This window comes from Lathyrus oleraceus, chromosome 2 (assembly GCF_024323335.1).
Source record: "Lathyrus oleraceus cultivar Zhongwan6 chromosome 2, CAAS_Psat_ZW6_1.0, whole genome shotgun sequence".
Taxonomy (NCBI): Eukaryota; Viridiplantae; Streptophyta; class Magnoliopsida; order Fabales; family Fabaceae; genus Lathyrus; species Lathyrus oleraceus.
The window spans coordinates 178,032,753-178,104,841 of record NC_066580.1 but is presented as its reverse complement, the minus strand read 5'-3'; the positions used below and the strand labels follow the sequence as shown (position 1 = coordinate 178,104,841).

Sequence of the window (72,089 nt, the reverse complement as noted above, 5' to 3'; positions counted from 1 at the left end):
TCAACCCACATGTTAACATAATCCACACATACGAAAATGTGAAGATCCAAATTAGATGGGGGGGAGAACCCATGAAGTCAATTCCCCGACAATCAAAAGATTCTACTTCTAGCATACCATTGAGTGGCATTTCATCCCTCTTGGAGATATTACCTATTTTATGACATTCAAGACACGACTAAACATATGATTTACAATCTTTAAACAAAGTCGACCACTAAAAATCACTTTGGAGAACTTTAGTTACGATTACTTCTCCACTATAATGGCTTTCATAAGCTGAGTTAAGGCAGTGCCACATAATACTTCTTGCTTTATCACCTACAACACACATGTGAATTAAACCATTAGAACTAATCTTGAACAAATATGATGCATCCCATAGATAGAAATTAGCCTTTTATAACAGTGTTCTTTTGTTGCCAAGTGTATTCCTCAGGGGCATTTTCTGTAGCTTTGTAGTTAGTCATATCAGCAAACCAAGGTCTTCTGCTAATTTCCATTAAGTGCTCATCCAAAAATTCTCCAGTGATATTTGTTTCCTTCTTAGTCACTTCACTATTATTCAACCTTGTGAGGTGATCAACTACTACATTTTCAACACCTTTTTCATCATTTATTTATGAATCAAATTCTTGCAGCAATAATATCCATCTGAACAATCTTGGTTTAAAATATCCTTTGGTGAAGAGACATTTTAGTGTTGTGTGATTTGTGAAAATAACAACTTTGGAACCAATTAGATAAGGACGAAACTTTTTCATTGGAGGTGTAATTCATCTTATTTTCATTTAAACTTTACTAACATAGTAAATTGCATGGAAAATTTTTGCATGACGTTGGCCCATAACTGCTCCAACCGTGTAGTCACTCACATCACACATAAGTTCAATGGAAGTTCCTAATTATGCGCAATAATTACGGGTGCAATGGCCAACTTTTCTTTGATAATAGAAAGAATGTAAACAATCAGGATGAAATCAAAACCATTCTCTTTCATGAGGAGGTTGCAAAGAAGTTTTGTAATCTTTAAGAAGTGTTTCATGAAACATAGTTAAAAACCGACATGTCCTAAGAAACTTCCCACTCTTATTACATTTATCGGAAGGGGTAATTATTCAATGACCTAAAGTTTAGCTTGATTCGCCTCGATACCTTTCGAAGAGATTTTATGTCCTAAAACAATACCTTCGGTTACCATAAAGTGGCATTTCCCCCAATTAAAAACTAGGTTTGTTTCAATACATCTCTTTAGAGCAATATTAAGGTTATCATGACAACTATCAAAAGTATTACCAAATATAGAAAAGTCATCCATAAATACCTCAATGGAGTTTTCAATCATATCATTAAAAAAAGAAAGCACACACCTTTGAAAAGTATCTAGAGCATTGCATAGACCGGATGGCATCCTCCGATACGTAAAAACTCCAAATGGGAAAGCAAAAACGGTCTTCTCTCGAGCATACGGATCTACAATAATTTGATTATATTCCGAATAGCCATCTAAGAAACAATTGAAATATTGACATGCTAATATCTATAACATCTGATCCATGAATGGTAACAAAAAATGATATTTCTTGTAGCTTGATTTAACCTTCTATAGTCAATACACATGCACAATAAGGTAATTGCGTGAGTCAGAATCAACTCATTTTATTAATTTTGGACAGTTACCATACCTCCCTTATTTGGAACTACATATACCAGACTTACCTAAGAACTATTAGAAATGGGGTAGATCATACCTAATTTGATTAACTTGAGTACTTCCTTTCTCACCACTTCCTTCATGGTAGGATTTAATCTTCTTCGAGGTTGAACTATAGATTTGATTTCTCCTTAAGTTTTATCTTGTGCATGCAATAGGCTGACCTTATTCCTTCAAATCAGTCACACTCCAACCATGTGTTTCTTTATTACCTCTTAGAACTACCAAGAGCTTTTCTTCCTCCAAAATAGATAACAAACTACTAATAATAGCTGGTTGTAGAGGTTTCTCTCCCAAGAAGACATACTTCAAGTATGGTGGAAGCTCTTTTAATTATGGATCATTATAACTTTTGATCAAACTCTTTTGTTCACTACCACCTAAGTCTTCAATATTTTTTGTTGTTATTTCAACTTTGGTTGCTTGCAATTGAAGTACACATTCCAATACTTATTTATTAAATTCTTCTTCAACTGCTTCATTGGAATTCACAATGTCTCTATCCATCGGTGATGACGGTGATTCATCTGCAACTACTTTATGAATTATTTCTTCCACTACATCAACTCTACAACACTGATGATTTTCCTTCCGATGTTTCATGGTTTAAAAAAACTAAAACTTTGCTTCCTTTTAAAAAATTGAAATGATGGCGGAGGAATGTATTATGCCTATGGATGATGATTGGTACCCATGGGCATGATTATTAGTCTTCCGCTACCCACTCCGTTGAATAAATATGATATTTGTACCTGTATCATACTCATACAGATATCTAACAGATATGGATAACCGTGGATTTTGAGATATCCGCCGATATATACGAGTATCCATAAATATTATTATTTAAATATATTTTTTATACTCTTTTAAAATAAAATTTTCAAAGTTAACAAAAATAAATCACGTTCATTTTATTTCTTATTTTACCAAATGATTATACTAGATTCAACAAAATAATAATAATAATAATAATATTAATAATAATAATAAATATAATAATAATAATAATAATAATAATAATAATAATAATAATAATAATAATAATTGACAATTCTTAATGAATATGGATACCCACATGTATGAGTACCATCAAATCCGTATATGTATTCGTGAACTAACATGTAGGGGTAGAAATAGGTCAAGCCAGACCAAGCTTTAAAATTCTTGAGCCCGACCTATGATAAAATTTTAAACCTTGAGTCTGACCTATGGTCTATTATAGACTATTTTTTTTTGTTGCTTTTCATGGTGTTTTTAAAAGTCTGTCATATGCTAAAAACCTATTTAATATTGAGGCTTTCAAATAGTTCATTTGATTTATGAAGCCTTATATCCGTGTGTGTGTGTGTGTGTGTGTGTGTGTGTGTGTTTAGTCCCTATAAATATGCCAACATTCAATTTTAGTCCCTCTAAAATTTTTCTTCAAAGAATGATCCTCCTAATATTTTTTATCCACACCTTTGGTCCTTCCTGTTAACGGTTGCTAACATAAGCTGAAGTGGCATACTACACGGATTTTTGATGATGTGGCATACATATGGCAATGTCAACGTGGCAAAAAATTCTGAAATAAATGCCACGTGGGAATGGTTTTCATTTTTATTTTTTATATTAACACCATACCTAAACCCAGAAATGGCAGCTAATTTGTAGCTAATTCATAGTTAATCCCTAGCTAATTTAACTCATCAATCTACAATTGCAGTAGTGCATCAAACATTTTGATTTTCTTACGTCATACTTCAAAGCATTTAGTTTGCATACTTCTAGACTCTTCAGTTCTGGTTGAACCTTTTCTCTATAAATAGTAAATAAAAAGTGAAATAGAATAAGTGCATGTGTATATTTATGATTTATTCAGCAGCACATGTAAAGAATATTCATATATATGCATGTGCATATCAGTGTTTATCATAACCCTTAAGGTCTCAATTCCTCTATATCATGTATGCATGTTCGTATTTGTGATCTAGGAATTAGTGGTGGTGTTTTATATTTCTTGCTTTATTTGTCTTCGTTCATTACCGTGATATCTGGAGCACTCCGCCTGAGAAATAATGATGTTTGTGTTGCTTTCTTCATAGTCCCATGTTGAAACATGTTCAAGCCCTTCATTCTTCTCTTAGGAGAAGAAAAGGAGATTCAAATGTTGAAACAACTGTGGCCAAATACAAATTCTGAAGGTATGGAAAACACAAGAAAGGGGGTTTGAATTGGGTTTTAAGAGCAAAATCTTTTTTCAAAATAAAAACTCTACTAACAAGTTGAATAACAAAGAGATAAAAACACAATGATTTTTCTCCTAGTTTGCTTGAAACTCAAAGCTAATCCAGTCCACCCACCAGGATGATTTGCCTTATACACAAGGACTTAATACACTATAATCAACAGATTACAATAAACACAAAGAATAACCCTTCTTTGTCTTCTCAAGGATCCAACTAAACCTTAGTCTCCTCAAAGATTCACAAAGAAAAGCTTTCTTTGTCTTCTCAATGATAACTTCCTTAAGGAATCAAATAAATAGTTTGAGTACAAGTTTATGTGTTACAAGATGCTTTTTCAAAAGCAGATTTTACACAAATGAATAATAAATACTTAAAGAATACTGAATATAAAAGATGAGCATTTCACAAAGAAAATTAGCTTGTGTAGTTTAGCAGCAAAAAACAAGCGAGCGAGAGTTCTTCAAGTCTCCAATGCATGTTTATATAGTGTAAGCATGTGACTGTTGGAGGGCAAAATGGGACAAGCTCCTTGAGCGGCTGTCCACTGTTGGATGAGAAAGGAGTTATACCACGTACGTCCTTTCACCCACAAAATCAGTGGCATGTGTGACGAATAGTACAGTCCTTGCCCACGAAATCAGGTAGTGGAAAGGTTTTTCAATTTGTATTATGTACAATTTGATCACGTTCCCATTTGATCTTATCTTCAGATTCATTGGCTTCTTATAAAAGATGATTGAAGCATGAAGTGAAGAAATAGAGAGATGGATTCAGAAACTTCAGAACCTTGGGTCAGAACCTTGACAACGTCAGTAGTCTGGCTTGAGTTCTTCAGAGTCTTCAGAATCTTTAAAGTCTTCAGAGTCTTCAGAATCTTTAAAGTCTTCAGAGTCTTAAGAAACCTCAGTCAAAACCTTGATAACTTCAATCGTCTGTCTTGAGATCTTCAAAATCTTCAGCTACTTAACGCAATTTCAGAAGTCTGCCATTCTTCAGAAGCTTGTTGATCAGAATCACATTCAGAAGTAAAACAATTGAGAGAATATTGCAACAAGAACATAGTGTCTCCTCAGAAGCTTCTGATGGGTGAGATAACACAGAAGCAGAAAGAACACTGCAACAACAATATTGACATCTTTTAGAAGTTTTAATTGCAACGCAAAAGCAAATTTGGAGCACAAAGTTTAGAAACTGATGATGTTACACATCATATGATAAGAATCAAAATTGTTTGTTAAATCTATACAATTACAAACCATTAGGGTGCCAAAATTGTTCTCACACAAATACAACGTTGTTATCATCAAAACTCAAGGTATACATGCAGAACCAAATCTTATTCTAACAATCTCCCCTTTTTGATGATGAGAAAACATGTATTTTGATGAACAGTTTTGTACAGGGTAATCACATAAGAATACATCTTATAGAAGCACAAATCTTCCCCTAAGATATATAATCCTGTTAAGATAAACTCATAATGAAAGATCACTTTCCTGATTTACCTATTGAAGTACCAGAATGAATAATTAGTCAGAGTCTGGTTTAACTTTAGAAGTTGATTGATATTGTCCAAAACACTGGTTGATAAAATCATTCTTTTGATAAACCTTCAGAAGGGCTTTCCTTAGAAACTTCTTTGAAGATCCTTTCTTTTGAACCTTCTTGAAAACCTTTCTTCAGAAACTTGTTTGAAAAATCATTCTGATTCTTGAGACAGAAGCTTTAACAAATCATTATGAATCTTGAGAGTTAACCCTGCAAAAACACTTAACAAACATTTCTCGAAGTATTTGTTAATAGAAACATTAAAACAATTTTGGGTTTTTTAATTAGTAATTTAGATATCAAAATAAACTCTTAATTCTTCCCCTTTAGAAGGTTATGTTTTCTCCCCCTTTGTCATAAATAAAAAAGAATAAAAAGACAAAGTAAATAAAAAGAAACAAACAATAATTTCATTAAAACACGAAAAATTGGTAGTGCAGAGTACATAAATAAAAGCAAAAGAAATGCAAAAATAGTTAAAGTAAAAACATAATTCTAAGGGTTTTGAGGAGGATGTGGAGGAGGAGGAAGTCTTGACTGAATCAACTGGAATATCAGATCATGATTATCCAGACACTCATTGACCTTCACGTTATCAGCCTTAATCTACTCAATGGTTCTCAGAAGAGAAACCAGAATAGGCTGAGATGCAGAAGCTTCAGAGACCACAATTTGGTTTGGAGCTTCTTTCGTTGCAGCATCTTCAGGTTCAGGAGCAGAAGACTCTGGAGCAGTAGATTCTTCAATGTGTTGAGTAGATTCTGTTGAAGCAGCTTCTTCTTCTACTACTACCATGGGTTTTGAAGAGACCTCTTTCACTTCTGGAGCAGGAAGACAAAGTTGAGAATTCCTCAACTTCCATAATTCCATCAAGGGCACGAACCTAAAATAAAACTTGTTTTTAGCTATGGTATACCCAATATCCTTCATCCTGGAGACTTCAGAATTCCGCCAACTTCTGTAAGCTTCCCATGCTAAATCGTTAGCAGCAGGGTTTGCAGAAGAATGACCAACATTCATTGCTTTCTCCAAACGCTTCTTTGGATTCTGAATCAAATTCCATGAGAACCTTACCAAGGTCAGGAGAGGATGGTGTTTGGATTTTGGGATATTTGATGGTTAAATTGATTCTGGACTCGTCAAAGTCAGGACCAAAAACAGATGGATATGAGGGTAGAATGATGACGGGTGATTCTGGTGAGGTGACTTTCGATTCAAAGTCGAATATTTCTGTAGCGGTAAATTCATGACCATCAAGCTTTGGATAAACTTGACGTCAATAAAACCAGAATCGCCACCGCGCTTTTATTATTTCCAAAGGAAAAGGGAAAAGTACGAACAAAACCCAAAGATGAGAAGTTTTCAAATCAAAACTAATAAAATGCTAGAGATTACAGGTAAGGGGTTGGTTACACAGAGGGAGGGTGTTAGCAACCAAACTGTCCTAGGTACTCCTAGGGAGCCCTTTTTTATGTGTGCATGTGTTTTTGCTATAAATGATGTTTGAGAAAAATAGAGTGTGGGGATGGGAAAAGAATTCATTGATTATATTTTTGTGTTTGACAAGATCTTCGGACTCGTGCCTACGTACCAACATAAAAATGAGGGATCAAAACCTCGTAGTTCGTGGTAAATTTTTTAAAGTTGGTGAATTGCTTTTAACAAAAGTTTAAATGAAAAGGCACAAACGAACAACATTTTGAATGGAGTTGTTAGTTCTTTTTTTTTGTCTTTTGAAATTTTAAGTCAATATGGTTAAGTTTATTTACAACATTTTATTTAAGAAAGAATTTGAAAATTCAATGGCATAAGGCCAAAGTTTCTAATCATTAAAATAAAGTCTAAGTTTAAAATCACAAGCAAAGAAGATTTTTGAAAAGGGGGAGAGATTTGAAATTTAAGAAATGAGAGGAGATGAAGAGGCTATCCTAAGCATAAATTAAAAGTTAAGAGTTGAAAAGATCTGACCAATGGGATGCAATCCAACAGACAAGAATGCCATATAGAAACCCAATTTCCCTTGGACTTTTAATCAATAAGCAATGAATAATATCCAGACATCATGAAGATCAGGGCATCAAGTAAATATAGCCACATCCAAGCAAGTAATCCCAAAAGCTAGCAGTCTTCTTTGTCTTCTCGTGTATCAGATGAAATATTCCTTGATCAACTCAGAGCAAAGCATCAGACACAAGGTTAAAATAACAATTAGCACAAACACAAAGTAGCAGATGAATTCAAACAAGATCCAAGGCTTGCATAAGATGAAGGCTCAGTTCACAATAGCTTGGTCTCAAAATGTTGGCATTGGCCAATCCTTTTTGCACAGGGAATGTTGCCTAGTTCTAAGTCCAAGAGTTCAAATCAAGATCAACAGTCCACCAGATGTTTTTTAAGGTTTTTGTTGTTATTAAGTATTTTAAGGTCCTAAGACCATAAACAAAACCAAAATGCACAAACAATATATACAATCATAAGATATGACTCAAATGATAAAAGGGAAAATGACATAAACATAAACAAGTTAAATGGAATGTAAATGGAAATGAATGATAAATTACTGAAATTTAAATTGCATATAGTAAATGGCTTGAAAGTAAAGCAATATTAACAAGAATTAGTCAAATGTTAGTCAAAGGTTAGTTAAAGGTTAGTGGTGTTTTTTTTATTGATTCGATCATTCTTTGGAGAACACTCAACCATTCTTTCACAAGTATGAATCCTTAAACCAAGACATCTTCCATGAGAAGGGCTCCAACTTGGATAATTCAACAAGTATGCCACTAGCTCTCATGAAAGGAAAAAAGGTCAAGTATCCACATAATACCATGAATAATGGGAGACTTACAATCTCACTTACTAGAATGTTATGCCATTAGGGTCAAATTTAGCTCTATGTTAAGCAATCGTAATTGGACTTATGTAGAAGTCACAACTATCTGAGATCGGGCAATAAAAATTTAGGTGTTAATGCATGTTAGAGATTTAGGTAGTTCGAAGTACTCACCTTTATCCAAAGTCTTTAGTGCAATCCGAAATCAATAACACATTTCTCAAAACCTAAAAATAATTCAACGCATTCAAACCTTTTTATTTGAGCCTTAGGGAGACACAATCGAAAACCCTTCTTCAAGGTAATAAAATCGATCAAAACAAACAAACTTTTTAAACCCACGAACTACGGGGCTATGATTTCTCACTTCAACAAGTGGGCATACGCAGGCACGAGGATCCAATCCTTGGCGAGCACACTAATTTAAAATCTACCTCCACTCCGCAAAACCTTTGGTAAGCAAACATTCGATAAACAAACATCCACTCAAGCGCAAACATCTTAGATGGTTCCCATGGAGTACCATGGATGTGAGGGTGCTAATACCTTCCCCTTGCATAATCGACTTCTGAACCTGTTCGTTGTTGCGATGACCATTCTTTGAGGTTTTCTCGATATTTTCCCTTTCCTTTTGAATAAATAAAAACCGATGGCGACTCTGTATTTTTCTCGTAGAGACAAGAGTTGTGTCCATTTTTCCTCTGGTAAATTTATTTTCCAACAAAAAGTTGCTTAGTCTATCATATAAAGCTCTTGAAGCTTGATTTAGACCATACAAAGATTTTTTTAGTTTAAAAACAAAATCAGGATTTTGAGAACTTTCAAAACCAGGAGGTTGATGCACATAAAATTCTTCAGAAATATAACGATTCAGGGATGCACTCTTAACATCCATCTAATAAAGTATGATGTTATGATTGACTGCAAAAGAAATTAAAAGAAGAATAGATTCTAACTTGGAAACTGGAGCAAAGGTTCCTATATAGTCTATACCTTCTTGCTGACTATAACCTTGAGCTACAAGTCAAGCTTTGTTTCCGACAACTTCACCTTTCTCATTCAGTTTGTTTTTGAAAACCCATATGATTCCAATGACATGGAAGCCTTTTGGTTTCTGGACAAGATCCCAAACATCGTTTCTGGTGAATTAATTTAGTTTATCTTGCATGGACATAATCCATTCATTATCCAGAAGAGTTTCATCAATGGAGGTGGGTTCTATCAGAGACACCAAACTTAGAAGGGTTTCTTCAGAGGGTCTAAATGAAGATCTAGTTCTGGCTAGAGCATTCTTATCTCCCAAAATCAGTTCTTCGGAGTGAAAAGTTCCTGATCTACTCTTCTTCTGATTAGTTGGATCAACAGTTGCTTATGGTTGAGTCATTTCTTCAGATTCTTTAGCCTTGCCTTCTAAGTCTTTTACTTCAGAGACAATTTCTTTAGATTCTAAAAGGTTAATCTTCAGATATGCAAATTTCTCAACTAGCTTTGACTTTTTAGGGTCAAGCTTATCATTGAATCTAACATGAATTGATTCTTTAACAATTCGTATTTCTGTATTAAAGATTCTGTAGCCTTTAGAGCGTTCAGAGTATCCTAACAATAAACACTTTTGTAACTTAGAGTCAAACTTGCCTTCTGTTGTTTTTCCTCTTTCCATTAAAAAGGATTGTGCCATCTTTCTGTCTAACATCCTTACAAGACTTTTGATTGAAGATGATATCATAACGATTGTCACTAAGTTGGATGATGGACAATAGATTATGGATTAGACCATCAACTAAAAGAACATTCGTAATAGAAGGAAGTTTATCGTTACCAATGGTTCCAGAGCCAATGATCTTTCCTTTCTGGTTTCCTCTGAAACCAACAAAGCCTCCAGGCTTAAGTTCTAAATCTTGGAACATAGACCTTATACCTGTCATGTGTCGCGAGCATCCATTGTCTAGGTACCATGATTGGTGTTTCAGCAGAACTGTTAAGGATGTCTGCAACATAAATGATTTTATCCTTACGTACCCACTTTCTGGCTCTTCTTTTGTTAGTTTTCCCAGAGTTTCTTACAACTTTGGGTCTTTTAACAGAAGGATAATCATGAGAGATTTATGCATGATACTTAGGTTTCAGAACTAATTTCTTATCCTTAGTATGCTTCTGTAATATTAGACTTAGTGCCAGCAGGCACAAAATGCACATAGAGAGGTTTTGGTTTAACCTTCTGACTTTCGTCAGGTTTTGTAGTTTCTACACAACCCAAACCTTTCCTTCCATTTCTGCTAACTCCATAGATCAGGGAAGCCATTTTTCTTATATCTATGCTTTTGGCCAGAAAGTTCTAGAATGCTTTGTCATATCTGATGATGCAATCAGTACCAGAAGCTTCTGAATTTATTTCCTCCTCTAGTTTTGAAAAATTTCTTTTCAAAGCAGAGTTATTACTTTCTAAAGAAAATACTTTTTCGTTTAGAGATGAAATATCATTCTCAGGCTCTTTCTAAGTTTCAGAAGCAGTTACTTGGACTTGTGTAAGGTCCTTGTATTTGCTTTGAAGACTCTGGTACTTTTCCAGCATTTCAGAAAAAACAACTTTCAATATCAGAATGAAATAGATTAGAGAATACCTCTTCAGAATTGGAGTCTGATTCTGATTATGATAAAACCTTGTCTTCTGGTTCCTCGAAGATTGTGAGATCCTCAGTAGTTGCCATCAGTACAACATCAACTTTTTCTTCGTCAGAATCTTCTTCTTCAGATTCTGAGTCATCCCAGGTAGCCATCAACCCCTTATTGACTTTGGATAAGTTCTTCTTGGGCCCTCTATCCTTCTTCAGTTTGGGATAGTCATTCTTGTAATGACCTGCCTCCTTGCACTCGAAACAGATAACTTCTTTTCTAGAAGTTTGCTTCTTTTTTACCAGAAGAGGATTCGAAACGACTAGCAGTCCTTCTGACTCCTTTGAATTTCCCATGACCACTTTGCCTGTGTTTCTAGAGTCTGTTGAATCTTCTTGAGATTAGAGATAGTTCATCATCATCTTCTGAGTCTTCATCAGATCCTTCTGATTCTTCCTCAGCTTGATATGCTCTAGTCTTCTTAGAATTAGATTTTAGAGCTACAGATTTACCTCTCCTCTGAGGTTCATCTTCTTCTAACTCAATCTCATGACTTCTTAAAGAACTAACAAGTTCTTCAAGACTGATGCTATTAAGACACTTAATCTTCTTTTGAGCAATTACCATAAGTCTCCATTTTTCGGGAAGACTTCTGATAAATTTTTTGACATTATCAGCTGTAGAATACCCTTTGCCCAGAACCTTAAGTCCTGCAACAAGCATCTGAAACCTTGAGAACATGGTTTCAACATTTTCATAATCTTCCATTTTGAAAGCCTCATATTTCTGGATTAAGGCCAATGCCTTTGTTTCCTTTACTTGAGCGTTTCCCTCATGAGTCATTCTCATAGAGTCAAAAATGGATTTGTCAGAATCTCTGTTTGTTATCTTCTCATACTCTATATAAGAGATAGCATTGAGCAAAATGGTTATGGCCTTATGATGATTTTCGAAGTCTTTCTTTTGTTGATCAAACATAACACTTCTTGCTAATATATTTCCTTCAACATTTACTAGGTGAACATAGCCATCAACTACGAGATCCCAAAGATCAACATCGTAACCAAGAAAGAAACTTTTTATTTTGTCTTTCCAGTAGTCAAAATTTTCACCATAAAAAATACCAAATTTCACTTTGTTTCATAATCAAAGAAAGTATTCTTGTTGAAAATGCAGAGAGTTGAGATTTACAACAATCTCATATAAGAATGATATAGAAAAATCTAATCACATGTATTTTCACAACCATTCTTCTTTCACAATGTAACTTCCTTTTATACAAAATGCTATTATGTTCTATAAACACCCCAAAGACACCTCAAAAGTTTAATGCTTTTATTTATATAACTAGAGCTTTGAGAGGACTATTGCATATTATATATTTATGAAAACATAAATTAACTATTAGGAAAGAGTTTACAAATAATGTTTGGAAATATCTTTTGGACCTAGGGAAAATGTGGTTTTATCAATGGCGGGCTAAAGGTATTGAATATGATGTAGGTGGAGATTTTTAATTGCTGCAACAGGTGGTGATTTAGTTACAAGAGTGCAAAACAACTGCTTAGATATGAATTAAGGATTTTTTTAGCCCATCATATCCATGAATTTATAATTCACATAACAATATTGAACTTGCTAAAAAATGTTCATGTATAAACAAAAAAATAATGACACAAGATTCACGAATTTACAACCATGCTTGAGTTCAATGACACTAATTATTGTTTTAGAATATGTATGACAGTATCACACCATAAAAACAAATATGTTAGTGAGTAAGAACAACATAAATTATATGCAACAAACCACTTACCATATTTAAACAAGAACCCTTATTGTATTCAAATTGTTATAATTCAAAACATAAAAAAATGATTTACAATAGATTCAAATCATAACACCAATTTGCCCTTTTTTTACATCAAAAGTATTTTTCAATTGACCATAAAAACACTAATCGATTGAAATAATGCATTTATTATGGAAGAATACCTAGCCAATGAAATCATTTAAAATGGAATGAAAGTAAAAAAGTAAAAAAATCAACAATCTAGAAAAGTAGCGAAATTGTTTGATTATGTGTTGCTACATTATCAATAAACACAAATTTCCATGAAATATTTGTTTAATAGTAACTAGTTTTAAAAAGAACATGAATTTGGTTCCTTACAATTTAACAATTTAACTGAGTGAGAGCATAAAATTTGAATCAAATAACATTGTCTAAAAAAACTCACTAACAAAGTAAAACAAAAAATTAATGTTAGTATTACTTGAAAGGTCAACAACACACGTAAACAAAGACAAAAACACAAAAGATAAATACAAAAATTATCAAATTCAGTATGTTTCATAATCAATGAAAGTATTCTTGTTGAAAATATAGAGAGTTGGGGTTTGGAACAAACCCATGTCAGAAAGTCATAGAAAAATCTAATCACATGTTTCTTCACAAACATTCCTCTTTCAATATGTAACTTCCTTTTGTTGGTGCAAATGTAGAATAAATGATGAACGGAAATATTCTATTAAGAGAATGACGGCTACAAAACATGATAAAAGTTACAATGATTGCCATCCTATTTATAAGCTAAAACTAGGGATACTAGAATAAGATAAAATACTAAAATACCCTCTAACAAACTTAGGGGCTAAGAAAATAGTACAACTAATAAATATGAATTACTTCTAATACCATCCCTTAATTCATATTCCATCAAAACTTGTAACACCAATTCCATCCCTTAATCTGAGAAATTGATCAGTCTTGATAGCTTTCGTCAGAACATCTGTCAACTGTTTCTGAGTGCTGCAGTGTACAACTTCTAACACTCCCTTCTGAACTTGATGTCTCAGAAAATGATACTTGGTCTCAATGTGCTTGCTTCTCCCATGCAACACTGGGTTTCTGGCAAGATTTATTGCAGGCTTATTGTCAATCATCAGCTTCAGAGGTTTGTTTACTTTAATCTTCAGATCCTGCAATAGATTCAGAATCCACACAGCTTGGCATGCAGTAACAGCACCTGCAATGTATTCAGCTTCACAAGTTGACAACGCCACAACAGGTTGCTTCTTGGAACACCAAGAAATGGGACCTCCCAGAAATTTGAATAAGTACCCAGACGTACTTCTTTTGTCAACTCTGTCTCCACACCAATCAGAATCTGAATAACTCAGAAGTTCTGACTCATCCTTTCTTCCAAAAGGAAATAATACTCCATACTTCAGAGTTCCCTTGATATACCTCAGAATCCTGACAGTAGCTTGGTAATGGGACCACTTAGGTTTACTCATGAACCTACTAACCATCCCAACTGAATAACAAATAGCAGGTCTGGTATTGCACAAATACCTCAGAGAACCAACCAATTGTTTGAAGGTTGTAGCGTCCACATCCTTTCCATCAGAGTCAGAATCCACTTTCTGATTTGTATCAGAAGGTGTGACAGCAATCTTACAATTCTTCAGATTAAATCTCTACAGAAGTTCTAATTCATACTTGAGCTGATGCAAAATAATACCTTTCTCAGAGTATCTGAACTCCATCCCTAGAAAGTATGTCATTTTGCCTAGATCAGTCATTTCGAATTCATTCATCAGAACTTTCTTGAACTTGGCTATCTCCTGTTCAGAACTTCCAGTCAGCAGTATATCATCAACATATAAACATACCAGAGTCATATTTCCTTCAGAAGTATGCTGAACATAGACACCGTACTCCATCTCACATTTCTGAAAGCCTTGATTCTTGAAAAATGAATCAATCTTCTGATTCCAAGCTCTGGGCGCTTGTTTCAATCCATATAGAGCTTTGTATAATCTGTACACCATCCCTTCCTGATTCTTTTTCACAAATCCAGGAGGTTGTGACACGTAAACTTCTTCTTCTAATGGACCGTTCAAAAATGCAGATTTTACATCTAAGTGCATCAGAGGCCAATTCCTGTTAGCAGCTATTGCAATCACCATTCTGATTGTTTCATGTCTTGCTACAGGTGCAAACACTTCAGAGTAATCCAGCTCAGGTTTCTGTAGAAACCCTCTGGCTACCAACCTTGCTTTATGTTTGCCAATTGAACCATCTGGCTTTAACTTCTGCTTGAAAACCCATCTGACGCTGATGGCTTTCTTGTCTTTTGGAAGTTCTGTCAGCTTCCAAGTCTTGTTTCTCTCTATAGCATCAAGTTCTTCTTTCATGGCCTTCAGCCAGAGCTTCTGCTTAAGAGCCTCTTCTGTACTTATGGGTTCAGAGTATACTAACATGGCACACTGAATAACTTCTCCTTCAGAGTCTACTTCAGTGTCTTGCAGCATGTCAAATTCTGCATATCTTCTGGGGATGTTTCTGGTTCTTTGTGGTCTCTGAACTTGTTCATAGTCTTGAGCTTAAGAGTTTCTAGCTTCAGATGGTTGACTTCCTCCAGAGTTTTGACCATCTTCAGGGGCTGGCATATTTCCAGAGTCTGAATTGCCACCAGAATCTGGATTACCATCAGAGTCTGGGTCATCAGAGTCTGGATCATCAGAGTCACCTTCATCTTCTGAGTCTTCTCCAGAGTCAGAATCACTACCAGAATCAGAATTAACGTCAGAGTTTACTCCAACTTCAGAAATTCTTAACTCTGACCTTTCTTCAGAAGTTCTAACATCAGAATCAGATTGAGACTTATCCCAATTCTAAAATTCTGATTCCTTCACAATCACATCTCTGCTGAATTCAATTTTGTTGGTTTCTGGACAATAGAGCTTGTATGCACCTGTACTGTGGTACCCTATCAGAATCATCACTTTGCTACTATCATCCAGCTTCTGTCTTCTGGCTTCTGGAACATGTTTATAGCAAACAGAACCAAACACCTTCAGATGACTAACACTTTGCTTATCTCCAGTCCACTTCTGTATTGGAACTATTTCCTTCAACTTCTTCGTAGGACATCGATTGAGTACATACGTTGCAGTGGCAACAACTTCTCCCCAGAGCTTCTGAGGAAGTTTCTTCTCCTTTAGCATGCTTCTCACCATATCAAGCAAAGTGCGGTTTCTTCTTTCAGCAAGACCATTGTGTTGAGGGGTATAAGGAGCAGTAACCTCATGCTCAATTCCATTCTCCTCACAGAACTTCTGGAACTCTTTGGAGTTATACTCACCTCCACCGTCAGTTCTAAGAATCTTCAACTTCTGACCACTCTAATTCTCAGCCTTCATTCTGAACTTCTTGAATTCATCAAACACCTCGTGTTTAAACTTAATAAGGGATACCCATGTCATTCTTGTGAATTCATCAACAAATAACACAAAGTATTTATTCCCTCCAATCGATGCTACTGGAAATGGACCACACACATCAGAATGTACAACTCCCAAGGCATGTTTTGCTCTTGGAGCAGTTTCTGACGCAAATGGCAATCGTGGTTGTTTTCCTTCCATGCAAACTTTGCATGACTTTTCAGGCTTCTTAATTGCAGGAATTCCATGTACCAACTTCTTTGAATTCAGATGTTTTAAGCTTCTGAAATTCAAATGACCAAATCTTTTGTGCCACAACTCACTCTCCTTCTCAGCACTTGTTGCACTAAGACATTCTGAGTCTGCAGTTCTGACATTCACCTTGAATGTTCTATTCCTTCCCTGTTCTGACTCCATAATCAACTTCTGATTGCAGTCATACAGCTTCAGAAGATTGTCCTTCATGGTAACTGAAAAACCTTTCTCAATTAATTGTCCCACACTCATCAGATTGCTTCTGATGCCAGGTACATACCACACGTTCTGAATCAATGCTGTTTTCCCATTGTTCAGAATCACTCTGACATTTCCCATACCTTCTGCATTAAGATATTTGTCATCAGCATATCTGATCTTTGTCCTCTTTTCAGAGTCAAAGTCAACCAGCCATTTCTTGTTTCCAATAAGATGATTTGAACAGCCAGTGTCCATATACCACCAGTCTATCAGATCTATATCATCAGATTCAGAGGCCATCAATAGCACATATTCGTCATCAGAACTTCTGGATATATTTGCTTCTTCTGATTTTCTCTCCTTGTTTGACCAACAGTCTCTAGCAAAGTGACCAAACTTCTTACAACAGTAACATTGGATCTTCTTCTTGTCATACTTCTCTTTTCCCTTCTGAGCATTCTTTTGTCTATCAGAGGTTGAGCTTTCTGACTTCTGACCACCATCAGATCTTCTCATGGCTTCTGACTGCTTCTGATACCTCCTATCAGAAGTTGCTTTTAGATCCTGCTGCTCTACTTCCCTTTCAGAAGTTCTCTCAGTCAAACGCAACTCTTGCGCTTCTAGACTGCTCTGCAGCTCTTCAATTCTCATGGTGCTCAGATCTTTGGAATGTTCTATTGCTACCACAATGTAATCAAATTGAAAGGTAAGGGATCTCAATACCTTCTCAATGATTGTTTCTTCAGAAAGAGTTTCTCCACACGCTTTCATCTCATTAGTGATCAGAATCACTCTGGAGATGTATTCAGAAACTTTCTCATTATTCTTCATGTTGAGATTCTCATATTGCTTTCTCAAGGACTGAAGCTTCACCTTCTTCACTGATGCGTCACCACCATAACATCTAACCAGTGTGTCCCACGCAGCCTTTGCTGTCGCTGAATCTGCAATCTTCTCAAACACATTTACATCAACACATTGATGAATGAAGAACAATGCTTTCTGATCCTTCTTCCTTACTTCCTTCTGCGCGTTTTTCTGTTCATCCGTCGCATCTGCTGCTACTGGAACATAACCATCAGTGACAAGATCTAGAACATCTTGAGCACCGAACAATACACGCATTTGGATCATCCAACGATTCCAGTTTTTACCGTCAAATACTGGAAGTTTGGTGTTCATGTTGCCGTTTCCGTTCATCTTTCTACCTTGCACAGTACACTCAGATTTCTCACAGTGTTTCCCAACCCACAGAATTAAAATTCTGATCAGATTTTGTTCAAGATTCAACACAAATCTAAGAATCAAAATCAAACACACAAGACCTCACGTTCACTCGTGTTTCCCGTGTTTCCCAATGAATCCGAACCGGAGCTCTAGATACCAATTGTTGGTGCAAAGGTAGAATAAATGATGAACGGAAATATTCTATTAAGAGAATGACGGCTACAAAATATGATAAAAGTTACAATGATTGCCATCCTATTTATAAGCTAAAACTAGGGTTACTAGAATAGGATAAAATACTAAAATACCCTCTAACAAACTTAGGGGCTAAGAAAATAGTACAACTAATAAATATGAATTACTTCTAATACCTTTTACACAAAATATTCTTATGTTCTATAAACACCCCAAGAACAAACATAAATGAAAAAAATTTCATACAATAATGCACATGACACATCTACACAAAATTCTATTTTGCAGTCTACAATTGCAGTTGCAGCTGCAACAACATAGCAATAGCAAATATATATATATATATATATATTATATATATATATATTATATATATATATATATATATATATATATATATATATATATATATTATATATATATATATATATATATATATATAATAATAATAATAATAATAATAATAATAAATTTTATGTTTAACTACAAGATAGATAAAAATATATAATAATAATAATAAATTTTATGTTAACTACAAGATAGATAAAAACTTGTTAGAGTAAAGTATAAAACATAGAATATAATGTATTATTAAAGGAAAATAAGAAGAAAATAAAATAAAATCAATAACCAAAATAGAGAAGCTCGCCAACCTCTACCGATATACCAATCATAATTAAACTCCTTTTTAAGTACTCATTATCTAAGCACCATAATGACATCAAGTAAATAAAGTTATTTTAAGTTTGTATGTAAAACAAAAATTATAATTGTCCAAAGAAAATTGCCCTCTTTACTCCTAAAATATTCTATATGACATACAAAAATGTACATTTGTCACAATTTGACTTTAAACAAAGATTTAATATTGAACTAAGATTTAAAGTATGAAACTATCTAAATAATGTAGAAAAATTGACAAACCACCACAAGTTTCAAAGTTTTATCGATACTACACTAAAGTCAGATTGGAGTTTTGAATTCGTTAGAGCATGTTCTTCCTTCCTTTCTTATGTCTTCTTCCTTCCTTTTAAGGGTTCAGTAGGTTCGATGGCGAGATGATGTGTGTCGAGTTCAGAACATTTTTGCTTTATGGTCGTCTTCTTCCTTGCAATGATTTCCTTTTCTTATTTAGATTTTTTGTTTTTTCACCTTCTCGTCTCCTATGCTTTTTTCGATAAATTTTATTTAGGCTATGTTTGAATTAATGGAACATAACATAGTGGAGAGAAATGAAACATAATAGAGTGGAATCAAGCGGAGCAAAATAAAATATAAATTCTACTCCATTATTTGATTATTTTATTAAAAAGATCTCATTCCATTGGATATAGCCTAAATCAGATGGAACACAAAATGGAGAATTATATGGAATATGATGAAATATATTTCATCATGTTTCATTCCACTCGATTCATTGTTTGCAAATTTAAATAATAAAATCTCATAGTTACTATTCCATTCCATTCTATTTTATCCCATCTCTTACCAACAATTCATATTTATCGGTTTACTTTTAATTTGTCATGTTCTATTTTTATAAATCTAAGTTGTTTTTATTTTTTCAAATAAAAACGCCTAAATTTTAAAAATGCGCGCAAGTAATTTTAAAAAGTGCAAGTATTATTAATTTTTATGATATAACTATGGTGATAAGTATTTAATTATTGTCGTATAAAATAAATGTAATCAATAGTTTTTTGCGTTACAATTTTAAAATGATGTGCATTTTTTTTTTGATGCGACAATCGCAATTTATTTTTTGATTGCTATGGTTAGAAAATATATTTACTCAACCGCCGCTAATAGTTTTTAACTATTGTAGTTAGATAATTTGTTGCGGCGGTTCTAATAACTTATGTTGTTAGTGAATTTATGGGCAACCGCCATGGTAAATTTGCTACTAATCTATAATTTTTTTTTGTAGCGAGATGTCTGTAATATAGAGTTCATGGGGACCAAAGAATGGACAAAAATCTGTGCATACAAGGTAAGGGTGGACAAAATATCAAGTTATGAGAGACAAAATCATAATTATATCCAAATCTATTTTAAATATCCGATTATTAGTCAATTCATCTATAAGTTATTTGGTTATCCAAATCTATTTTAAATATATGATTACAATTCAATTTTTATCCAAAAAGTCATCGTTTCAATTCAATTTTAAATTTCATTAATTATTGGTCGAATTTAAATCTAATAACTAATAATTAGATTATGGCCATAAATATCATATGAAATATAAATTAAGTGAATGTTGTTTTTAATGTTTAATCATTCTTCTTTAAAAAAAAACAATATATGAAAAAATTATTTAAGGTAGCATAAAAAAGAAGAAAAAAATCACAATATGTTTTTTTCCTGATGTGTTTTTCGTCTCTCCATTATTGTTGCTTGTTGATTATTGGTAGTACCTTTGACCAATGCTCATTTTGGAAGATTTTTGTTCACATTATCACTCTTTGTAGAAGAGTTTAATTCGATCGTTGAGATTGTTGTTGTCGTTCTTCGTGTGATATTTATACAAATCTTTCTTAACATAACTTTTTTTACCAAAAAATATGAACTCAATATAAACTAAATTTATTACGAGTAAATTTTTTTTTGAATTATGATCCTCTTTTTTAAAAGAATGTCGTTGATTTTAGATTTTTATATTATATTTTCTAATAGTTTATTTCAAAAAATATATATTAAAAATACATATTTATCCGTTAGTGCGTGAGGCACTTTGAGTGAGAGAAGGAATGAGAGAGAATGAAAAGTAATTGATGAATTGCTATTATTGAAAGCTATTTAAAACTGAACTACAATTACATGTATAATACAACTATGTTACTTGTATACTAAGTAACTACCCAAATAAACTTGGGTTTAGGCTATAACTTGGATTATATCACAACATACCCATTATAATCTAAGTTGTCAAACATAAACTAATCATAGTCGATCTGAACTATACCTAATTTCTTTCTTAATGTTAGGAATCTGTCGATCTTTAATTCTTTGGTGAAAATATTAGTCAAATGTGCTTCACTCGAGAAATGTCTTACTTCAAGTTAACCTTGGTTTACCTTTTCCATTAGGAAATAAAACCTAGCCTCAATGTGGTTACTCCTTCCGTACAAAACTAGATTCTTTGTAAGTGGCTTGTTGTCTATCTACAACACTAGAGGTTTCTTCACTTTGACTTCCATCTCTTCTAGCACAAATTTGATCCAAATTGCTTAACAAACATCATAGGATCCTATTATATATTTAGCCTCATATGATGATAATGCCACCACATGTTGCTTTCTAGAGCATCATGAGATTGAGGCATCAAATAGTTCAAAGAAGTAACTAATTGTGCTTCTTGGATCTTCCTTGTCTCCACACTAATCAACATCTAAATAACAATTAATTACAGCTTCTTTGCTTTCAGAATCTTATAGAAACAGGATTCCACAATTCATTGTTATATATTGTGCCACAACCTGAACATAAACACCATAATTGCATTTGATGAATCCCAATTCGACAAGGTATGAGTCGATCTTCTTATTTCATGCCCTAGGTGCCTGTTTGAGACCATAAACGACTTTGTGCAACTTGTACACTTTCCTCGCTTCCTCATGTATCAAAAACCTAGGAGGTTGTGTGACATACACGACTTCATCTAGGGGACCATTAAAAAATGTTGATTTCACATCTAAGTGAAATACCGACAACCTTGCTTGCATGCCAAGGCTACCACCAATTAGACAGTCTCCAATCTTGCTAATGGTGCATATACTTTAGAGTAGTCGAGTCTTGATCTCTAAAGAAATCCTTGAGCTACTAATGTTGCCTTGTGTCTTGCAATCGACCCATCGGGATTGTGCTTTAGTTTGAACACCCACTTCACTTTGATAAATTTTGTGCATGCTGGAAATTCGACTAGCTCTCATGTATTGTTTCTTTCGATCGCTTGTAACTCTTCGACCATAGCTTTCTTCCGTTGTTTATCTTTGAAGGCCTCACTATAGTTTGTTGGTTCAACACCTGCAAGTAAAGAGAAATGAACCAAATCTCCATCTGTTACGACTTCATCATCACCAACCACTTCACAGTCTTAAAGCCTTGTTAGGAGTACTCTAGTTCTTTGAGGTCTTTGGCTTGTGCTAGACACACCCTCTTCAACTTTGACTGTGTATGGGATATCAATAACTACTTCGACTTTGACTTTATTATTTTCTTCATCGACGCCATAACTCATTGCAGGCTTGTTAATTTCATCATTAGAATTCCAATCCCAGAAAGAATTTTCATCAATCACGATATCTCGATTCATTATGATATTCTCATTGATTAGATTAAATATCATGCATGCTCTAGTTTTTTTTTGATATCATATCAGAATCATAGGTTCACTTTTATAATGAAGCTTGCTTATTCTTGCATCAGGAACATGCTTGTAGAAAATAGAGCCATACACCTTCAGATGACTCACTAATGGTCGTTTACCACGCCACACTTCTTCAGGAACCTTGTTCTTCAGCTTCTTGGTAGAGAACTTGTTCAGAATATAAATTATCGTGATAAAAAGCTTCACCCCATAAGGATTTTGGCAAATTCTTCTGCTTCAACATGCATCTCACAATATCCAGTATAATCATGTTTCTTGTTTTTTGCTTTTCCATTATGTTGAGGTGTTTAAGGAGCAGTTACCTCATGATCAATACCATGTTCTGCACATAACTTTTCAAACATATTTGACGTGTATTCGCCACCTCCATCTGTTCGCAGAAGTTTGATCTTTTTTTCACTATGGTTTTCGATAAGCATCTTAAATCTCTTAAAGATTGAAAATACTTCGTCTTTGAGCATGATAACATAGATCCAAAGCTTTCGACTATACTCATTGACAAATGAGATAAAGTACCTATTTCCGCCAATGGTATGATCTTCAAATGGGCCATATACATCTGAATGTACAACTTTTAGTATACAAGAGGACCTCATTGGCATAGTCGAAATGAAATACTTTCTAGATTGCTTCCCTACTAAGCAACCTTTAAAGAGTTTGTCGGGCATGTCAAGACTTGGTATACCAGTTTGAAGGAGAAGGGCGATCCAAAATGCAGCGGAATTTAAAAAATTCTCCTTTAGTGATCCTTATGAATGGGCATGATCAGTGATAGAATCGTTATCTCTTATGGCGATAAAAACCTTTGATGCAGGTCTACGGAGCGATCACGAACGTTAAACGGTGACAACGCCTCTACTCAGTACACACGAACGGATTCCTTCAATCTCAGTGCTAGCTGCTACGGATTCCTTCCATCTAGGTCACTCATGTCCCTTAGCATGCTTCGTGGATAGGCATGGCAATATAACCCATATCCACGGGTACCAACCCGAACCCCCCCCCCCCCCCCCCCCGAAGTTGACGGGGAAAACTCACTTTGACTGAGTTTGGGTTTGGGTTTGGGTTTTCCCCAATTTTAAAATATGGGGATGAGTCAGGTAATGGGGACACTAGTACCCCACCCCGAACCCGTCCCTGAACCCGCCATGTTTATTTCATTATGTACATTATTTATTTTTGAATATTTAGAGTATTAAATATGTGGTCAATGTTTTGATATTTTAATTTGAATTTATTATTTAAAATATTTGAAATGTATGTATGGAATTTTTTTAGATTGTTTTATTTTATTATTTGTAATGTAATTTTATTTTGGAAAAATAAATATTTCTATTTAAAAAATTGATTTCACTAAATGAATTGTGGCGGGCGGGGATACCCGAACCCAACCCGAACCCGTTTGGGACGGATTTGGGTTTTGATTCTCCATCCCCGTTTGGGTTTGGGGCGGGGAATGGGGATTGTTTGAGGGTTTGGGTTTGGGTTTGGGGGAGGTAAAAATCGTCCCCGACCCGCCCCATTGTCATTTACGCAGGATGAGCAAATTCCATCTAGGTCACTCATGTCCCTTAGCATGCTTCGTGGAGTACCCATCAACTGTCTTTATGGTCATTCAGTTACAAACAACGTTTGATCAGCAATAAGGCACTCGACTTTACATCTAGAGTCCATAGTGGTTTCAGGTCGAAGGGTGGTATACACCATTATCACCATGAGAATAACTTAAGACACTTTGCATAACATTTTATATAGTATTCTCATAGCGGGTCAATCCAGTATAAATATTACTCTTAATATTCATACCTATGTTTAAGACTTGATAACTCCTTATTCGTGATCCATGAGATGTGATCATCAGTTTATATACATAATAATCTTGATGCTTTAATGTTATTCCACTTCACAATAAAGCTCGACTACGGATACTTTAAGAATAGTGTCCTTATGTTTAATGTGATCTCATGATTAAGTCACACTTGATACATTAAACGGACTAGCTATTCTAGGGACTTTATTAAACAAACATAATAAAGAAAAAGCCTTTTATTATTAATAAATAATTCGATACAAGTACCAAAAGTATTGGCCTCTAGGGCTTACACCAACACAATTACCTTATCTTGAGTAATTAGTTGACTGAGTAACCTAAAATTCAAGTGGCCAAACCTCAAATGCCACATCCTACTATTCTTGTGGTGTACAATTGTTTTGAGGCATTGTACCTTAGATAAACTGATCATGGTCTTAAATGTCTTGTTCTTCGACATAGGAGATTTTAAGACCAAACTATTATGGGTGTCAAATAGTTCTAAGGCTCAATATTTCATAACCACTAAGAAACCTTTTTTGACCAGTTATCCAATACTTAACAGGTTGCACTTCATTCCAGGTACATAGAGTACATCTTTGATCATAACTTTTGCTCCATTTCTCCTTTGAATAACTATGTTTCCAGTACCTTTTGCTTGCAACGAGCTATCATCTACAATCCCTTATTCGACTCGTCGAAGTCTATCAACCACACTTTCCTACCAGTCATGTGATTCGAGCAACATGAGTCGAGGAACCAGATTTTGGAGTCGGTGTGGTCATCTGCAATTGCAACCATAACAATCATATCTTCAATAATTATTTTTTGACGGGATTTTGCTTGTATATATTTTTTTTACTAAATACACATGTTTTCTTTATTTTTTTTGTCACAATTCATACTATGTGTGATGACAAATACGCGTATCAGATCAATACCCGTGACACACGAGTATCTCACTAGTTTTAAATAAGACAACATGTAAACCACAAATTTAACTTAGCATAATCTCATGGTTATAATTGATTGGTCTCATTGTAAAAAAGATAACATCTAAACCACTATAAAATAGGGGTTTTAACATCTTTATATGCCAAGGAATCTTTTAAAAAGGTCAAATCAGATTAAAAGTAAGAGATTAATTAATATGTACGTAAGTGTAAATCACCATCACCCGTTTATATTATTTTAGAGGTGGTTAAAATAAAAGTCAAATTCTTTATAACATTCAATGTCTCAAATTAATTAACCGAGTAAATTCTTTTTACATTGTCAACATATTTCAATTAAATTTTAATATTAAAATCTTTGACATATAAAAAGTCATACTTAAATTTTAATTTCTTAATTAAATGTAACATATTTAAATAAAACTCATATCGACTCTACTTATTTCAACTCTTCCATTCAACTCATTGAGACTATTATGCATATATCTCCTTTTACTCATAAATCTAACAACAACAATCTATTCTTACATCATTTTTTACACTAAATACATACACCGTATACACTGTTCATAGTATTTATACGGTGAACAGTGTATTTTTAAAATAAAATAATATATTTATAAACAATATTGAATAATACATGAACAATACGTGTGAACAGTACGTGTGAACATGGTCTATGAACAGTGATTTAAAATAGTGAATAAATTGGTTAATTAAATATAAAAATTTGGTTAATAAAATGACTAAGTTGGTTAATAAACATCAACATATTAAAAATAATTTTTAGTGATAAATCAAAGTTAGTTAATAAAAAATAAAAAGTTGATTAATAAAACTATGAAATTGGTTAATAAACGTTCAAATATTAAAAATAGTTTTGAATAACCATTAAAATTGATTAATATAAATTATCAAGTTGGTTAAAAAAATTAAAAAATTTGTTAATAAATATTCCTATAATAAAAAAAAGATTTATATATTTTAAAAAGAAAATATATTATTATAATATTTTACTGTTTACTAAATTAATAAAAATAAAATAACGGCCTAGATGTAGCTGTACAATATAGTGTGAGAATAATATTTTCATCTAACTAAAACTAAGTATATTTACAACTTATTATAATTAGTGGGACATTCCTCCATTATAAATTTTTATTTTTCATATAATATCGAGAAATTTCTCAAGCAACAACCCATTTCTCAAGTAACACATTTTCAAACTCCCTTCTAATATAGACTTAGATTTCGGGGACATGTATCCTCCAATATTTAGTTAGAAATCTAATTATTATTTTTAATAGGGGAATTGATATTTTAATTTTCTTTTAGAGATTAATTGATATACACTGACAGTGTAAAGATTTTTTACATTGTCAGTTAATCACAACCACTCATTTATTTAAGAGGTTTGACTTTTATTTAAAACATTTAAAAAGTAATCCAAACGGATGATTGTGATGCATTGACAGTGTAAAACTTTTTACACTGACAGTATATATCAATTAATCTCTTTCTTTTAAATGTTTTAGCTACTATTTGAGTCATGTACCAAAAATATGATAATATACACTGTACAAAACAAATTTGTAAAATTCAATAAAAAGTTATATATATCAGCTTTAGTCAAATCAAACTTTTTTTTTTTTTTTTACTTTTCCTTAATCATACCATACATCAATTTGAATGAACTTAGTTCATTAAGAATATAGTCTCTGTCTCGGTCAATTTAAACAGTTTAACTTTTTCTTAATCACAATACATCAAATACATCAAACTGAGTGAACTTAGTTCATAAGAAAAATTAAATGAATGTTGAGGTCCTTTACATGGAAATGAAAAAATAATGCTGAGTTATATTTAAGTAATATATAAATTTTATTTATATTTTTATTTAATAACAATTTTTAAAATCAATTATATTAATTTTATTATAATTTAAATTATACTTTACATATTAAATTAGATTTTAAGTTCAACTTACTTTAAGAGTAAATTTTTTTTAACTTACTTCAAATCATAATCTTTAAATTAAATCTAATTTAATAGTTAATTAAATAAAAATATTAATTTAATATTAAATTCAATTCAATTCAAAAATTATGATGTAGGGTAAGTTAAAAAAATTTACTCTTAAATAAGTTGATCTCCACTCTTGAGTAAGTTAAAAAATATTTATTAATATAATATATTTATTATAATTTTTAAAAAATAAAAAAATATTATTGTCCGAATTAAAACATAGACCAATTTTTTATATCAATCTACATCAAATTTTATCCCATGCAATTTAATATATATATTATTTTTATATGACTATATCATTTTTATTTGCATGTAATAGACTCTACATTCATTCAATTTTTTTATGAACATGATTTATATGAAAATTAATATAAGGAATTCAACTTGAAAGAAAAAAAAATAAACGCAATTTGTAACATTCATAATTTATATGGAGATACGAAAAAATTAAGAATTTTATATTATTAAAAAAAATTAGTTAATGTATATTAGAATTCTTTTAAAAATATTTGTATACATTTATTTATTTATTTTAGAATGTACTCGATCAATTCAACTTAAATCAATTTGTTATTTTTCGATATAATTTTGTTGAATTTTATCGCAAAAATATATAAATTCAATAAAAACCAATTTATATATTTTTGATTAGTTTAAATATCAGCTACTCTCAAAATCAAACAAAATTGATAAATACCCTACATTGATTCGCCCGTAAAAAATAAAGGTGGAACGAGATAGACCGTGTACAATGCAACAATTTAATATAAAAATTGAAAAAAAATTATGTTAATACCCACAAACGAGATATAACGAGATAAACATCAGCATCCTAAAGAACACCGACAAATTTAACGAATCCTTTATTGAAATTATTCCATTCCATTTAATATTATATTGATTTATTATGCAAAAAAAAATATTTATAAATATATAATAATTCTTCTTTATATTTAAAAAATACTTTTTTATATTTAAAAGATGAAGCTGGGGGCTTAATTCCAAGCCACGGTGCCGTTCATCTCACCAAATACTGACATTTAGCACACCAAATCAAAACTTATTTCTTTTTAATTTTCATTTGCAAAATTCAAGTAATATTAATTACATTTTTATTAAAACTATCTTTAGATAATTATTAAAAAGAAAAAGTAAAATAAATATAATAAATAATTAAGGATATTATAGATAAAAGAATAATAATTGTTGAAAAAATAATAATAATGATAATTTTTTTAATATATATAAAAAATTGAAAAATAACACTTAAAAAGGAACAAAATTTCAACACTATCTTGAATTTTATGGATGATAATTAAAAAAAATATTTTTAAAAAAAAAATAACTGTTCTGGACTGGGCCATGACACTAGGCACGGCACGGCCCAATGCTCGCCAAGCCCACGTCCAAACGACCGTGTCCAAACGACCACGAGGACACGTCAGGTGAACGACCGTCCGCCCGACGAACGTCTCCCCGGCCCCTTAAATACGTGTCGGACAACGAGCGGGTCCTCCTCATATGATCTCCATCCACTCATCGTCAACCCACGTCGCGGACACCTAAGTTGTGTCGGGCAGAGCCATAACGGCATTCTCACTCACCACGTCACCCAACTCCCCTATATTGTCTCCTTAGGGATAGGGGCAGTTGGACCAGGGGGCAGACCTTGGTCTAGGTCTTAACGCTTCTTACGCGTCCCCTGGCAGCTCCTCCTTGGGCCTAGCTAATCCAGCCCATTAGGAGCCTTGGCCCAGCGCTGGGGGCTCAATATAAATACCCCTTTCATGGCAAAGGGGCAGGTATTCTAACTCACACTCTGATAACCTCATTCTGTACCTTTTCTGACTTAAGCATTGGAGCACCTTGCAGGTACACCCCCCTCTCATTTCATTCTCCGGCCCATTCACCAAGACCTTGGAAGGCCCTCCTGATCAGGTCAGATCAGTGGCGCCGACTGTGGGGACTAGTTATCCCCATCTTCATCAAACGAGGATCAAAAGCTCATTTATTTCTGTCCTTCCAACATGGCCGGAGAACAACATAGCGATCACAGCCGTCCCCTCGACAACTACAATATGGACGACGGCCCGCCATCCCATGAAACGGGCGCTCGGGACGGTCATCCATCCACCCCGTCTCCAGAGCCCCAAAACAACGGGGATGCCTCTCACGCCCACAATTTAGGGGCAGAGACATTTCATCCCATTCCCGTTCCCGTTGAAGGAGACGCCGTAATGATTGCCATGGTGAATGCCCTCAATCAGGCCGGTTCTATGCTCCACCAGCAGCACGAACGAATCGTGGCCCTCGAAGCCGAACGACAAGAAGCCCGGCCCCAGCCGGTGAGTAGGATACAACAACGTTCGGAGCCAACGAAGAAGCGAGGACGTCGCTCTCCAGAACCCCACGTCAGCAGGGCACGCGCCCGTCGTGACGGTGGTCGAGCGCGGGAACATCACCAAGGCGCGGACACAGCCCCGACAACAACGAACTGTCTCCCTTAAGGAGCGACGAGGAAGATTTGCATTGCCCCCTATCTCGGGCAATAATGGAAGCCCCGCTCCCCAAAGGCATGGAGAAACCACCAAATCTAGCTGTGTACGACGGGACTACAGATCCCGACGATCACGTCGACAACGTCAACGCGATGCTCGACTACCGCAATGATATAACCGGGCACCTCAAATGCCGACTGTTCTCAACGACCCTCAGGAAAGGGGCCATGGCTTGGTACAAAAGCTTGGCCCCTGAGTCCATTACGTCATGGAGAGTCATGAGGTCCATGTTCACCAGGCACTTTACAGCTTCCCGTCGTCACCCCAAGACTGAGGCGACCCTGGAAGCCATAGTGCAGAAGAAGAATGAAACACTGCGCTCATACATCGAGCGATTCAACCAGGAAGCTGTCGAGGTAGATACCACCGAGCACATGAAGAAGTATCTCCTCGAGAGAGGTCTCTTGCCCGGCAGTGAACTTAGCAGAGCCGTAGGGATCGAGCCTCCCCGCACCTTAAACGAGCTCCTGCATAAAGCCCAGGCCTACATCAGATACGAGGAAAAGCAGGTGGCACACAATGCCCGCAGCGGACGTAACGCTGGGGAAACCGAGCACTCAAAACGCGAGGACACGAGCATTTCCCGTCGCAACGGAGACAAACGAAGAGAAGAAAGACCTCGCGAGCTCCGGGAAGGAAGAGGCCCCGCGGGCAGATATAGCGAGTACACCTTACTGACAGCTCCTCGGGAGCGCATCCTCGCAGAATGTATCAACTCTGAATTTAAGCAGGGCAGGGTCAGGTTCCCAAAACCGTCTGCACCAAAGCCCCACACCGACAAATCAAAGTACTGCCGGTTCCACAGAAGTCACGGGCACGTGACCGAAGACTGCGTCCACCTGAAGGATGCGATAGAAATTTTAATCCAAGAGGGGCACCTGAAGCAGTATACGAGGAAGAACGAAGCCCCCAGACACGACGAGCCAGAGAAGAAAAGACCCCGGGAAGACACACCCCCTGACAACTCTCCCTATCAAGTGGCCCTCTGCGTGTCACGACCGGAAGATTTCTTCCTCCCCGAACCATTGCCCGAGGGCAAGATCACTGCACTCAGCCCCTGGGAAAACTTCCCTGCCACACTGGTGATATCAGGAGGAGGAACCAACGGGGAATCCGCGGCCCTCTCCGTCAAACGTAAGTTCGACGAACTCCTACTGACTGCCCCCGAGCAGAAAGCGACATTGACAAAATACCGGGGAAAATCCAACCCAATATCCTTCTTCCTGGAGGAACTCCCGGGCGGATCCCCGAACTCGGGCATCCCACTATTGATAAGGGCAAAGATGGCCCAATTCGACGTACGACGCATCCTGGTCGACCAAGGCAGCTCAGTGGATATCATGTACGTCCACCTCTTCAAGACTCTGAAGCTAGACAAGACCAACTTAGCCCCCTACGTCGGATCGGATCTCCAAGGATTCAACGGAGCAACAACCAGACCGTGGGGATATGTTGAGCTCCTCGTCACCTTCGGCGAACAAGAAACGGCCAGGGAAGTCAAAATCCAATTCCTGGTCGTAGACTGTCCGTCTCTCTACAATTGCATCTTTGGACGCCCGACACTGGCCGAACTCACCGCGGTCCCATCCACCGTCCACCTGAAGATGAAATACTACACCAAATTGGGACGTGTGGTCACCATCCATGGTGACATCGAAGCAGCCCGGCGATGCTACGACGCCGCAGTAAAAGGACAGGCCGTAGTCAGCACGAAGAGCAACTGCGACAACAAAAAACTCAAGACCGAGGATCCTGCCCGAGGAGTCAACGCCATCGACCTCGACTGTCGCATCGGGCTGGACGAGACCGAAGAGGGGAGGTTCCCCAAGGAACGCTCTCTCGAACACCCGGTCCGACCAATCCCCGACGGGGAGTTCGAACTCATTCCTCTTGGGGACGATCCGGAAAGGACGGTGAAGATAGGTAAGGGACTACCCGAGGAAACAAGAGAAGAGCTAGTAGCATGCCTCAAAGAGAACTCCGACCTCTTCGCGTGGAATGCCGCAGAAATGCCCGGGCTGGACCCCGAGATCGCGTGTCATAAGCTAGCTTTAGACCGGGCAGCCAAGCCCATAGCACAGCGTAGACGCAAGCAATCGCCCGAAAAGGCAGAGGCTGCCGAGCGGGCTGTAAAAGACCTCTTAGAGGCAAATTTTATTTCTGAAGCCCAGTACACAACCTGGCTCTCTAATGTAGTCCTCGTTAAGAAAAATAATGGAAAATGGCGTATGTGTGTTGATTATACTGATCTTAATAGGGCTTGCCCGAAAGATGCTTTCCCCTCCCTAATATAGACTTGCTCGTTGACAACTCTGCAGGTTTTAAACTCTTGTCCTTCATGGACGCATATAGTGGATACAACCAGATCCCTATGTCGCCCGCAGACAAGAAACACACAGCGTTCATGACCCCAACGGGCAATTACTATTACAACGTGATGCCGTTCGGGCTCAAGAACGCTGGCGCTACATACCAACGCATGATGAACAAAGTCTTCAAGGGCGAAATAGGGGACATGCTCGAAGTGTACATGGACGACATGATCGTCAAATCACATGAGGAGATAACCCATGCTCGACACCTTGCGAAGGTATTCGAGCAGGCGAGACAGTGTAAAATGAGGTTCAACCCCGAAAAATGCACGTTCGGAGTCCGGGCAGGCAAGTTCCTCGGTTTCTATCTCACCGAAAGAGGGATCGAGGCCAACCCCGACAAATGCCGGGCATTCTCGGAATTTCCGACCCCGAAAACCAAAAAATCGATCCAGTCACTCAATGGAGTGCTCGCCTCACTCTCCCGTTTCATCGCCAAGTCCGCCCAGCACGCATTGCCATTCTTCAGACTCCTTCGCAAAGAGGCTACCTTCGACTGGACCGATGAATGCGAGCAAGCGCTACTCCATCTAAAGAAGGTTCTGTCCCAACCCCGGTCTTATCACGGCCATCAGAAAAGGAAACCCTATACTTATACCTATCCGTGGCAACCGAGGCCGTCAGCGCCGTTCTAATAAGAGAAACCGACGAAGGACAAAAGCCCATCTATTTTACGAGTAAAGCACTCCAAGGTCCCGAGCTCCGATATCAGCAAATCGAAAAGGTCGCCCTGGCCCTCATCAACACAGCGAGGAGACTACGATATTACTTCCTCGCACACACGATAAAGGTGAGGACCGACCAGCCAATCAAACAGCTGCTCGGGCGCCCTGATATGGCCGGGAGGATGCTCAAGTGGTCACTAGAACTCTCCGAATTCGACATACAATACGAAAGTAGGAAAGCCTTGAAAGCTCAGGCACTGGCCGACTTCGTCGCGGAGATGACCCACTGCCCGACTCCAGCAGAAAGCGCCCACAAATGGACGATCTTCGTCGATGGCGCCTCTAGCACATCAGGCAGCGGGGCCGGGATCATCCTCGAAAATGAGGAAGGGGTCCTGATAGAGGTATCATTGGCGCTAGCGTTCCCAACATCAAACAACCAAGCCGAATACGAAGCCTTCCTCGCAGGCCTGAGGTTAGCCGAGGACCTGGGAGCAAAAGAGGTAAAAATATCCACCGACTCCCAGCTCGTGGCCTCACAAGTGCGAGGAGAATACCAAACCAAGAACGACAACCTCCTCGAGTACTTGTCCCTCGTCAAAGAAAAACTTGATAGATTTGAAAAATGGGAAGTTCAACACATACCCCGCGAGCACAACACACGGGCAGACGTTCTCTCGAAACTAGCCAGCACGAGGAAAAAGGGTGGGAATAAATCAGTAATCCAAGAAATTCTCCCTCGGCCCAGCATCGACAAACTACCGCCTCCACTCGAGGTCAACGCTATTGGAGATGCCCGCTGTTGGATGACACCCATCTACAATTACCTCACACGAGACGAACTCCCGGCTGACCCGAAAGAGGCGACCACTGTCAAACGACGCGCATGCTCGTACGTACTCCTCGAAGGCAAACTCTACCGGAGAGGATTCTCCATCCCACTACTCAAATGCGTCGAGGAAGAGAAAGTCCCCGACATACTTGGAGAGATACACCGGGGAATTAACGCTCAACACCTCGGCGGACGATCGCTCGCACGAAAAGCCCTTCGAGCAGGCTACTACTGGCCGACCATGCAAAACGATGCGAAAGAGCACGTCAAAAGATGTGACAAATGCCAACGACATGCCGACATGCACCTCGCACCCCCGAACGACCTCAAATCACTGTCTTCCCCGTGGCCCTTCGCGTGGTGGGGCATGGACATCCTCGGACCCTTCGTCACCGGATCATATCAGAATAAATACCTCATCGTCGGGGTGGATTACTTCACCAAATGGATCGAGGCGGAGGCACTGGCTAAAATAACCGCGCAGAACATTCTCCGGTTCTTCAAACGCAACATCCTCGCTCGGTTCGGTATACCCCAGGCACTTGTCACAGACAACGGGACACAATTCACGGACGGAGGATTCCAGGACTTCATCGCCAGCCTGGGCACCACACAGCATTTCACGTCTGTCGAGCATCCGCAGACGAACGGGCAAGCAGAGGCGGCCAATAGGGTAATCTTACGTGGCCTCAAACGCAGACTCGGTGAGGCAAAGAGGGCATGGGTCGAGGAGCTACATAGCGTGCTATGGGCCTACCGCACGACTCCACATTCTACCACCGGGAAACCCCGTTCCGACTAACTTACGGCACCGAGGCAGTCATCCCGGTGGAGATACGGGCGCCAACGAGGAGGACGGAGGAGCCCCTAGACGAGGAAATGAACGATGAAACCCTTAGAGCCGAGCTCGACCTAGTCGAGGAGATACGTTCCGAAGCAGCTCTCAGGGAAACAACCCTCAAACAAAAAATAGCACTACGCCATGACGCGAAAGTCATAAAAAGAGAGTTCCAGGTCGGCACCCTGGTCCTCAGAAGAAACCAGAAAAACCCGAGAGAGGGCAAACTGGCGGCCAACTGGGAAGGCCCTTACCGCGTCCGCGACAAAACGAGCAACGGGGCCTATTACCTGGAAAACCTACAAGGAGAACAACTCGCTCGACCATGGAACGCAGAAAAACTTAGACAATATTACAGCTAAATACACCACGGGGAGACGTGGCAGGTACGACCACGCTCTTCGTCCCCAAAACCCCAGGGAGGAACCACGAGACCCGGGAACGATCCGGGGTCACATGACAAACACAACCCTCCCCGACGGTTGGGATCTTGACCAAGACTCAACGTCGAAGTACCAGGACTGGCAGGGCACCCAGCTCGCGATGGGAGGGCCCAAGCCTCGGGACCAGGGTTCGAACAACGGACCCGGGCCTCGATACCCACGGGCACAAAGCCCGACACTTCGTCGGTTCCCTAAACCGAGGAGATTAACAAAGTCGAGCAGAGTACGAATTCATACAAACAAGTATCAAACACAAACGAGCACAATGAATGATAACGTAAATATTCATGCATTAAAAACGATAAGAGCGGCCGAAGCCAAGTACGCCCGAAGGCCATATTACAACGCCCGAAGGCCAAATACATAAGGCACGCAAGCCATGATAACTAAAATCAAAGAAAAACAAATAAACTAAGACTCCGCTCGGAGCACCTCTTCATCCTCTTCTTCTTCTTCTCCCCCCAGCTCCTCCTCCGCTTCAAACGGGCAGATAATCTCACCGTCCCGGACGCAGCAGTTATAGGCCGACCCTACTGTCACCAACTCAGGGTTCAGAAGCCCGAGCTGCTCGACAGCATTGTCGAAACCCTCTTTGAAGCAGGCCACGAGATCTTGGTTGAGAGTCCGAATATGCCCTAGCAGCTCACCGCGCGAACCAAGGGCGTGTTCCTCCTCGGTCTCATCTGCCAGAGGACGGACCTTTCCCTCGAGAGACTCAACCTGAGCCCGTAGGCAAGCGTTGTCCTCGGTCAGCTTCTGATGGTCGACCACCTGCTCTTCCAAGCTCGCCTTAGCAGCCTTCAACTGGTCCCTCTCCTTTTCCACCTCCTCCAGCTTCTGGCTCAGCCCTTCCTGCAGCTGATGCTCTTCTTTGTAGTCCGACAGATCTTTAGATAGTCTTTCCTTCTCCGTCCGAACCTGCAAAAGGGCATCCTCCAGCGAGGCGGTGGAGACCGAAGTGTCGGTCAAAACCATGGCCGTCTCCATCACCCGGATGACAACAGCAATATCCCTGGCCAGATCTTTCCTCCGGGCAGCAACATCCTGGTCCAGAATAGCCTTGGCCTCAGGCGCAGGCACAGCAATCGACTCCTCGGCCTTGAAGAACGACCGTTCCACATAGCAGGGAGGTAGAAGATAGCTGCCCGGTCCATGCGAACTTCCTGGAGACGACCTGGTAAGGGCCCCAGCCGGACGCTTCCGTTTATGGAGGGGAGAAGCCGCTGGCGACGGACTGCTATCAGGAATGTTGATCGGGTTAGATCGAGGAGGAGAGGAAGGAATCACGCTCGCCGCCTGCGAGGGACTAGCCCCGGCATCGCCAGCAGTCTCCAAGGGACGGGCCACAGTTTTCTTCTTCTTCTTGGGCACCCGGTCAGGAGCGCCGACCTGATTCGCTAGCTTCAGCACCCGATCACGAGCATTGGGCATGGCACCTGCAAATAAATTACACACCAACATTAGCGAGCGAAGTCATAAACGGAAATAAAAAGCTAAACAAAGTCTGCCTACTCAATAACGCCAGAGCTTCCTCCTCGGTATCACACTCGAGCAGAGCCTTCGTATTGATATAACGCGCCTCGGTGATCAGTTCCCCGGCCTCATCCAGGTAGGGCACGCCCTGTCGATTCGCCCAGAACCCCAAGCTGAAGCTCTGCACGTAATCGACCAGCTTCTTGTACGCGAGCCTATCCTCCTCGCCGAGCATCGCATACTTGACTCGGTAATGCGCCGTGGAGAGATCGAAATGATCACGCTGCCACCTCAGCGGTATCTTCGACATCAGCGTCTCCTCCCCATTGGGTGTCCGCTGATAGTAGTATAGAGAGTGAAGGGCAGCCCGGGTAATCGGCATCACCACGTACCACCGGTTTTTGAAATGGCGAACAGAATCCTCGTACGTCTTGAACAGACGCACGGGCTGCTTGAAAGAAACCCAACTGTGGCGACCACGGGAACCGGACCTCTGGAGATGGAAAACGTGGAAGAAGAGAGCCCGGGTGCAACCAATGCCGAGGAACTGGCAAACTAACTCGAATGCCCGCATAAATGCGAGAGCATTAGGATGTAGTTGGGACGGCGCCAGCCGGAGCCACTTGAAGACCGACATCTGGAAGGAGTTGAAGGGCAGTCTAATCCCCGCCTCACGGAAAGCAAATTCATACATGGTGAACTGCTTCCCCGGGAAATGATGGCAAATGCGGTCTTCTTCCTTGGGGCGCAGCAATACCAGTTTGGTGGATCCTCCCGGCTTATGGTCTCGACCATAGCGTAAGCAATGACGGCCTCGTCACAGAAGTCTGATTCCTCCTCCAAGGGCTCGTCCGCAACCCATGAGAAGTCGACCTGCCCGGAAGAGGAGGCGTGTTCGGTACCACCTCGGACACTCCCGTCCCCGACAGGGAGACGAGCGATTGTCGCGTCTTCGGTGGAGGACCCAGAATCTTCCCTCCTCGGTCGTAAGCGCCCGGTAGCACCTGAAACGCAGACAGAAAGAGTGAATTCGACGTCGTATCAAATCCACCCTTCCACCGCAGGTCAAGTGAAAGGGCGTAGCGGCGACGGACACTAACCGTGCTCAACTCGGTGACGCGCGCATTCTATGGAGACCGGGCATAAACTTCATACAGCCTATGCAAGTATTGCCCGGCATATGAAATTTATGCCCGGTACAGTATGATCCCAACCCTATTTTCTACCACCTAATATACACCTACAATCCACTACACTGTTCCTAAGTTAAACCTAACCACATTTCTACAAAAATAGCATGCGTTTGACAGAAAACAACAAGGAAAAACAGTGGGTCACAGTGGAAAATCATACCTGTCATAGTTAAGTTGAAAGGGGTACGGTGGTGCCCGAGCAGAAGACGGTGGTTCAGATAGGAGGACGGGCGGAGACGGCGGTCCAGACGGTTAGAGCGAGCAAACGAGGGAGAATGTGGAGAACTCCGGTGAACGTGTGAGCGAAAAAAGTGGAAATGAAGTTACTCAACCCCTTTTTTATAGGGCTTGGCACGTGGACCAACACGCTAGGTCATCATTGCCTAGCCTGCCTACGCCGTCTTTGCACACGAAACGAAGCGACCCCACTGATTCTGAGACACGTCTATCAAAGATAAGAAACTGAAACGACCCGAGCACCTATCCGTCTCCTCGACTCACCAAGACGCCACCTCCCCGCGTCATACCCACGTTTACCACAAGGAAGGTGCGGACCAACCGATCACCTCCATCCCCGACATTCCCGGAGAAAGGGTCGGTCATGAACAGGTCTGTTACGACCTCACCTGTCTAACGATGAAGCTTCCCCATCGCCTCGGGGAACCCTTAGTTGAAACATAAGTCATCTCTCTGGCTCAGAGACTCGACTTGGGGGGCTCCTGTTCTGGACTGGGCCATGACACTAGGCACGGCACGGCCCAATGCTCGCCAAGCCCACGTCCAAACGACCGTGTCCAAACGACCACGAGGACACGTCAGGTGAACGACCGTCCGCCCGACGAACGTCTCCCCGGCCCCTTAAATACGTGTCGGACAACGAGCGGGTCCTCCTCATATGATCTCCATCCACTCATCGTCAACCCACGTCGCGGACACCTAAGTTGTGTCGGGCAGAGCCATAACGGCATTCTCACTCACCACGTCACCCAACTCCCCTATATTGTCTCCTTAGGGATAGGGGCAGTTGGACCAGGGGGCAGACCTTGGTCTAGGTCTTAACGCTTCTTACGCGTCCCCTGGCAGCTCCTCCTTGGGCCTAGCTAATCCAGCCCATTAGGAGCCTTGGCCCAGCGCTGGGGGCTCAATATAAATACCCCTTTCATGGCAAAGGGGCAGGTATTCTAACTCACACTCTGATAACCTCATTCTGTACCTTTTCTGACTTAAGCATTGGAGCACCTTGCAGGTACACCCCCCTCTCATTTCATTCTCCGGCCCATTCACCAAGACCTTGGAAGGCCCTCCTGATCAGGTCAGATCAATAACATTGATAAAGAAACGGAGAAAATATATATAAAATCTTAGTTCATAAGAACATAATCTTAATTTTTGTTAATTCAAACATTTATTTTAACTTTTTCTTAATCATACAATAGATCAAATTGAATGAACTTAGTATACTTTTACAATATATCAATGAACACCGTTATTGATGGTTGATAAATCTGTGAGTATGGGTGGTACCGTAGATATAAGAATCATATTACATGCAAATAAATAAATAATATTTATATTTATTATCCGTCTTTTTGTTTCAAATTAGTTTTACTTTTATTTTTATAATTTAAATTATACTTTACAAGAATAAATGATTTTAAACATAATAAGATGTAATTTATGATAAATTTAATATTTTATCTATTTTAATTTTAAAGTTTATATTAATATATTATAAAAAATATAAAAGAAATATTTGTCACAAAATTGAATAAACTAATTCAAACTTAGGATAGCAAATATGCATGTGCGTGTCTCGTTTATATCCGTCGTATAAAAACTTATAAAAAATGGAAATTCAAACTAAATTGGAATTCAAATCAAACAAAAGTGTTTGAGTTGGATGTTTTTTCAGTTCGGATAAAAACTAAACCAAATTAATAAAATTCGATGTTAATTGATTTAGACAACAAATATGTAAATTCTACGCGAAAAACCGTTTATCCAAACCAACCATAATTAATTTATATGATTTATATAATCATTATCATCAAAATTAATATAAGATATTCAATTCGAAGAAAATAAAATAAAATGCAATTTGTAACATTCACAATCTATATGGAGACACAAAAAAATTAAGAATTTTATATTATTAAGAAAAATTAGTAAATGTATAGAATTTTTTTAAAAATATTTTTGCACATTTATTTTCTAATGTACCCGATCAATTCAACCCAAAGCAATTTGTTGTTTTTCAATTTAATTTGGCTTGAATTTTATCGCAAAAATATGCAAATTTAATCCAAATCAATTAATATATTTTAGATCAATTTAGATATCGAATTCTCTCAAAACCGAATCAAATCGGCCTATGAACACCCCTACATTGATCCGCGTGTAAAAAAATGAAGGTGGAGCGAGATAGATCGTGAGTAGTTCACCAATTTAATATAAAAATTGGAAAATTAATACCCACAAACGAGACATAATGACATAATCATATTAGAGAATATAAATCTAATGAGATAATCATATTAGACAATATAAAATCTAAAAATCTTTGTCTACGCCGTAAAAAAAAAGGACAAACTCAAAGAATCACATGTGTTATGCCACCGCTATTAAAATTATTCCATTCCATTTACTCATTCTTTTAACTTTTTACATACCAAGCTAATCATTATTATTACATCTTAAACAATAATCCTTTTAATGATTTATTATATTTATTTTACTTTTTCTCTTTTTATAATAATTATTTAAGGATAATTTTGATAAAAATACAATTAATATTATCTTAAATTTTACAAGTGACAATTAAATTTTTTTTATTTTTTTTTCAAAAGAATAACATTTATAAAGAAACGGAAAGAGTAATATTATATTAATTTATTATCCATAAAAAATATTTATTAATATATAATAATTCTTCTTTATATTTAAAAATATTTATTAATATTACTTTTCTATATTTAAAAGATGAAGTTGGGGGCTTAATTCCAAGCCACGGTGCAGCTCATCTCACCCAATACTGACAATTAGCAAGTAGGTGAAGCACACCAAATCAAAATTTAATAACTTTTGTACAAAAATAAGACCAACATATTTAGTATAATAAATAAATAATCAATGAATCTAATTCAAGAAGAAAAAAAACAATGAATTTGACTTAGTTGCAATTTGTAACCACACCACACTCCCCAAATTACCCTTAAAAATATCTTTCCTATTTACCAAAACACCCTTCCCCAACTACCACCACGTCCTTACCCAACTCACACAACGCAACAACCCCAAAAACCTTTCTCAAACATAACCTTTTCTTTTTTCTTATAAAACCCTCCTCAACCTCCTCCACCTTCCTCAGTTCACGCCACCTTCTCTTCAAAGCGTGACATTCAAAAACAAAAACATCATAACATAAACAAAACAAAATGTCTCTCTCTTCAGCTTCCAACTCTCTCATTCCAACGAAGTCATTAATCCCTCACACATCCGCCGCTTCCTCATTTCCCATCGGGCTCAAGCCCATCCCCTCTCTCAAGCCCAACCACTCCCTTTCAATCCTAGCCGTCCACGCCGCCGAGCCCGCCAAAAACCCCGTCGTAACCGAAAAACAACCCAAACCCCAAACAACCACCATTCCCCGGAACGTAAACTCCGGAAAGTGGACAATCGACAGCTGGAAGTCGAAGAAGGCTCTGCAACTTCCCGATTACCCTAACCAGGAAGAACTTCAAGCGGTTCTCAAGACTCTCGATGATTTCCCTCCGATTGTGTTTGCCGGTGAAGCCAGAACTTTGGAGGAACATTTGGGGGAAGCTGCTTTGGGAAACGCGTTTCTTCTTCAAGGTGGTGATTGTGCTGAAAGCTTCAAAGAGTTTAATGCTAATAACATTCGTGATACTTTCAGAATCATCCTTCAGATGAGTGTTGTTATGATGTTCGGTGGCCAAGTTCCTGTTATTAAGGTAAATAGTTTGATACACTATAGTAATGAATCGGAATCAATCATGATTAAAGTTCAACATTTTAGTTATGTGATTATAATATGATTATTTGATTATTATTATTGATGATGAAAGATTGACTCATACGCCATAGTTTGGTGGATTCAAATTCCAATTGTGGATCTGAGACTGATGTGTGAACTTTGGTGATGGTTTTGGTTTTTGTTTGTTTAGGTGGGGAGAATGGCGGGTCAATTTGCGAAGCCGAGATCGGATTCCTTTGAGGAGAAGGATGGTGTGAAGCTTCCTAGTTACAGAGGGGATAACATCAACGGTGATGCGTTTGATTTGAAATCGAGGACGCCGGATCCACAGAGGATGATTCGGGCTTATTGTCAGGCTGCTGCTACTCTGAATCTTCTCAGAGCTTTTGCTACTGGTGGTTATGCTGCTATGCAGAGGGTTACTCAATGGAACTTGGATTTCACTGAACAAAGTGAACAAGGAGATAGGTATATTCAGACTTTGTGCCTTTGTGTTTTTGTTAATCTTTTTTTCTTACATGGAATTTGTGATCTATTTTTCAGTTTCTGGTTATGTAATTCAAGTTAGTCTTCTGTTTGTTGTTATGGGGTTGAATTTGTGAAGTTTTTACTGCTTTCATCGCTTCATAATTTGACTTTTTGAAATTATACATGGTGCATGGTAAACTCTCTAGCATCGACACTTTTGTAAAACGTAAAACGGCGCGTCTGTGTCGGTAACTACATGATGCATGGTAAATGATGTAGTTATTTTATTATCCTTTAATTCAGTCTAAAGGAGATTAATCTGATTCTTGAATTCTTGTCTATTATTTAGGTTTGTTGAATAGGTAAGATTTTTTTTTGTCTTTTTGGTCAGTATCTCAAAGCATCAATCACTTTTTTTTTGAGAATATACCGCCCAAAAGACTTTTATGGAATGGAAGAGAATAATACTATTTTGTTTTTAAGTGGTTTTTATTTGGTCTCACGCATGATTGAATTGAAATTGTAAAGTGATGATTGACAATAACTGGGGGCACATGTTTAATGGGGCTGTTGTTTTTATGTCCAATATTGGTGCGCCCTGATAGTGTAAAAATTTCTGTAAAAAGAGTATGTTAAATCAACTTGAGTTACATGAAGCTGACACTCTTTCACTCTTTTTAAATGGTCTAGTTATGTTAATGTTGCATATATATATGTGGATTGGGGTAAATTTAACATGTTATTGGTGTTGCAGGTACCGAGAGCTTGCTAACCGTGTTGACGAGGCCCTTGGATTCATGGCTGCTGCTGGTCTCACAGTTGACCATCCAATAATGAAAACAACTGATTTCTGGACATCACACGAGTGCTTGTTATTGCCATATGAACAATCACTCACTAGGTTGGATTCAACTTCCGGTCTCCATTATGACTGCTCAGCCCATATGATTTGGGTCGGTGAAAGGACCCGACAGCTTGATGGTGCTCATGTAGAATTTCTTAGAGGAGTTGCTAATCCCTTGGGAATCAAGGTATGGACATTATTCTTATCATGCGACCTAGCCTTCAATTTTATAATAAAAACGGTTAATCATGTTTTTTGTTGCCAAAAAGTTACGCTAATATTCATTTTATAAAAGTACGCATTGTCACATTATTATGTCATTTATCACCAAAATCATAAGCTTGAGCAAGAAAATTGAATCCCTTAGCATAATCTCTTGTTATTTTTGATACATTGGCAGGTAAGTGACAAGATGGATCCAAATGAGCTTGTGAAACTGATCGAGATCTTGAATCCCCAAAACAAACCAGGGAGAATCACTGTAATCACTAGGATGGGAGCTGAAAATATGAGGGTGAAGCTTCCACATCTGATCCGAGCCGTGCGCAGAGCAGGGCAAATTGTCACATGGGTCAGCGATCCTATGCATGGAAACACCATAAAGGCTCCATGTGGTCTTAAAACTCGTCCTTTCGATGCCATCAGGGTATAAAATTCTTCTCATTCTTTCTTTTGTAGTTGGTTACATGTCGCCGTCTAGTATCTATAATATATTAACTTTTGAATTAAAATCAAATTTTTATTAGTTGCATCTGAAAATGAAATTGTTTCATTCTTGTGGCCATAATCTTTGGTGGAAATAAATATCATTCCTTGTATTAAAAGTTATACTTAAAATAAGAAATAGCATTGAAAAAGATTAGTGCGGGGCAAGTAAATCTTGTTTAAATTGACAAAAGTATATGAAATGGTCCTTGTTGGTGGGCTACCAAACTTGAAAAGCTTATATATACTAATGTTTAGAACTTGGAGTGGTAGGTGACTAAAGGGCCACTTGTAGAAGTAGTTGAAATAGTTAAGTATTCAAGAAATTGTGTGTTATTTTGAATCTTTTATTATGTTTTCTTAAGAAGTATTTATTATTTTTAATATGCTTTAAGGACTAAATTTGAGAGAATGATATTTTAGTTGCTAAATTGAAGGTATATTCCTGAATTTATTGTTAGAGATACCAGTAGTGATTTATTGTCATTATGGTGCTAAGTTGCAATTCTTTTGGGTAGGTGAGAATGGACTTTGGGGACCCATATTGGTGTGAATGCTTATTCTTTACCAACTTATGGAAATAGACATCATTTCACTTTGTGTTAACTTAATCCCAAGATTTGAATTTTAGATTGTGATTATCAATAATGTCACTAACTTTTGTTTTGCTGAATTAATCTGACAGGCTGAAGTGAGGGCATTCTTCGATGTCCACGAGCAAGAAGGAAGCCACCCAGGAGGAGTTCATCTAGAGATGACCGGTCAAAACGTGACTGAGTGCATTGGTGGGTCGAGGACAGTCACATTCGACGACCTTAGCTCACGCTACCACACACACTGCGATCCAAGACTCAATGCTTCTCAATCTCTTGAGCTTGCTTTCATCATTGCTGAAAGGCTAAGAAAGAGCAGGATCAGATCACAGCCTCCTCTTTCCTCTCCTCTTTCCTCTGGTGGACTCTGAAAAAGTTTGAAGAAAAAACTCAAGAAAATGATACCTTTGTTCTTTTTCTTTTTTATTCTATTTTTCTATATAATTATCAAGGAGTTCTACTTTGTTGTTGGGCATGATGTGGTGGTGGACATGAAATTGTTAGCTAGTTAGCTTTATGTTGTGTATTGTGTTGTATTTGTATACTGCCTAGCGTTGCTTTTAAACTTGGGAAGAACTAAGAGTGCTTTTATTAATAAAAGGAAACTAACAAAGTTTCTATTCTATTGGCAAATTGAGTCTGATTTATTCCATTCTATTTTATATATAATATTTTTTGGTCGTTCATTCAAACTATATAAATAAATTTGATCATGTATTTAAGCTCAAGGATTAATGAGTTCTTTGCACGTTCATTATCGAGCACAAATGTAATGAACCAGTTTCAGTTAGATTGAAGAACTTTTTGTAGGCAGAAAGTATTGATGAAAATGCTATGCTTCAAGAATTCTTGAAAAAATTGAAGATGTGAAGTTAAATTTTACAGAATTCTTGACAAAATTGGACAGAGTTCTTAACCATTCTAACAATCTCACACTTCTGACCCTTCCGTCCTCCATCAAAGTTGTTTTCCCTTCATCACAACAAAAAAGTTTTTTCATTACTACCACAATGTTCACCGAGAAGATTTACAAAGTTCATAAGGTCATAACACATTCTCAGTTGTTTCTAAGTTCACTAATGTTTGCGTATTCCTTTGCCTTTTATTCATAATGGGCAATTGCATCAATTTGATGTAAATAACACCTTTCTCCATGGAGAATTACACTAACATGCGTACATGCTCGTGCTTAAAGGGGTGAACACCACTAAATCAAACATGTAGATTACAAAAGTCATTTTATGACCTTCAACAAGCCAATGGAAAATGCTATGAGAAACTTACACATCTTCTTGTGCAACAAGGATACATTCAAGCAACAATTGATCACTCATTGTTTATCAAGTTTAACTCAAAATTCTTTACTACATTGCTGGTATATGTTGACAATATCATCCTTGCAAGAAGTGATTGAGTTTGATTACATAAAGGATACAAGTGATGGATCATCATGAGGGGAAACATCCCCTTTGGATCAAAGATTCATCCAAACAAATGAGAAAGACACCACATATTCATACAAAATCGTAATGCATCAGATATATGAGTCATCTCATTTATAAAGTGTTCAATCTTCACTTTTTTAAGTAATGTGAGACTTACAACTCACACTTGTTTCTCAACATTCTCCTCCTCAAGTGTGAGTCTCTCTCTCTCTCTCTCTCTCCCTCTCTCTCTCTCCCTCTTTCTCTCTCCCTCTATCTATCTATCTATCTATCGAATGGTTGAAGATCCAACTTCTAACCAAGTGACTTCACATGAAACATGCTCCTTATAAGTCTCACATTGCTTGGAAAAGTGAAAGTTGAGGACTTTATTAGTGAGATAACCCATATAACCAATGCCTTAAGGTTTTAGATGAATATGTGGTGTCTCTCTCACTGGTTTGCGCGAGTCTTTGACCCAATGTGGATGTTTCCCCTCATGATGTCCCATCAGTGGTATTAGAGCCGATGGTTCAAATAAGGTACTGACTCTTTGTATCGAAAGTCTTCATGATAAGATGGTGGTCAGGCGGTGTGTCCCGCTGAAACTCCCATGATGTGGTAAGAGTGTCAATTGTGGTACAAACGTATGTGGATGAAAGAACTTTGGTTTGAGGGGAAGCATATCGGATGAACTCACACTTGAGAGGGGAAATTATTGAGATACAAGTGTGAGTTAAAAAATCTACATTGCTTGGGAAAGTGGAGATTGAGCATTTTATAGTGAGATTTCTCATATACCCAATCCCTTAATGTTTTAGGTGAATATGTGTTGTCTCTTTCACTTGTTTAGGTGAGTCTTTTATCCAATATGAATGCTTCTTCTCATGATGACCCATCAATAAGTTCATTAGAATATTTTATTGGACCATTCAGTTAAAGTTAATGAGAGGTCCATGTCCTCAGTCATTTATCTATTTAAGCATTGACCCACTAGACGAAAATGATGATATCTAACTCTCTCATCTTACTTTTTTCAATTGTCTTTAGAACTCTCAAAGGTACACCTCTATTTTTATTTTTAATTATATTCTTAATATAATAATATGCTATAATTTGTATTTATCAATTTAAATTTAAATTCTTCATATATCTCATCAACGATAGTAACTTACTTTGATAATGGCTTGCTTTGATCTAAATGTGGTAGTACTCCATCTGACCCCTCTATAAAGTTATACCCAAGTGAATGTGGTAGTACTCCAGGATTCTTGGGATTGACATCCAAAGAGACAGAAAACAATCGAAATTATGCTTATCTCAAGAGACATACCTATAAAAGATTCTTGACAAGTTTGGTATGTCGAATTCAAAGCCTATTGTGACTCCGAAAAACCCTTAATTCAGGCTGAGTACATATCAGTGTCCCAATACTGAGGTCGAAAGAGCTTATGTGAATATCATCCCATATGCTAATATAGTAGGTTTTTTGATGTATGTTATGGACTGTACTAGACCCGACATAGCATATGCAGTAAGTCTTGTAAGCAGGTACATGGCGAATCCTGGAAAGACTCTCTGACAAGTATTGAAGTGGATTCTAAGGTACATAAATGGGTCTCTAAACAGAGTCCTGATTTATGGTGGAGCATATGGTGAAAATAGTAAAGCAGAAATCAAAGGGTATGTCGACTCTGATTATGCAGGTTGTATGGATTCTAGAAAATCTATTTTTGGATATGTGTTCACTATGTTTGGCACAATAATTAGTTGGAAAGCAACACTTCAGAAGGTTGTTACCTTATCAACCACTGAAGCGAAATATATCGCCCTCACTGAAGCAGAATATATCGCCCTCACTGAAGATGTAAAAGAAGCATTGTGGCTTGAAAGTTTTGCTAAGAAACTAAAACTTCAAGGTCGTATTATCATTTTAAATGTGATAGTCAAAGTGCTATACACATGTCGAAGAGTTCAGCCTATCATGAGCAAACCAAACGCATCGATGTGAGGCTGCATTTCGTCAGAGGGGTAATCGAGCGTGGCGAAGTCCAAATGCCGAAGGTTTCGACATATCACAATGATGCTGATATGATCACCAAGACATTACGAAGTTGCAAGTTTTTCCGTTGTATGTAGTTGATAAAGCTGCATGAAGAAAGCTAGTTTGTTCATTTGATATTATAGAGTTTGTTCCAAGGTGAAGATTTGTGAGATATTGGATCAAATTCTAGTATGGTCGAAGGGTAGCTTCTTGGTTCGATAATTCCACAGGACCTTAACATGCCATTGAAGTCTGTTTACATGTTGTAGTCGAAGTATGCTAGGATTGTTAGCATGTCGAACTGGGACTGTTTGTTATACCCAATTATTTAAGTTAGGTTGTTCTCTAAGTTAGCTTGTGTAATGGGCCTGTGTGTAAAAACTCATTCGATTAGTATATTAGTTTTTTTATAAATAGTATACTAGTCTCTCATCATTGCATAATGCAAATCCTAATTAGGGTGAGAGAGATTATTTGCTATTCTGTAACACCTGTAATCTTGTTTCAAAGAGAAAGTAAAGAATAACAGTTTATAATCAATTTCATTGTGTTCTTTTTCTTTTTTTCTTTTCTACCCTTATGGATTTCTTACCGATCAAGAAACCAATTATATCTTATAATTCCGACATCATTTTTTACAACATTATATAATAAAAACAAGTAGATTTACTAAAATATCATTATTCATATTTACTGGATCAACTACTTGCACATTTTTTTTAATTAAATGAAGGTGTTATACCGAAAATTTAAAGATTAAAAAAAGGCCTTGAGCGAGACTAGATTAAAAGTCGAAGAAGTTATTAAAAGGCAGTTTTCGAATTTAAAAATATGATGAACATAAAAGAAGATATACTCTAAAATTAGAGGATAGACGAATGAAGGACAAAAACACACTCGAAGTGATAAAACCAAATGCCTCGTAGACTTATACAAGAAGTTTTAGGTAGTTAATGTAGTTTCTTCCTAAGCATACTCATAATACAATATTGTCTAAAATAAATGAAGGGATTAAATCCCATATAAGATGAGTTCATTTTTTCAGAATTGCGCCACAAACATGCCAATATCCTTCATATTATGATTCAATGCATTAAAGGCCTAATAGATAAAGTATTTAACTCTAATTTAGTTGTTGCATTCAAGTTTTCACATTGTAAAATTAATATTTACCATTATAGTCAATTTACGAAAAATCTCCCACCCAAGTTGGAATATTTGTTTTCCTATAAAGCAAGGTTAGATTATCGATATTTATATTCATGCCTAAATGTGAATAATATTGAATTTGCTAGGGTGAAAACATAGGTAGACAAATTCCCGAACTTGCTAGGTTTATTCGATGAAAGTTAAAATTAGGTTAGATTTTGGATATTTATATTCATGCCTAATTGGGAATGATATAAAACTAATATTGATTAGCATGAAAGAAACTGAACTTGTTAGTTTGATAAAAGGGAATGCATATGTTATTGATCAACTAGGTCTAGGTTTGGTGATTTTGGACTTAGTTTACATGCTGTCAACTTTTTATTTGCATATCATGAAAAACATGATAGTTGGGAGACACATAAGATTTAATGGTTCAATGTACATGCTCAAGGTGTGTTGATTTTCATATGTTGTTTTTGTATTGCAATAGATGAAAACAATTGTAAAGAATTTGTCAGAAGAAATATTGTCGAATGAGTGAGACATTTTTCGGATTTTCCTAAGTAATAATGTTGAATTGTCGTTTTTCTTAGTATAATGGTAAATTTGCGAGAAATGTATAAGTTCACCGGCCAAGTTCATGATACTAATGAATGGTGTTGTTTAAGTACTATCACACATTCACTAGTTTTTAGCTGTTCAATTCTTGATGTTTTGAATTCCATGACAAGTTGTCACTAGTTTTTAATCTTGTAGCTGACATATATGTGAGGTGAATGAAACTATGATATGTGTTTATATAAGAAATGTGTTAGATAAATCGGTAAATTTGAATGGATCCAGGATTTAGTTGTGAATAAAGTTATTTTCTTTAAAAGTATTTCAAGCACTTTTTTTATATCTTAGATTTGAAACGCATAAATATCCAGAATAATTCAGCCTTATATCAAATTTGTGCAACACCAACAAAAACTCGATTTTGTGATGTTTTTCTAAATTTGGAGTGATGTATTTTTAGACCATGCATGTGTTGTTTCACAAGGTTGCAACCCTTGATGAAACAACACCTTTTAATAGTATTTCCATTGAAAATTGCATTGTTTCCAAGTGTTGCATATTTTCATTACGCAACACTTCACGAAATGTTGCTTCTTTTCGAATTCAAAAATCAAACACATGCATCGACTAAAACGAGAGCAATAATGAGCCCGACCGAAGGCCGCCCGCCGCCCGCCAGAGCGCCGCCGACGTCGCTTCATAATGCGACGAGTAGCTAAGTGCTCAAGTGCCGCCTAAAAGCCGCCACTAGCGTCTCTACGCCCATGCCATCGGACCCGGGGGTGTATGGAGGAGACAAGTTGCACAATACTTGAGACCACCACATTTGCCCATGTGCCACTTTATCCTCTTTTATCATTTTGTTGAGTTAATGTTCCTAACTCTTTATAAAGGCTTTGAATGTGAGCAAATCTTTCTACGTGAGACTATTTCCCTTGCATTTATTAGCATTTACTTCATTCCATTTTTCTTATCATTTTGGAACATACACACATGAACATTTAATGTTCATGAATTTATAACAATCCCCCACTTGTTCCAATAATGATAAGACTAATTTCAGAAAAGGAAACAAAGAATGTTAGTACAGTTAGGCATCTTTCAATTTCAAACGTAACCTTAGTAAAGACAACACAAAGTCTAATCAGAATGTTAGATAGCAATGCTTTTAAACCATTAATACATGCGAATATACCAACATTACCTCACACATATTTTTTCAAGGGTTCTTCGCATATATTTCTCGCCTGTTTCAAGAATTTTCGTTAGAGAAACTCCAACTCTCACTTTGAGATGACACTGTCTTGAAATTCACATAGGTGAAGTTCATATTGTATCCTTTTCCATGAGACATATACCCTCGGTATTGAACTAGAGTTTAAATAAAAACTCAATCCTCTTTTTAAAAGTCAATATTATCACGAAATGTTCGACAAAAATCTAAATCAACGACTTGTTGTTACTCATTGAATCTTAAGGTTAATGTTATGTTAACGTAAGATTGGATTGACGCCGCTGTCGGAACTCTTACTCAAGGAGTTTCAACCCCATACCTCTCGAGGTTGTTTTTACTAAGTCTTTGGCCTGTGGCTTAGTAAATGGATCATCCAAATTATAGCTTGTTCGTATATAGGTGAATAAAATGATTCCATCTTTAATCAATTTTCTCACAAAAGAATGTCTAAGTCCTATGTGTCTATACTTTCCATCATACACTTCGATGAATGCTCTAGCTAAAGTGGTTTGGCTATTGCAGTGTATCAATACCTTTGAAACATTGTCTTTTGCCAATGAAACTTCTAACAGAAGGTTCCTCAACCATTCTGCTTCTTAACTGGCGGAAGCAAAAGCCATGAACTCTGGTTCCATGGTTGAAAGAGTAATGCATGTTTGTTTCTTGCTCTTCCAAGAAATTTCTCCTCCAGCTAGTGCAAATATCCACTCAGTTGTGGATTTATGATCTCCAATATTGGATATCCAACTTGCATCGATATATCCTTCTAGTATGGTGGGAAACCTGCCATAGTGAAGACCAAGATTTTTGGTCTTTTGTAGATAGCCGAAAATCCTTGTGATTTCCTTCCAAAATTCTTTATTTGGATTAATAGTAAATCTATTCATTTTACTAACTACAAATGATATGTTTGGTCTGGTACATTATATTAAGTACCTAAGATACCTTATTGCACTTGCATACTCCAATTGAGCCACTACTCTTCCATTGTTCTTGAAGTTTGACGACATGATCAAAATGAGTGGTTACTTCTTTAAAATTTAGGTGTTTGAACTTATCAAGCATTTTTTCAATATAATGTGTTTGACTAAGTTCGTAACCCCCACTATTTCTCCTTACTTTGATCCCTAAAATTGTATAAACTAATCCAAGATCTTTCATCTTGAATGTGGAAGTTAGAAACCTTTTTGTCTCTAAAATTTCATCCATGTTGTTTCTAATTATCAACATGTCATCAACGTATAGACAAAGGAATATTACAATATCTTTTCATACCTTTGTGTGTAAACACTTGTCACACGAGTTGGGAGTAAATCCATTTGAAAGTATGACAAAATCAAATTTTTGATGCTATTGTTTTGGTTCTTATTTTAGTCCATATAGGGATTTGACAAGTTTACACACCTTTTGTTCATTTCCAGGAAGCATGTAGCCTTTTGGTTGTTCCATGTAGATTTCCTCATCGAGATCTCAATTTAAGAATGATGTTTTAACATCCATTTGATGAACTATAATGTCATTCAAAGAGGCTAAGGCGAACAATACTCTAATTGTTGTTGTTCTTGCTACTGGTGCATATGTGTCAAAGTAATCAACACCCTCTTTTTGTCTAAATCCCTTTGCTACTAATCTTGTCTTATATGTGTTTAATGTACCATCACTATGATACTTCTTTTTAAACACCCACTTTCATCCAATGGACCTTGATCTCTTTGGTAAGTCAAGAAGTTCCCAAGTGTGATTTGACGTGATTGAGTCCATTTCATCTTGGATAACATCCTTCCAAAAGGAATAGTCCCTCGAAGCCACAACTCCCTTGTAAGTTTTAGGATCATCTTCTACTTGAAGAATAATAGGAATATTCCGTACATAATTCTCACAGTTTCCTTCAACTAGATAAAAATAAATAAGTTGAGAATCGATTTCGTTTGGTCCTAGAGCCTTTGTTTTCTGGAATCTCTTGCTTATCCTAGGCTCGGGTTGTGTTTCAATGATTCGAGAGGTACTTTCGGGTTGTATCTCGATACTCCGAGAAGAATCTTCCTCACGCGATTCTTTGTTTGTGGGAGACTCAGATTCTTCATCCTTAGTAATAAGGATTTAAAAGAATTATACATCACATGATTCAATGATTACATTGGACTATAAGTTTAAAAGTCTATATGCTTTACTATTTGGTACATATCCTATAAAGGCATATTTTATTCCACGAGGACCTAATTTAGTTCTCTTAGGATCCATATTTTTATAGTAGGCTACACACCCTCACACTCTAAAGTAACCAATATTTGATGCTTTGCCTTTCCATAACTCATATGGGGAAATACTGGTTTTCTTCAAAGGAATTCTGTTAATTATGTGGCAAACGGTTAGTAAGGCCTTACCCCACAAATTAAATGGAAGTTTGGAATGTATTAACATGGAATTCATCATCTCTTGATATGTTTGATTCTTCTTCTCGACTACACCATTTTTTGTGGTGTGCGAGATGCGGAACGTTCATGTATAATTCCATGCTCTTCACAAAATGTATCAAATTATGTAGAAAAGTATTCACCGCCCCTATCACTCTTAAGTACTTTGATACTTTTATTTAATTGATTTAATACTTCTGCTTTGTAAAGTTTAAAAGCATTAAAAGCATCTTCTTTATGCCTTAAAAGATATACATATGTGAATCTAGAAGAATCACCGATGAATGTAATGAAATATCTGTTTCCCCCCACAGGTTAACATGCCATTAAATTCGCACGAATATGAATGTACAAGATCAAGGAGATTTGTATTTCTATAAACACTTTTGAAAGGTTTCTTAATCATCTTAGATTTAACGTAGAATTCACATTTTCGAAATCATTTATATTACATGAGATCAAACCAAATTTAATTAGTCTCTTCATAGAACTAATACCAGTATATGCTAATCTATTATGCCATAAATAAACTGACTCAAGCATGTAAGCAAAATTAGAAATTTCATTAATAATATTGTCGGTAGTGTCGCATCCTGCGAAAAAACAACCGGCGAGACTCAAATAAAAACACACAGAGCCGCCACTAAACGTTATTTATCCCAAGATAGGGAAAGGAAACGCTCAGAGAAACCTGGAAAGACATGGTCTCGCGACCAGAGAGAAAAGGTTCGGGAGTCGGTTACGCGAGGGGAAGGTATTAGCACCCCTCACGTCCTAGGTACTCCTAGGGATCCACGTTCTAGAATAAAGAAAAGGTTGCTAAACATCACACACACACACGGGGAACGCAGGTGGGGTTAGGAGAAACGGGCTCGATAAGGTATCGCACCTTATGCCTACATATCTTGTCTGGAACAAGAATCAGAGCCACTGTAGTTCGGCTTACGCACGCCAAACAACACAAAACATACAAACAAGCAAGGGTGGCAAACATGGAGCCCGACAACCACTGGATGGAATTACGTCGGCATCCGAACCAAAACACGCACAAAACGGCAAACGTGGAGCCCGACAGCCACTTACTGGACTTACGTCGGCATCCGAGCCAAACATGCAATCAGATAACAAGTAAACACACGCAAAAAAGAAAAAGGTTGCCCGGAGTGGTCTCGCACGACCACCTGCCTACATACCTTGTCTGGAACAAGGATCAGGGCGATGTAGTTCCCCTGAAAGGGACTAAATTGCTAACCAGAAACCGGGGAAAAATACACAACTAGGGAGCTGAGACTCGAGCCTAATGTTGTCATGCATCGTTAACCCTAAGTTCGGTTTTCTATCCTACTTGCATAAGCAAACTAACCTAACCAGGAAAGAAGCTAGCACACAAGCATACAATCATACATCATCAAATGAGAACAGGTATCTCAAACAAGCATGTCAATCAGATATCCACATAACACGCACTATAGCCAAACAAGGGGCTCAATCAATCAGGTTTGACTGCCTAAGCAAGTCGTCTGTACGGGCTGTGTTTGCTCTTAACCTTGCCATTACGAGGCTAAGGTGAAGCAGATGAAAGGATGAAGTGAGGATCAGACCTCACAGCTCTTATCCCTAACCAGGGAGAGCTGACAAATGAGCATGGGTCCAGAATAGGGGAACCCTTTTATACTCGATGACTCTGACTCAATGTGCACTGCACAGATCTTGGGCTTTTGATCTCAATGCTACAACCATGTAATGGGAGCAAGGAGAAGACTCACTGAATAGTGGGGGACAGGTTGCTTGTCCCTACCTTCCACCAATTGCCTTACTTGAAGGACTTTTCCTGCTTGGGCTTAAAAATAAACATACACAAGCATTGCCTCTTAAGGAGGACTTCAGTCAATTTGCCCAGCCCGGTAACAGCCGGGTCTCCAGACTACATGAAGTTTAGGAAGCTATACCTCAATGCAAGTTGCTTATGCAAAGCAAAGCAAAGCAATAGTTCACAAGGAACTGAGCAACTAAAGTACCTGGAAACAATCAAACTCAGTCAGTACTCAATCAGACAAACTATACAGCAAACAAACAGTTTAAACAATACAACACAAAGCAAGCTCAAGGCTTAAGCCCAAGCTCCAACACCTACAAAACAATGTTATGTTAGTGTACAAATATCCACAACATCAATTAAAATCAACTTGTATCATTCTCCATGTACATGATGCTTTTGATCCTGAAAAATCAAGCAAATATTAGTAACTAGACCACTAGGCCAAGCCTAGGGTCCAAAAGCAAGAAAAAAGTTAAAACAGCAAGGTATCCACCATCCAACATCAAATTAACATCAAACAAGATCAAACATCATTGGTCTCATGTTTATATCATCCATCATGTTCAATTCATGCACAAAACAATCCATATGAGGTCAAATGAACCACCAAGCATACAAACAGAAGTATTGCATTCAAATCCCTATCAAAATAAATCCAAAAATTCTCAAATTAATTACACCTAAACAGGGGTCAATCAAGGTCTACCATGTCAAATTTGAGCTCAATTGGGCAAATGGAACCATGTCAATGAAAATCAACAAAAACAGACACAATTTCATGCTCCAATTCACACCATCAATGCATACATCCACTTCAAAAATTCATATCTCATTGAAAACAAAAAAGAAATGGATGAGACCAAAACAGGGAGGTCACACAATGTGTCTAGTTCATGCATATCAAATTTCATGGCCATACAATACAATATGAGGATTTCCCAATCAATCTACCAACATGTGTCACATGAGCTTGCAATTTCAATCACCAGAAATGAAAAATCATGATCAATTAGAAAAGGCAGTGAAAAATTCTACAAAAATTCATACAACATCCTAACATATCAACAATTCACCATGCCAAATTTCATTCAATTCTAACATGCATAGGTTATCCAATTAAATTCAACAAGTTGACATCAAGAGGTGTGACACAAATTGTCACACCTATGTTCCAGAATTTGCTGCTCTCTGACCAGGTATCAAAAATTCATGAAATTTACATATAAATAATCCTCAATGAGTCAAGAACCACCACAAAAATTTTCAGCCATTTATTTTATGATATGAGTATTTCATGATCAAATTACAAACATGTATCAAAATGTGACATACATTAGAAAAGCCTATGCCAAATAAAATATTTGCCAAGCACAACTTTGACCAATAGGTCAAACAAATCCTACACAAGACAACAAAGCCAAGGAAAAAATCTCCATATTTTTAGGAATTTTTTACTATTTTTTATGAAATTTTTTAAGGTCATGGTAATTTTTTAAGAATTAAAATGAATTAACTTAAATTAATAAAATGAAATTTCAGTGGCATTATGGTAATTAGTTGGCGGGAGCGGGAAACCTCCAATTTGAATTTTCAAATGCATTTTTGGATCTAGCACGCTTCAGCTCATCTTCTTCGCCCAGAAACCACCAGCAACATCAAGAACACGAATATTTCAAAACCTCACCAAAATCAAAAAGTAGATATGCATTGGAATCGCATGAATCTCTACAATCCAAATATGAAATCGATTTGTCCTAATTGTTTCTAAATCAAGAGAATCGAAGCACTTAGGGTTTGGACATAATAATTCATTTCCAGATTTCTCAGGCTATGGTCAATCATTCACAATTCTAATTACATCATTGTAATCTACATCAAACACACTTTAAAACACATATAAACTCGAAGCATTTCATGAGGTTCGAATTTTCTTCAAACCTGGAATTGCAGTGATCGAATCGGTGTTCTTAGCGCGCCTTTTCCTCAAACAGCAGCAGCACAAGCTCCAGGCAAGGTGATGTGATGCTCAGGTTCCTTCAATTTCGCTCCTACAGCTCGCAATCCGAAATCACCATGGATGAAGGCATTAGCAACAGTCACGATTCAAAGCAATTCCTCCTCCAAATGCTACAAGCAGTTCTAGGCAATGATGATGTGAATCCAACGCAACCAAAATCGTGTGGATTGGTGAAGGAATGAAGGAGAAACTTGAGATTGAAGGTTGTTGTGTTCTTGAGCAAAATGGAGAGAATGAGAGGTTTCTAGATCTGTTCTTGATAATTGTGATTCTCCTCAAGAGTTTGTTATGATTAAGCTTATATACTTCCAACTAATCAAGCTTTAATCACCAAATTAGCAAAAATGACATGCAATTAGCAAATGTGCATTTACTTAAGCAAGGGCAAAATGGCCTTTTCACTCAAGCCCTGTGACAGCTCATTGACAGCTCATACATTCTCAATTGATATTTGGAGTGTGTTGGCTCAAATGAGATTTTCACTCTTGTGCATGAAGATGGTGCATGAAGTAATATGGACATGAACAGTGCTGTATGAGAGCTCAAAATAGAGTTATGTATTGATACAAGGCACTTTTTAACAGTATGCATCGATACATAACTTGTTTGCATCGATACAAGGCACTTTTTAACAGTATGCATCGATACATAACTTGTTTGCATCGATACAAGGCACTTTTTAACAGTATGCATCGATACATAACTTGTTTGCATCGATACAAGGCACTTTTTAACAGTGTGCATCGACACATAACTCGTGTGCATCGATACATGGCCCTTTTTTGCCTTGCACGCATCGATACGAAATTCGTGTGCATCGATACATGGAAAATTTTGCCATGCACGCCCGGTGGTAATTTGACCATATCTCCTCAACCGTTCATCCGATTCTCACGATCTTGGACTTTTTGAAAATGGGAGAGAAAGATCTACAACTTTCATGTTCAACAAAATTCCATTTGAAGCTTTTTTGATGGTGGAAAATTGGGTTGAAGTCGTTCCAAAAACTTGCCATCCTTTTGGAAACTTGAAACCATAGGTCATTTTTCCTTTTGGAAACCTTTGCTATGACCTCAAATCCTTCAATGTGAGTATTTGAAATGTCAAATGAGACTTGTTTGAACATGAATGGAGTATCTCTTGCCCTCTCCCTCCTCCAAATCCATCAATCCAGGCACAATTGACTTTTCTGACTGATAGATGAATTTGGCTACGCACTGATCAAATTGATCCCCAAACTCCTGATGAAATGGCTCAACCATGAAACCCTAGCATCCATGAGCTCAATATAATCACATTATGATCCTCACATACATCATAGCCCCCATCTCCTGATTATGCCCTGATTGGCCCAATGCAGATGATTAAGGTTGACCAGTGGTCAAAACCCTAATCTCAAGGAATATGCTCCAACACTTGATGATGACCAACCATGATTATGATGATGTATCTTTTCAATCAAAGTGAAGACCAACATCCATTGAGAATCACAAAACCCTAATTCACAGCCCAATCCTCAGATGGCCCATGATCAGTCAATAAACCCTAGGCTTGCACTTGACTTCCTATCTCCTGATTAAGACTTGGGAAGATGGCTTGCATAACGTAACCACATGATATGCAACATGAAATGCCTAATGCCCTAAAATGATATGCAATATGTTAATGCTTAGTCCCAAGAGAGGAGGGCAAATTTTGAGGTGTTACAGCTGCCCCTATTCAATCCACTGTGAACCTGTCGATACGAAATAGCCTCGGCTTTCGGATGATCAGGATGAAGAGTGATTGAATACCAAGAACAGGCGAACAATTTGCACTCTGATGGGATAATAATTAACAACGCCTGTCAGCATCGGCGAAGAAACCTCAAAAACTGTCGACCTGGATACCAAAATAAATGGTAACTCAGGGATAACCATGGCCTGATCACCACACATCCACTCGGGATTATCAACTCTCCTTTTGTTTTTTATTTTTCTTGAACCCCGAAAATTTTCTCTGCGCAAACGATCCTCAGATCTCTGCATTTGAACCCCGGAAAATGCCTCAGCACTCCTTTTTGCCAACATAATGAACCCCGATCTCCAATTTGAACCCCAGTCGCCTGACGATAACTCTCGATCGCCAGAATGAACCCCGTTCTCCAGAAAATGTCGCAACATCTCCCTTTCTCCGTTTAAACCCCGGAACATGCCTCAGCATTTCCTTTCTCCATTTGAACCCCAGAACATGCCTCAGCATTTCTTTTCTCCATTTGAACCCCAGAAAATACCTCAGTATCTCCTATCTCCTGTGATAATTCCGCTGGCAATGTCGGAAATAACACCAAACCACTATGAGGGCGACATGTCAGAGGGTAAACCTTCACAAAGGAAGGTAGCATGTGTATCTCTTCCTCAGAAGACACCTATAACGACCTCCATTGGCCTCAGCCAGAGTCTAAGGTAACACATGAACAGAAGATAATCCTAAGGACCTCATCCCGGATATAATCTTCAACTCCATCTCCATTTGAACCCCAGAAGATACCTCAGTATATACTCTTCTCTTGATTGAACCCCGAAAATCGCGTTGATCGCGCAACGTCTTCTGATTTTATCTCCATCTCTGTCCGACGGAAACATCTCCTCCAATGTCGCACTACTGGGGAACATTGTTGATCTGACGTCGTGATGCTAAACTCCTCGGAGTAACATCTTCACCATCCAGCGAAACCAAAACTCCAAGCGGTAACCACGGCTTGAATTGCGCTGATCGCATAACCTTTCCATCTCTGTTCGACGGAAAACAATTACTCCAGTATCGCACCACTGGGGAAATACCTTTGATTCAATCACGATGCTGAACTCCTCGGAGTAACACCTCTTCACCTTTGGGCAAAACCACCTCTCAAACGGTAACCACGGCTTGAGACTAGCTTATGCTTGCCATGATGAATGATTGATTTTTTCAGCGTAATGCTCCACAATTATGGAAATGCTACGTGATTATTTATTTTTCTATGCAATATGCCATGTTTATTTTTTCATGATGAATGCATAAAGAAAGTATCCCCCTCAAGGGACTCTTCTGGGGAATACGAGACACTCTGCTGAGGGACTCGTCAACGCTCCGATTTCCACCATGCTGGGGAATCACTGCTGCTAGGGATAAGGCACCCTTGCTGGGGAATACCTCCTTTGCACCCAACCCTCTCGAGGACCTGCTGGGAAGAAGAACCATCATCGCGCTCTGTGGGGATACCACAATCTCTTTGACTCGCTGGGGATACACGCCCCAACTCCACTTCGGGAAAACTCACAGATACTCCCGCTGGGGAAATGAGCAATCTTCAACCTGCTGGGGAGAATACCATCCAGACCCTGCTAGGGGAACGACAACTACTCCGCTGGGGAGGACCCAATCAATCCACATGTAGGATACCCTCGGCTGGGGATGCAGATATTCGTCTGCTACGGAAACTCGTTCAATCCACTGGTAGAATGAACACTGTTGGAGAGATATGTCATTGAAAAAACCCGCTCCACTCGGGGAACTGCAACCTTCTGGCCTGGCTGCTGAGGAAACAACGTTGTAACCTGTCCGGGATAACCATCCCGACTCGGCTGGAGAAGTTCACAGACCTTGAATCTGCTGGGGAGCTAATCCTATAACTCTGCTTGGGGACTTAGCTGGGAAATGAGAAAAGTTGGTACAGAACACCCGTCGACTCGTCGAACCACGATGTCTACCTCCAATACTCATATCGGCTTTCCACTTTTGAGAGTTCCCAGACTCGTCTGGACCTTTTCTGCTCCCTCATCTTGTATTCCAAATCGCCCCGCGCTCGACGAGAAACGTACTCCTGGGATTTATACAGAAATTTCAATTTTCCGACTTTGAAGAGTCTTCTTGATTAATTTCAATGGTCGTCGGACGTCTCTCGTCGTCTCTCCACCGTTCCTCCTTCTTCCCTGATCGAACTCTGCGGGGAATTACATACTCTCCAATTTTCTGATTTTGAAGAGTCTTCTTGATTATCATCAAGGATCGTCGTACGCCGCAACGTCTTCGTCATTCTTTCATTCATTAGTTCCTGAGCGAACTCTCTGGGGATCTGTTTTCAAAAGCTTCCACACCACAACCTGCAAGTGAGTGAAGAATATCTAACAGTACCTGCAAAACAGATCGTCAGATAAAACCGTGCCCCAGGCGTGTCAAGATTTCAACACTTCTGTCACTTAACCTTCCAAATAAGATTTCCAGCATTCAATCTTATAAACATGCATTGGAAGGAACCTGTATGTCTTAAAATGCAAAGATTCTTTATCAAAATAATCGGATGTTTTGGCAATCAAAGCGGTAATGAAAAACAAAAACAAAATTATTTGACTGAATATGCATTTTATTGATTGGAAAAGTGTGGCTCAAATGAGCAATACAAAGGGAAGCAATTCCTGAAAAGAGGTAATTGCGCACAAAAGGAAAAATCTATCCTAATGGCAATGTGAAACCCGTAATCTCATCGAGTTCCAACTCGGTTACACCCCATATGTCCTCAGACTCTCCGTGCTTTCTGCCTTCTGAACAAGACGATTCTGATTGATCCCTACCGGGTATTATCCATGATGCTTTAACCAAAGCGCAAACGATCATGCTAGACGCAGTTGTTCGTTTCAATCCCTCTTTTGCCTGGACCGCCCTTTCAGGTTTTCAGTCCACCGGGATACCTTTTTTTGCCCAAGTCGCCTTTTCAGGTTTTCGACTTGCCGGGTGTACAATTTTCATTTATATCCCTAATTTTTGCCCGAACCTTTCTTTCTGTTTTTTGGTTCGCCGGGATGCCCATTTTTGCCTGGACTATTTTGTTCTTTTCGTCCAGCGGGTCAATTTATACGAAGTATTTTTTAACTGCGTCCGCATTCACAGGGGATGGAAAATCCTCGCCATCCATGGTCGTTAACAACAAGGCTCCACCAGAGAAAACCTTCTTGACCACGAATGGACCTTCATAATTCGGTGTCCATTTGCCCCTTCGATCGTTTTGAGGAGGAAGGATCCTTTTCAGCACCATATCACCCACATGATACACCCGAGGTCGCACCTTCTTGTCAAAAGCACGCTTCATCCTCTGCTGGTACAACTGCCCATGACAGATGGCTGCTAGCCTCTTTTCCTCTATCAGGCTCAACTCTTCGTACCGGGTCCTTACCCATTCAGCCTCTTGCAATTTCACGTCCATCAGGACTCTCAAAGAGGGAATCTGAACCTCGACAGGTAGTACAGCCTCCATCCCATATACCAACGAGAACGGAGTTGCCCCAGTAGATGTGCGTACCGACGTTCGATACCCATGCAATGCGAACGGCAACATCTCATGCCAATCCTTGTAGGTTACCACCATTTTCTGCACAATCTTCTTTATATTCTTGTTGGCTGCCTCAACCGCCCCATTCATCTTCGGACGATAGGGAGAAGAATTGTGATGCTCAATCTTGAATTCCCGACACAGCTCTGCCATCATCTTATGATTCAAGTTAGAACCATTATCAGTAATGATTCTCTCGGGAACCCCATATCGGCAAATGATGTCTCTCTTGAGAAATCTGGCCACAACCTGCTTCGTCACGTTCGTATAAGAGGCTGCTTCTACCCACTTAGTGAAGTAATCAATAGCCACTAATATGAACCGGTGCCCGTTCGAAGCCGTAGGCTCTATCTTTCCAATCATATCAATGCCCCACATAGCAAACGGCCATGGAGACGACATTAAGCTCAACGGATTTGGAGGCACGTGCACCTTATCAGCATAAATCTGGCATTTATGACACTTCCGCACGAAATTAAAACATTGGGCCTCCATAGTCATCCAGTAATAACCTGCTCTCAACAGCTTCTTTACCATTGCATTCCCACTGGCATGGGTACCGAACGACCCCTCATGAACCTCTTTCATTAATTGGCTTGCCTCTGCATCATCAACACATCTGAGCAAGACCCAATCAAAATTCCTCTTATACAAAACCCCATCCTTATTCAGGTAGAATACCATGGCTAACCTCCTCAGAGTCTTTCTATCTTTCTTAGATGCTCCCTCAGGATATTCTTGCGTCTCAAGATAGCGCTTGATATCGTAATACCACGGCTTCTCATCATCAGGTGCTGTATCAACAGCAAACACATAAGCCGGTCTATCCAGACGTCCCACTTCAACACTGGGGAACTGATTCCACCTCTGCACCTTGATCAAGGCAGCCAGAGTAGCCAAAGCGTCTGCCAAAGGATTCTCCTCTCTAGGCACATGATGCAACTTCACCTCGGTGAAAAACGTCAACAATCTCCTCGTATAATCTCGATACGGAACCAAATGAGATTGATGCGTATACCATTTCCCGTTAACCTGATTTATCACCAGAGCTGAATCTCCATATATCACAAGGTTCTTGATTCTCAAATCAATCGCCTCTTCAATACCCAAGATACAAGCTTCATATTCAGCTACGTTGTTGGTACATTCGAATGTTAGCCGGGCAGCAAAAGGAATGTGAGATCCTTTCGGCGTAACCAAAACAGCACCAACACCGCTTCCATTCACGTTAACGGCCCCATCAAACATCAGAATCCATTCGGATTCAGGGTCAGGCCCCTCCTCCGGGATTGGTTCCTCGCAATCTTTCGATTTGAGAAACATGATGTCCTCATCAGGGAATTCAAACTTCATCGGTTGATAATCATCAATGGGTTGCTGGGCGAGGTAATCAGACAATACACTCCCCTTGATCGCTTTCTGAGAGGTGTACTGTATATCATATTCTGTCAAAATCATTTGCCACCTCGCAACCCGTCCGGTCAATGCTGGCTTCTCAAAAATGTACTTGATTGGATCCATCTTGGAAATCAACAAAGTGGTATGAACCAGCATGTACTGCCTTAGTCGGCGAGCAGCCCAGACCAAAGCACAGCAAGTTTTCTCGAGCAGTGAATATCTTGTTTCACAGTCGGTAAACTTTTTGCTAAGGTAGTATATGGCATGCTCTTTTCGACCAGACTCGTCATGCTGCCCCAATACACACCCCATAGACCCCTCGAGGACTGTCAGGTACAGAATTAACGGTCTTCCCTCCACAGGAGGCATCAGAATCGGAGGCTCCTGCAAATACTCTTTGATCTTTTCAAATGCCGCTTGGCAATCATCATTCCACCTGACCGTTTGGTCTTTTCTCAACAATTTAAAGATTGGTTCACACGTGGCTGTTAGATGAGATATGAACCGTGAAATGTAGTTCAATCTACCCAAGAAACCACGAACCTCTTTCTCTGTTCTCGGTTCAGGCATTTCTTTTATCGCTTTTACTTTTGCAGGATCAACCTCGATTCCTTTCTCACTTACAATGAACCCCAGCAATTTACCGGACCGCACTCCGAACGTGCACTTGTTCGGATTCAACCTCAGTCTGAACTGTCTCAACCGGTCAAACAGCTTGGCCAGATCTACCAAATGCCCCTCTTCTGTTTGGGACTTTGCTATCATGTCATCAACATAGCATTCAATTTCATGATGAATCATATCATGAAACAAAGTCACCATGGCTCTCTGATAAGTAGCACCGGCGTTTTGAGACCGAATGGCATCACCTTGTAACAAAAGGTGCCCCACGGTGTAATGAATGTTGTTTTCTCCATATCATCTGGCGACATTTTGATTTGATTATAACCAGAAAAACCATCCATGAAGGAAAACACCGAGAATTGAGCTGTATTATCTACCAACACGTCAATGTGAGGTAGCGGAAAATCATCCTTCGGACTAGCTCTATTCAGATCTCGGTAGTCCACACACATTCTCACCTTCCCATCCTTCTTCGGGACTGGCACAATGTTCGCAACCCATGGCGGATAATTAGTGACAGCAAGGAAACCAGCATCCCACTGCTTCTGCACTTCTTCCTTAATCTTCATCGCCATATCAGGTCGAGTTCTGCGCAACTTCTGCTTCACTGGAGGACAATCTGTTCTCAACGGTAGCTTGTGCACAACAATATCGGTATCCAACCCTGGCATATCTTGATAAGACCAGGCAAAGATGTCGACATATTCTTTCAACAATGCCACCATTCTGCTCTTGACACTTTCCTCCAAAGCAGCCCCGATTTTCACTTCCTTCTTAACCTCATCGGTACCCAGATTTACAACCTCAATCTGTTCCTCATGCGGCTGAATGACCTTCTCCTCTTGTTTTAACAACCTGGCCAATTCCCCTGGTAGTTCACAATCTTCTTCGTCTTCTTCTTCAGCAAGATAGATCGGATTGTCGAAGTCATACAAGGGTGTAACAGGATTGTTATCAACGAGATCCGGAGAGGAATCGCATCTGCATGAATGTTGATTCATGCATTGCTTTAGAACCGGTGTGAAAAATTGAAAAGGAAAAATGAAAACATTGCCATTTTTATTTGTTTTTAATTTTTAAACTGCAAAAATAAATGAAAAACAGGGAACACCGCTTTTAACTGAAAAACATCCTTTTATTAATGATGCAAAATTCTGCAAATTTAAACATGAGGTGGCCCTTACAATGGACCATTACGTGTCGGGCAACACGCATGGTTTGCATGCAAATAAGAAAGAAAACAAGAAAAATATTACTCTTCGAGGAGAGTGACCCGGATGATTTCTTCGGCCTTCCAGTTGTGGATTTCCATCCCTGGTTCGCACGGCGTTATCCACCGGTCCATGTCACAGTCGCTGTCAGTATCTTCACCCATCATGCAGATGTGGTCCGGATCCAGCATTCCGGCACTCGTGAAAGTTACAGACATACGACCCCCTCTTCCTCGTCCCAAGCCTCGGCCCGGTTGATATCCAACCCCAAAACGGTCTTTTTTCTCAGGGACCTCCATTATTCTGCCCCAGCCTGGAGCCTCTCCACTTTTGACTACCTCAGCAGCCTGCTTATAAAAAGCGATGGACGGTTTCTCTTCCTCTTGCTTGGCGAACAGGGCATTCTCCACCTTAACAGTTTCAAATGACTGGCTAGGCGTCTCCCATATTTCGCCGTCCATCTCAACATATTTGAAAGAAGACAGGTGGCTGACAAAGATGTCCTCCTCTCCGCAAACAGTAACGACCTGGCCTCCCCAAACATATTTCAGCTTTTGGTGCAAAGTCGACGTAACTGCTCCCGCAGCATGAATCCATGGGCGACCCAACAAGCAACTGTAAGCTGGTTGGATGTCCATAACATAGAAGGTTGACTTAAACACCTCCGGGCCAATCTTTACTGGTAACTCCACCTCCCCGAATACGGCTCGCTTTGACCCATCAAAAGCCCGCACAATTAAATCAGTCGGGGTCAAAATCAGCCCATCACAATTAAGCTTTGCCAGGGCCTTCTTAGGCAACACATTCAAAGAGGAACCGGTATCAACCAGCACATGCGAAAGCACGGCTCCTTTGCATTCCATTGCAATGTGTAGAGCCCGGTTATGATTCCTGCCGTCCACTGTCAGGTCCATATCCGTAAAGCCCAGCCCATGGCTAGCATGCACGTTGGATACGACCGTCTCCAATTGGTTGATTGTGATCTCCTGAGGAACATAAGCTTTCTTCAATATTTTCAACAAAGCCTCCCTATGACCCTCAGAACTCAATAACAGTGAAAGAATGGAGATTTTGGACGGAGTTTGCTGCAAATGATCCACCAGCTTGTACTCTGACTTCTTGATGATCCTCAGAAACTCTTCAGCTTCATCATCAAATTTATTATCCGACCCCGCAGGCGTCGGTGTCGTCACAGGAGTATTTCCATTCTCTGCCACAGCCTTCCCTTTCGCCCTGGCTAAAGCCTCGGCCTTTTCTTTTTTCTCTTTTTCTTCCTCCCCCCTCCTCAATGCGTCGGGGGCAAACAATCTACCGCTGCGAGTGAAACCACTGGGACCGGCATTATCCACCTTTAGCACGGTGGTTTCACTAGCGGATTGTTCCTCCAACCTCTCACCATTACAATATACCTCCCCACCATAATGCCAAGGTACGGCATCATCTTTGTCATATGGAATTGGCCCAGGTACCGTGATGGTAACTGGGGCCTCCTCCACCAGATTTGACAAATCCACCGGATCATAGTATATAGTTATGGTGGAGACCTCTTCACTCTTTCCTTCAGCCTTCTCAATCACAATATTCCCTGCGTCCATCAGACCCTGGACATGCTTCCTCAGAAGCTCACAACCATTTGCAGAAATAGTGCACTCAGCACAATCAGATCCGCAGCCCGGATAGACCCCATTCCTCAACAACTGCCTTTTGACCTCAATCAAAGGCGTCTTCAGCTGACCAACCTCAAACAGCCCCACTCTGCTCTCCTCAAAGATGGCATTCACCCCCCTCTGACCATGCGCAGGCATGGGATTTGCATTGACATTGGGGGATGGAGCAAAATTAATAGCCTTGGAATCCACTAAATCCTGAACTGTGTGCTTAAAAGCTTTACAGTTCTCAATATTATGCCCAGGCGCACCTGAGTGGAATTCACATTTCGCAGTCTCATCATAACTGGCTGGCCTCTGATCAGGTCTCAAAGGTGCCAGAGTTCTAGTTTGCACAAGGCCCAAATCCATCAACTTTTTGAACAAAAAGGCATAGGTCACCGGAGGCCTATCGAATTGTCTGTCCTGCGCTCTGCCCCGGACTTGATAACCAGCCCTTTGTGGTCTCTGTTGAAAGGGTTGTTGTCTCTGTTGCTGTTGCTGTTGCGGTTGTGCTGAATGAGACTCAGCAGGAATTGTTACCGCAGCGGTATGCTGGAAGTAACGTTCCCTACCGGATCCGCGCTGCGTGTACACTGGGCTGGTGTCTCCTTCCTTCTTTCTCTGCCCACCATTATTGCCGAATGGTTTCTTCGTACCAGAAGAAGAAGAAGACGCACCCTGAATTTTGCCCAGCTTTAACCAACTCTCTATCCTTTCCCCGCCACCACAATGTCGGAGAAGTTGGTGACAGGACAACCTACCATCCTCTCAGCAAATGGCCCCTGCAGGGTCCCCATAAACAAATCAGACATCTCCCGATCTACCAACGGAGGTTGAACTCTGGCAGCCAACTCTCTCCACCTTTGCGCATACTCTTTAAAGCCCTCATTATGTTTCTGAGACATACCCTGCAGCTGGGTACGACTCGGAGCCATATCTGCATTAAACTGGTACTGCTTAAAGAAAGCATCTCCCAAATCTTGCCAGCTTTTGATATCGGACGATCTCAACTTGGTGTACCATTCCAAGGAGCCTCCAGACAGGCTGTCCTGGAAAAAGTACATCCACAGTTTTTGATCCGCGGTGTATGCTGAGATTTTGCGGACAAATGCCTGGAGATGAGTTTCCGGGCAAGAACTGCCATTGTATTTGTCGAATGCGGGCGCCTTGAATTTCTGAGGGATTACAATCCCCTCCACCAGCCCCATGTTGGACATATTTACCACCCCAGGCGTGGCATAGCTCTCCAGCACTTTGATTTTCTCAGCCAGCAGCTGGATTTCCTTATTCTGAGGAGGAATGTCGTAAGGCACAAAAGGCTCATTTCGCATAGAGAACTGGTCAGCCTCTCTATCTTCCTCCTGATCTTCGTCAAACCCATAAAACGGAGGCACAAAGTTGTCTTTCATATTCTGACTAGGCCCAGGTTGACCAGCAGCACCAGCATTATTCACCAGACCAACTGTTGTCCTCTTTCCACCATCACGAGATCCCTGCCCCTGGTTGGAGACTCCATCCAGGTTGACCCCACTGTTCTGAGCAGAAACCCGCTCGAGTTTCTCAACTTTATCTGCGAGAGCCTTCTGACCAATGGCAAAACCTTGCATTATATTGATCAGTTCAGTCATTTTCTCCTTCAATTCCAGCATATCAGCACTGGGAAGCTCCATGAGTCTGGGAGTGTTTCTTCTTGTGTAATATCTGTGAGGGCGAGTTGAGTGCAGGGGTACTACTCTTCGAGCGCGAGCAATGATTCCTGGTTACAAACAAACACGTTAGTAATAGTCACCTGCAAAATAAAACACAAGTTATCATGATTATGCATGTATGCAGTGCCTATCCATATGAAGGACACTCTGTCTCTCGACCCTGGCATCATCGAGACAAATAATAATCCGGCATCAATATTCTGATTAGCAGTGTTTGATTTTGTTGTGCAGATCGGAGATATGTGATTTAGCAAGAATACCCCCAACCATGTGTGTGCTTGTGTAAGTGCATACGGTAAAGCAAATAAAGCTTGTCACCCAATCACTGAATAGAAACCATCATTACATAACCAAAAAGTGCACAATCGGTGCAATAGTCATACATCAGATCAAATATCAAATACAATCCTCCAGAATAGAAAAGAAATACAGACAAAGTGAATTCCGTCAACAAGCCTGACGGTAATTCAACACAAATGAAGGATCTAGCTAGATGAGGGTCCCACAGATGGCCCTATCTCATCTTCCATCCTCGCGAACTCTGCGGCGAACCTGAGCTCGGTATTCTCCTGCTGTAGTCTTCCAACTTCCTTCTGATGAATCTTCATCTGCCTGAAGTAGTGGTCTCTCTCAGCCATATAGTGATCTCTCTCTGCAATGATCTTTAGCTTCTCTGACTCCTTGACTTGCAGCTTTGCCTCCCACTCAGCAATGAGACCCCTGACTCTGTCATCTCTCTGATCCTTCACTATGATTTGCCTTCTCTTCTCATCTTCGATGACTTTTGATGCTCTGAACAGCTTCTCCTTTGTGATGTCATGTTCCCTGTTGGACGATGCTAAAGCTTGGCTGATCTTCCCATAGTAGGCTGTATCCATCTCGAAGCGTTTGGCCTCCAAAGCATGTCGCTTGTCTTGATCTTCCATCTTCACTTTGATTTCCTGATTAGCTGCCTGAAAATGAGCAACACTTCTCTCCAACTCCGCTTTCTCTGCAAGTAACTGATCTCTGGCCCTCTTCAGCTCAAGGAACTCCTCCATGCTGACAGAAGAACTTGGACCCTCAATCCTAGGACACACTGAGTCACCTCCAGGGAACGGTAGAAATGTAGACTCAATCCTCTTCCGCAACCAATCCTCAAATAGTGGAAAATACCGGCAGTTGACTTTGCCGTAAGGAACCTTACCCCTCCTCTGGATATCTCGCCATTCGTCCAATACCTGCCTCAACTTGGTCTGGTTACCATCAATCGGGAAATAGAAGGACTCCTGAATCTCTCGCCCGAGAGGAGGACCCTCTATAGCAAACCCCATCTGTCTCCGGAGAAGCATCGGGTTGTAATTAATGCAACCCTGAACTCCCACTAAAGGCACATTAGGTAAACTCCCGCAACTGCAGATGAAGTCCCGACCAGCTAAACCATTATGAGTCCAAGCAATGTCATCAGCCCGCAGACCCATCAATCGAAAGGACCACTTCACACTAGGATCAATCTGAACAAAGGCACCTCGGGAAGGCAAATATCCCATGAACCACCTAAAGAGTAGCTGAGAGCAGCATCTGACCAGACCACCACGCCTCTTCTCATTCCTGTTATGCACTGAGTAGTATACATCTCCAATCAGGGTAGGAATAGGGTTTCTCTGCATAAACAACCTGATAGCATTACGGTCCACGAAATTCTTCTGGTTAGGAAACAGAACAATCCCATAAATGCTCACAGCAATCAGAGCACAAACCGTCTTCCAGTTACCCACAGCAGCATGTTCCTTGGCATTAGCCTCCAAGAAACTCAAATGAAATCCAGGTAACTTTCCCTTCTCCTTCCAACCTTCCTTGACCATTTCCGGACTCAAATAAAGAGCACGTGAAATCCCAAGGACATCCGGCTCCGCCCTAGTGACATGGAAAGGAATCTGATCACGGATCTGAATACCCAGGATGCTGACATAATCCTCCATCAGAGGTCCCAACAGATAGTCTGGAAAAACGAAACACCTCAACCCAGGGTCATAGAACTGAAGAAGAGTGTGGATGGCGCTCCTGTCGCAGTCAGTGAGTCTGAAAACCATCTTCAGAATACCGCCGTATGACTCTCTAAACATTCCCACATGGTCAGGAGTAATCAATGCTATCATATCCTTGAGCACACCAATCTCTGGATCAAAGAAACTGTAGGCAACATTGTCTTTCAAACCGGTCCTCATATTTGAACAGAAATCTCTCAACCAGAATCTCGATCAAAAGTGTCCCTGCATATGGGTAAACATGGGTTAGATGCAATTAATGCAAAATGTAATGATGCTGATGAATGAATGCAATGCGTTGCCATCCTCCAAGCCATCTGATCATTTGCACTGAATCTGGGCTCTGAACTGATCATAACCATCTGAGGAATGTACAATCCCAATTCTGACCCACGGGTTCCGAAATAAACGGAAGACAGATACATCATCATCACCATCATCACCAAACCATATCCGAGTAGACACATCACCCTTATCTGAATCGGCCCGGGGAACCCGAAATAAACGGATCCCCACTGATAAAATATCTCGGCCGGGGAATCCGAAATAAACGGATCCCCACTGATAAGTCACGGACAGCACTCCGGCGTCACGGCAATAAATGACCATAAATCCGACTTATAATTATGTCTCTGAATCACAGATCAAAAGTCACCATCTGAAGGCTATCTGAACAAACATCTGACAGAACAACCCTCCCCTCACAGGTAAGTTCTAATCAAGTCCTCCTAAGGCGGATAATGGTCTCGACAATCGGGCGGAGATACTCAATGGGTTTGCCCTTTCGGGTGTGCCATTGTAGCTCTCTTAAAATCGTCTAAACCAAAGATCCGGGAATGATCGGTCACCAGAGTCAACAACTCAAATGGAGTGACTCAAACAAAGCGGAATATCCACAGAGATGAGCACTATCAAGTGAGCCTCGTCCGGCTTGTGGCACATCACGCCGCCAGGCACATGTTGACTTAACATGAAAGAGGCAACGTGAGACCACACTAGTCCTAGGTGTATACTCGGGTCTGGGTTTTAGCCCCACTCAGAACACCCACCCCAAACAACAGAACCACCTGCAGAGGGCGGCAACAACATGATAGTATGATGCATGCAGACATTAATGCAAATATAGATACACACTGGTTAGAATAATAAACGCAATAATCAACACATACAAGCAACCTAAACCAATCCTAGAACGCTAGGAAGGACTCGCTTAGGGACGATGGACCAGCATAGGTCAACATGTCTGTTATTCCC

At 39.1% G+C, this 72,089-nt stretch overlaps 3 protein-coding genes across 3 annotated transcripts; 2 read left to right on the top strand and 1 right to left on the bottom strand.

Annotated features, from left to right (window-relative positions):
* Window positions 1-29,781: 29,781 nt before the first annotated feature.
* LOC127122505 (uncharacterized) lies at window positions 29,782-32,082 on the top strand. The gene has a single exon (XM_051052826.1). It carries the CDS (start codon window positions 29,782-29,784, stop codon window positions 32,080-32,082), a length of 2,301 nt encoding a protein of 766 aa, XP_050908783.1.
* Window positions 32,083-35,277: 3,195 nt separating this feature from the next.
* LOC127122504 (uncharacterized) lies at window positions 35,278-36,793 on the bottom strand. The gene is made up of 3 exons (XM_051052825.1): window positions 36,451-36,793; window positions 35,439-36,374; window positions 35,278-35,324 (listed from the first exon to the last, which is right to left on the bottom strand). The coding sequence occupies exons 1-3, from the start codon at window positions 36,791-36,793 to the stop codon at window positions 35,278-35,280; spliced, it is 1,326 nt and encodes a 441-aa protein (XP_050908782.1).
* Window positions 36,794-40,881: 4,088 nt separating this feature from the next.
* LOC127118750 (phospho-2-dehydro-3-deoxyheptonate aldolase 1, chloroplastic) lies at window positions 40,882-44,841 on the top strand. The gene is made up of 5 exons (XM_051049008.1): window positions 40,882-41,575; window positions 41,789-42,066; window positions 42,821-43,097; window positions 43,311-43,556; window positions 44,301-44,841. Exons 1-5 carry the CDS (start codon window positions 41,039-41,041, stop codon window positions 44,577-44,579), a joined length of 1,617 nt encoding a protein of 538 aa, XP_050904965.1. The 5' UTR covers window positions 40,882-41,038; the 3' UTR covers window positions 44,580-44,841.
* The last annotated feature ends 27,248 nt before the right edge of the window (window positions 44,842-72,089 follow it).

What these genes read in the sequence shown, in the direction of transcription:
- LOC127122505 (XM_051052826.1), top strand. Translation starts at nt 29,782, where the DNA reads ATGGAAGCCCCGCTCCCCAAAGGCATGGAGAAACCACCAAATCTAGCT.
- LOC127122504 (XM_051052825.1), bottom strand. Translation starts at nt 36,793, where the DNA reads ATGCCGATTACCCGGGCTGCCCTTCACTCTCTATACTACTATCAGCGG. An exon ending in GGAAGCTCTGGCGTTATTGA is followed by an intron (nt 36,375 to 36,450) that starts GTAGGCAGACTT and finishes ATTTATTTGCAG; the next exon opens with GTGCCATGCCCAATGCTCGT. An exon ending in TAACTGCTGCGTCCGGGACG is followed by an intron (nt 35,325 to 35,438) that starts GTGAGATTATCT and finishes CTTTGATTTTAG; the next exon opens with TTATCATGGCTTGCGTGCCT.
- LOC127118750 (XM_051049008.1), top strand. Translation starts at nt 41,039, where the DNA reads ATGTCTCTCTCTTCAGCTTCCAACTCTCTCATTCCAACGAAGTCATTA. An exon ending in CTAATCCCTTGGGAATCAAG is followed by an intron (nt 43,098 to 43,310) that starts GTATGGACATTA and finishes ATACATTGGCAG; the next exon opens with GTAAGTGACAAGATGGATCC. An exon ending in GTCCTTTCGATGCCATCAGG is followed by an intron (nt 43,557 to 44,300) that starts GTATAAAATTCT and finishes TTAATCTGACAG; the next exon opens with GCTGAAGTGAGGGCATTCTT.